Source organism: Chenopodium album, chromosome 6, assembly GCF_948465745.1.
Source record: "Chenopodium album chromosome 6, dcCheAlbu1.1, whole genome shotgun sequence".
Classification (NCBI taxonomy): Eukaryota; Viridiplantae; Streptophyta; class Magnoliopsida; order Caryophyllales; family Amaranthaceae; genus Chenopodium; species Chenopodium album.
Window position 1 is genome coordinate 25,537,543 of NC_137839.1, and position 72,089 is coordinate 25,609,631.

At 35.0% G+C, this 72,089-nt stretch overlaps 4 protein-coding genes and 1 long non-coding RNA gene across 6 annotated transcripts in view; 3 read left to right on the forward strand and 2 right to left on the reverse strand.

Annotated features, from left to right (window-relative positions):
• Positions 1-8,905: 8,905 nt before the first annotated feature.
• LOC145634763 (alpha N-terminal protein methyltransferase 1-like) lies at positions 8,906-35,419 on the forward strand. Of its 2 annotated transcripts, XM_081686147.1 has the most exons (8): positions 8,906-9,293; positions 9,397-9,538; positions 11,670-11,728; positions 12,781-12,900; positions 15,852-15,953; positions 22,050-22,104; positions 33,236-33,333; positions 34,966-35,419. In XM_081686147.1, exons 1-8 carry the CDS (start codon positions 9,159-9,161, stop codon positions 35,089-35,091), a joined length of 837 nt encoding a protein of 278 aa, XP_081542273.1. In that variant the 5' UTR covers positions 8,906-9,158; the 3' UTR covers positions 35,092-35,419. The 2 variants fall into 2 exon arrangements, with proteins under 2 accessions (XP_081542273.1, XP_081542274.1); XM_081686148.1 differs by lacking the exon at positions 15,852-15,953.
• A 4,266-nt stretch (positions 35,420-39,685) lies between these two features.
• On the reverse strand, positions 39,686-41,673 carry LOC145636827 (uncharacterized). Its single transcript, XM_081688368.1, has 2 exons — positions 41,299-41,673; positions 39,686-39,727 (listed from the first exon to the last, which is right to left on the reverse strand). The coding sequence occupies exons 1-2, from the start codon at positions 41,671-41,673 to the stop codon at positions 39,686-39,688; spliced, it is 417 nt and encodes a 138-aa protein (XP_081544494.1).
• Positions 41,674-44,382: 2,709 nt separating this feature from the next.
• On the reverse strand, positions 44,383-46,008 carry LOC145636828 (uncharacterized). The gene is made up of 2 exons (XM_081688370.1): positions 45,135-46,008; positions 44,383-45,017 (listed from the first exon to the last, which is right to left on the reverse strand). The coding sequence occupies exons 1-2, from the start codon at positions 46,006-46,008 to the stop codon at positions 44,383-44,385; spliced, it is 1,509 nt and encodes a 502-aa protein (XP_081544496.1).
• A 10,305-nt stretch (positions 46,009-56,313) lies between these two features.
• On the forward strand, positions 56,314-57,163 carry LOC145634764 (uncharacterized). Its single transcript, XR_014113536.1, has 2 exons — positions 56,314-56,594; positions 56,749-57,163. It is a non-coding gene; the product is annotated as an uncharacterized LOC145634764 (long non-coding RNA).
• Positions 57,164-59,690: 2,527 nt separating this feature from the next.
• The window catches only part of LOC145635974 (protein POLLEN DEFECTIVE IN GUIDANCE 1-like), a 14,176-nt gene continuing 1,777 nt past the window's right edge, over positions 59,691-72,089 (forward strand). Inside the window, exons 1-9 of the mRNA XM_081687394.1 lie at positions 59,691-60,564; positions 65,133-65,284; positions 65,789-65,892; positions 66,808-66,896; positions 67,084-67,157; positions 70,729-70,879; positions 70,967-71,134; positions 71,450-71,547; positions 71,641-71,763. Coding sequence (XP_081543520.1) covers positions 60,051-60,564; positions 65,133-65,284; positions 65,789-65,892; positions 66,808-66,896; positions 67,084-67,157; positions 70,729-70,879; positions 70,967-71,134; positions 71,450-71,547; positions 71,641-71,763 — 1,473 coding nt within the window. The 5' untranslated portion in view covers positions 59,691-60,050. The remainder of the gene's footprint in view (positions 60,565-65,132; positions 65,285-65,788; positions 65,893-66,807; positions 66,897-67,083; positions 67,158-70,728; positions 70,880-70,966; positions 71,135-71,449; positions 71,548-71,640; positions 71,764-72,089) is intronic.

Genomic DNA, 72,089 nt, shown 5'->3' on the forward strand with positions numbered 1-72,089 from the left:
GGAAATCAAGGCGATCCTAGAAAAGGTAGTAGCCAAGTCAAGGAAAGATTGGAGTATGAAGCTTGATGACACACTTTGGGCATACCGAACAGCATTTAAGACACCGATTGGTACTTCACCTTATAGATTGGTTTATGGTAAGGCATGTCATCTTCCCGTAGAATTGGAGTACAAAGCCTTTTGGGCGATCAAAGAGCTTAATATGGATTCTAAGGCCGCGGGTAAGAAGAGACTTCTTCAACTCAATGAGTTGGATGAGTTTAGATTGTCGGCATATGATAGTGCGCGGATCTACAAGGAGAAGACCAAGAAGTGGCATGACAAGAGGATCTTACCAAGAGAGTTTGCACCAGGTGATAAGGTTCTTCTCTTTAATTCTAGATTGAAGATTTTCCCAGGAAAGTTGAAGTCTAGGTGGTCCGGTCCCTTCACTGTCACAAAGGTGAACAAATTTGGTTCGGTGGAGTTGGTGAATGACAAAGGTGAAGAGTTCAAGGTCAATGGCCAAAGGTTGAAAGTGTATCATGAAGGTGCTACCATTAGATATGTGGAGGAGACTCTCCTAACTCCACTTCCAACATGAGCTTAAAGGTGGAAAGAAGGTCGTGCGGGACCTAGATAAACCAGCGCTTTGCGGGAGGCAACCCGTATTTCATGCTTTCTAGGCTAGTTTTCCTTTTCCTTATTTTTGTTTTTTTCTAGAGAGGCGAGGAGAGTGATATTTCACCAGTTTTAAGTGTTGTTGTACAGGTATGAATTTGACAGGTATAAAGACTTAGAAAAATTTGACGAAGAAAAGAAATCGGAGAAAAAGGGTTGCTCGGGCACGATCGGGCGAGGCTCGCCCGATCGGGCGCGCAAGCAACCCAGATTTCAGCTGCAAATTCGCCCAATCGGGCGCGCAAGAAAGCTTGAAATCGGACCTATTTTTGCCCGATCGGGCGAAGCAGCCCGATCGGGCGCGCAAGCAGGGTTGAATTCAGAGGCATTTTTGCCCGATCGAGCGAAGCTTGCCCGATCGGGCGCTTATTGTGGAAAATAGAGTGAGAAGGAAAAGATATGTCGGGCGAAGCTCGCCCGATCGGGCGACCAAAGGGAGAAAATTCTCTTCGCGTTCGCGCCCGATCGGGCGAAGCTCGCCCGATCGGGCGCGCAACTTGAGTTCTGGAAATTCCACCCTTCGCCCGATCGGGCGCGCCATCAGCCTGTCCCCCTTTATCTTCTTTTCTCTTCTTTCTTTCCTCACTTTCTCCTTATTTCATCTTCTTCATTTCACTTTCTCTCTCTAAAACCTCCATTTTCAAACCTTCAACCTACACTTCAATCCAAGATCTCCTCCAATTCTTCCATCCAAACTCAAAAATTCTTACATATTCCATCTCCCCTCATCCTCCTCTACAATCTACACTAATTTTCCCCTATTTTCTCTCAAATTTTCTCAAACCCTAAGAGAGAGAAACCTTCAATTTGCCACTATTTTACAAGAAGATGGCCTCAAAGCGTTCAAGGAACCAAAGGGGTGAGAGTTCGAGGGCACCACAACCAACAATCAACCCGGATCTTCAAATTCCGGGATGGGAGGAGGTTGTCATTACCTCGGAGGAGCAACGGGTTAGGATGGTCAACCTCATTGATCGTCAGGTAATCTCTACCCGTTTTATTCATCATCCCACATTAGTTAGGTTAGGCCTAGATAAATATGTGGAAAAATTGTTCAAAGGTATAGGCATGAGTGGTTTTTTTCAAATGTGCCATGATACATATGATTACTTAACATTGGAATTTATCTCAAGTTTTAATGTTATTAAAATGAATGCACTAATTACTCATGTACAATTCCGATTATTAAACAACGATGTGAGACTAACTCTTAAAGAATTTGGAAAGTTGTTTGATTTAAAATCGGATAAACCTATTGAACCCTCTCAAGACCACACCGCCGTGGTCTATAAGAGGCTAACTGGGGAGGATTTAGTGAACCTCCAACATGCCAAAGGGACGTGGATTCAACATCCCGTCCCAAAACTTTGGCAAAGATTTGCCGGCCTCACTATTTTTGGGAGGCATGAACCGGCAAATGTTAGGAGAGATGAATTGGAACTATTGGCATCCTATATAATTCCTACTGCTGAAAAATTGAACATACCCCATAGGATAGCCAATCACTTCCAAAGGGCGGCCAATGCGGCCGAGGCTAGTAGGTCTAGGGCACCTATTTACTTTGGGGGGTTAGTGACCCACATTGCTAGGAAACACCTAGGTTGGAACCCGGATGGGCATAGGAAAGTTGTGGGATCGAACCTCATGGACCTACCCTATTTAGGGGGTTTGAACTGGGTGCAACCTGTGGGGAGTGATACTTGGTGGATAGTCCACCGACAATCGGGTAAGAGAGACCAAGCCTTTACCTTACCCAACCCCACCTTGACCAAATTTGAGAGGGGGAAGCCCTCTTATACTTTCGAGATAAATGGTCAAGGTGAGGTTCAACCACCTCACCCCTCACCACAACCCCACCATTCCCCCATTCACCACTCACCACACTACCAACCACCTCCACCCTTCACCTATGGCATGCCCACTTCCTCGGTCGATTACAACGTCGACCCCAATGCCCCATATGACTTTTCGGCTTTTAGGAGCCAATTAGACCGCATCGAGACGAGGCAAGGGAGAGTTGAGGGTATGATGCAAAACCTAGACTCTAGGTTAAGCACCTTAGATGGGCGGGTTGGTCATATAGAGAGGAACCTAGGGAGGGGCCTTTATCCCATGTACGATGATTACGCCCGTCGGGGAGCTATTCCTCCCGATTCACTTACTCCCGATTGGTTCCAATACCCCCAAGGAGGGTATTCTCACCCCGGTGCGTATGGTACTTACGTGGACTACTCTTCGGTCCACGGATATGGGGGTGATGCTCCTTTTGGGGGTATGGGTGGGAATGTGGACCCTAACTACTATGCAGGTGGTTCGGGGTATGGAGGTGGTGGCTCTAGTCATGGAGGAGCCGGTTCTAGCCACGGCGGGGGCTATTCGAGGATGGATGAGGATGAGGAGTAGGCTACTCTCCCAAGTCAATGAGGGCATTGCTTGATTTGGCTTGGGGGGGGTGTTCTTTCACTTGGTAATTCTCTTCCTTTTCTCTCTTTATTTGCTTTCTAGTATAGTTTTTATTTGCTTTCCTAGTGTAGTTGTTATTGCTTTCTTATATATGAAAAACCAAAAAAAAATTGAAAAATAAAAAAATTCAAAAATACGTTCCAATGAATTGTAAATCATGCTTCCCTGTGCCTCGTACTTGAGAAAAATTGTTTTGATTCTTGGTATTTGATGATGAATATTGTGGATTTGTTGGTCATGATTTGAAGTTTGATTGCTTGGATTCCTAAACATGCGTCAATTTCGTCCAACTACTTGTGAATATAGTGCTTGACTAGTTGATTTGGTTAGGAAATGTGTGATAGTTCCATAATTCCTGGTATGTCAATGAATTTGAGTATTGATTTGCAACTATGAGTAGTGTTTCATGACTTATTATTATGCACATGAGGAGGACGAAGGCGTTCATTCTTTTAGGTAGCCTTCAGAGTATTAGATACATTTGTTCCCTTCTTGTTACCCATGTTGTTGCTTGTGCCCTTTTATTGTTTATTTAGCCACATTACAAGCCTACATGAGCCCCATTGGTTACTAGTCCCAAGCTTGGCTTGGGGGAGCTATTAGTGAGTGAGGTGAGGGAGTTTGTAGTGTGCACATTATTTGCACAATTTGGGTGGGTTTTGAGAAGTAATTCATTCTTGATCATATTTTTGTTTTGTTGAGTTTAAAAGTTGTATATTTTTGAGAAAAATAAAAGTGTGATGAAAAAAAAGAAGTTCAAAAAAAAAAAGTGAGAAATTTGAAAAAAGGTGAATTTCTAAGAAAGAAAAAAAAAAGAAAAAAATGTTTGATATTCAAATGTTCTAAGTGAAGGTTAATCAAAAGAAAAGAAAGGAAAAGAATAAGTGGTTCAAAGTTTGTTTCAATTCACTCTATTCCATATTATTATATTCTTATGAGTGAAATTGTAAGTGTTGGGATTGTTTATATTGTTTGGAGTATATTTGGTGGATTGATGTTTGGAGTTTGTTATGTTGGAGATGTGTATGATCATCATTATTTTGATCATGGGTTTATTAGGTTTTGGCTCCCTTAATGCATAGTTTTTCTCTCACATAATCCCAAATTTATCTTACCTTTACCCTAGCCTTACATTACAAGCTTAAAAGACCTTCCGACCTTGTGCATAGAAGTTATGTAAATATGAAAGTGTTGTTTATCAATGCAAGTTATGACTTGGCATATTTCGAGTCGACTAGTAGGATGAGCGTTCAATGTTTTTATACACACGAGAGTGTGAGTTGGAGGGCATTGTTCACATTAAAGGGGTTGGTTGGAGAGCGATCGAGTACATTCTTTACTCGCCACATAAATGAGAGTTGAGTGTGTGAGCACTAGTCTTGAATTCTATATGCTCTTGTGGTTTGCTCTACTTGACAATTGTTGGGGAGGAAGGGTGATTAGATGAATAAGATTGATTGATGTTGAAGCGTGTTCACTAGATTTGCCTTGAATCGTTGGTTTTTGATTTGATTATTGGGGTGAAGTATGTTTTATATGTTCATTGATGAGCTCTTTGCTTAGGGACAAGCAAAGGTTTGGCTTGGGGGAGTTTGATATGTCTAGTTTATATAGTGTTTTATCCCCGTCCCTTGGTCGTTATTAGTAGTGTTTTTGGCTCTTTCGGGCCACTTTTATTACTAATTTGTGTGTTCTAGTGTTTTCGTGGTTTTAGTTGTATTTTACAGGAAATTGCACTCTTGGAGCATTTTCCCGGGCTTTATTGGATCGACTACGGAAGCTAGAAGGACACGACCACTTTTGGAGCCCAGGATCGGTGAGAGCCGGTGATTAAGGGCTCGGTAATTGGGATCACGAGGCATTTGGACCAAGTATTCGAGACCCAAGAGGAAATCCGGATTGGGCCGAGAAATCTAGCCCAATCGAAGTTCAAGCCTCGAAGAAGAAGACCGGGCCCGATCGGGCAAGCATACGCCCGATCGGGCGTCTGCCCGCGTAAGGACCCTCAAGGAAGAGGCGCGCCCGATCGGGTGAGCTAAGCTCGATCGGGCGCGGCACATCAGTAAAGGGCATTGTAAAAAAGGCGGGCCCGATCGGGCGGCCCTTCGCCCGATCGGGCGCGTGTTTTCTTAGAAGCTGATTAGTTTAGTTTTAATTCTTGTTTTAGAAGAGGTTTAAATACGATTTGTATGGAAATATTAGTTACCTTCTTTCTTAGACTTTCTCTCTCTACTTAGTATTATTCTCTCTCTTAAATTCTCTCTAAACTTTTGTTCTTAATACTTCCTTTAATTCCAGATTTATTTTTGGTACAATTTCTTCCCTTTTTAATTTCAGCTATTTTAATTGTTTTCTTGATTATGCTTTTAATTATTTACTTGATTAGCTTAGTTATGATAATTAGTGAGTAGTTCCATTCTAGGGTTTATGGGGATCCATAATTAATATGAAGGGATAGTTTGTTATTATTGATTATTGATATTGCATGATAATTTCCTATTGAATTGTTTTAATTCCTTGCAATTAGATTATGAATCGAGCAGATGTAATTTGATTGTGAATGTTTAGCAATATTGAATTGATGAATCGAGCAGATGTTGATTTAATATTAAAGGCTAATTTTAATAGGAACTTAGGTCTAGTAAATTGCGAGAGCCTGTTAGATCTATGTTGATTAATAAATTGCGAGAGCCTGTTAATCATGTTATCTGTGCATTGTTAATTATTAATTACTTCGTTCTATCCCGGAATATTAATTATTGGTGAACCTGTGACCCTAGGTTTCCTTATTACTAATTCTTCTCTCCCTAAACTTATTCTTCGTAGTATAGAATTCATACCTAAAAATATTGGTTACTTAGATAATTTAGATTATAATAATTAATTAGAATTAAAAAGACTTGTTTTCCTGTGGAGTTCGACCCTACTTCCCTATCGACTGTAGTTAGTGATTTAGGTAATTATTTTTTATTAGGGAATATGACTTTACCCTGTCAATCATATTCATAAAGCACCTAAACCAAGAATCGCATGCATAACACACAAGACACATAATCATACCTTTGATGCGTGAATTCCACAAAGTTATTCGACATGCAAATCAGGGAGAGAATAGAGCCCCAAGCGTTGCTCCTCTACTTAGTCCACGAGCTTCGAACGAGCCGTCCACCAATACTAGATTGGTCGAGTGATTGAGGAAAACCGCGGTCACCACCTTTTCGGGACAAGGACCGACCACCACGAATCACCACCACCACGAACCACCACAGGAGGCGACGGGAAGGAGAGAGCCGTGAGAGAGAGAAGAGAGGAGAGTTTCTAAGGGCTAGGTCCCGTGTTTGCTAATTAAGGTTTGATCACACTGATCAGTTAATTACATACTAGCAAACCCTATGCACCTTATAATCCTATTATAATTAGACTAGGGCACAAAGCCCAAAACTCTCTTATCCACTCCATATAGCCGACCACTATAAGGGATGAGGCCCATGATGGGGCCTCGTCCTCTCGTGCTCGATCTAGACCCTTTGTATGACCTTATAGGATCCGTCCAATCGTGCTTTGGGCTATTTTACTAGTCTAAAGATCGTTACTACCTCTAGCTATGGCAAAACGACAACCCAAATGTACGAACTTAGGGTTCGTTTGGCATTGTTGCGGTTTTTAGTTTTTTGGTTTTTTGTATTTTAAAAGTGTATGACATATGTCATATAATGAATAAAAAATTAGTCAAACTTATTAAAATCATACTAATTTTGAAAACTGACAACAGAAAAGTGAAAACACCTTTATCTTGTTTTCTGTTTTTGGTTTTTTGTTTTCAAAAAAACTGAAAACTGAAAACAAAAAACAATGTCAAACAAGCCCTTAAATATCTCCATAATTTGATCCATTTATATATCTAGTAATTGCACACGATGAAGACATAATTCCTGCAGGAACATTATTAAAAATCTAATAGACTAAGGCCCTGTTCTTTTGAGCTTCTGGACAGAGCAGATTTCAGCAGAGGAGAGCAGAGCAGATTTCAACATTATTGTTATTATATTAATACTACTATTATTACTAATATTACTATTATTATTATTACTATTATTACTATTACTATTACTATTACTATTACTATTACTATTACTATTACTATTACTATTACTATTACTATTACTATTACTACTATTACTATTATTATTACTATTATTATTACTATTATTACTATTATTATTACTATTATTACTATTACTATTACTATTACTATTACTATTACTATTATTATTATTATTATTATAAAAAATTGCAAAAAACCTACAAAGTCAATCAATCTACAAGAAATTGGTGGGGAGCCGAGATACAATCTGGGCGCCCACCCCTCTAGCTATAGCGAACCCGATCCTGCTGAAGATGTGAGCAGCTGCACGAGCACCAATATCTTGAGCCTTAGCGAACGCCTGAACCCGTTTCAGCAACGCAATAGCATCCTTCTCTAATTCCCCCAACGAAGAAAAGGAGAAAGGAAGAAAACCATAGCCAATAGCCCTGTAACGCGCCCCATACTTGTCCCGCTTTCGCTGAGCCGCTGCCGACACAACACGACCAGGAACAAAGTCAGACAACCCCGATTGCGTTAAAGGTGAAGACCCCGTCAAGTCAACACATACATCAAGGCCTCTATCCCAGGAATAAAGCAACACATCTTCTGGTCGAAGAGCCCTGTCGTTCCCTCCAGTCAACCCAACATTAACCTTCTTTCGAGCAAAAATCCTAGACCGAAAACATATATCAACCAGGGTGTCACGAACAATGTTGTGCCGATGCTTAATACCCACAATCCCAGCACAAGACATTGCATGATCCCCATAAATATCCCCATCAAAAACCCTTGAGCAAGCAGAACACGGTCTTGAAAGGAGAACAATGGAACACCCAACCAGTAGCAAAGCACACTACGGTAAGTCTTACCATTCTTTGTCTGGCCCAAACCCGATATCGGGTCCGTCCGCAACCAGGCCGAAGAGTAATCCCCCTGTTAGGACTTCCATAAGGCAACCTAACGCACAGATAAGGAGAAAGTGGAATCTGCAGATGCAGTGACCTTCGAGAAATATATATCTGCCAATTATTATTATTATTATTATTATATCTCAAAAACAAAAAGTCATACAACTTACAATAAATTAGTGGGAAGCCGAGATACAATCTGGGCCCCCACTCCTCTAGCTATAGCAAAGCCTACCCTAGTAAAAATATGAGCTGCAGCACGTGCTCTAATGTCTTGCGTCGTCGAGAACTTATTAATAATAATAATAATAATAATAATAATAATAATAATAATAATAATAATAATAATAATAATATTACTATTACTACTACTACGTACAAATTGTACAATGATCTGTATTGTTACTTAATTTTCATTTAACAATTGTTTTTTTTTTTTTTTTTTTTTTTTTTTTTTTGATCCATGCATGCTCATGGGGTCATGGGCACAATCTACACTAGTATGATTAAATACTGATTACTATAAATTTTAATTATCAATTAAATACAGAGTGTGAATCAATTAAATACATATTTTGTGTTATTATTATGATCAATATATATTTAGAAATTGTTAGACATTATTATTAATAAATATTATTATAAATTTTAATAATTTGTATTGTAAATTATTAATTAATATTATTCTTAAATATTAACTATAATTATTTATTAATTATTGATTTATTGATATTATTAATTGATATTAATCGGAGCATAGAGAGCAAAGCTTAAACAAGCCCTTTTTTACGAAACAGGCGAGGCCTCAAAGACAAGACAAGTACACAAGATGTTGTCACTTGTCAGTCTCGTTTCCCATAAGCCGATACACTAGAGACTGACAGAGGGACTGAGGCTGGTTTCAAAAGGTTGCGACACCAATTTGACCAATATACTAACCTTCGCCGGCGGCAATAACCGTCGAGAAAACCAGTACAACCTCGTTACCTAACAATTCAACTACAAATTCCGCCCAACCGTTTCTAGGGTTTAAAGCTATAATGGAGGTCGCCGGTTCAGACAATCAAGGGCGCGAATTCAAGAGCGCTGCCGAGATGTGGAAAGAACAACTCGGCGATGACACCGATTCTCACAAGAAAGTCGATTGGTATCGCAATGGCGTTGGTTATTGGCAAGTCAGTTGCTTTTTTTTTTTACTCAATTTTGGTTTAATTATATCAATTTTAAACAATAATTATAATTTGTAATGTTGGTTGAATGCATTGATATGTGTTGAAGGAAGTGGATGCATCAGTGGATGGTGTATTGGGTGGATTCGGCCATGTGACCGAACCCGATATAAAGGGTAGTGAAGCGTTTCTTAACTCTCTTTTGTCAGACCCTTTGCTCAATAACGGGAATAGTCATCGTGTTGCTCTTGGTATGCTCTGAACCGGCTTTCGTCGTTTAACTTGGTTTTTTTGGTTGGTTGCATGATTCATCAGAGTAGGAATGGAATGTTGTTGCATGTGCATTTTAGTCACTATTTTCAACATATGGAATGTGGTATGGCTGATCATGAGGACTTAGCTTTAAAAAATGTGGAATAATGTGTAAATTGGAGTTATAGGAAGATTCACCCTAGTACATCATTGATCAGACAATTAAAAAGGGTAGTACTTAGTTTCAAGATTGCAATTTGTTATATTTTTGTACTTTTTTTATGTTCCAACCTTTTTTCCATAAATTAGCTTGGTTGAAAGGTATGCTACTCAGTCATTGTCCCTAAATATTGTTTTTTGGTCCAGTATTTGTTCTTTAATTATTCCTCTCGATGGTGTATAGCATTAATATACATGTTTATGCATGTCTAATCTGAATTTTATTATGCCGAGTTTCTCATCAGTACCAATAGAAAGTGAGCTTCACTCCCATTGATTAATGATAAAAAAAATTTTGTCAGCCAAAATTTTAAAAACCAAAGAGCATTTCTCTTTAGCCTGAACACTTAAATGAAACACTACAGAACTGCCTAAATGGAAAATTAATTTAAAAAAAAAAATTATAGGCAGCTAATTTAAAACAATTGCTCTTGGGGTTCATAACCCCAATATTACCTTAAAGCAGTTGTAGACTTGTAGCCAATGTGTGGAAAAATATAATAACAGAACCATATAGACCGATACTCCTTTTCCAAAACTCTATTTAATTAAGGAAATTTTACAAAAAGCCCCCTTTTATAAGCAATTTTTTGCAAGAAACCACTTATAATTTTTTTTTTGCAATGACACGCCGTAATCAAATTTTTTTTGCAAATCAATACTTTTAAGCCGGATAATAAGGTTTGACTTCATTTTCCGGCGTTAACTACCCAAATCCACCTACGAAACCACCTCTCTCCCCAGCCCCACCCATGAAACCATCTCCCTCCCTAACTCCACCCACGAAACCACCATTTCACGACATTAACCACCCTAAACACACCCCTTTAACGGTGTTGACCACCCTAAACACACCCCTTTAGCGACTTTGACCACCCTAAACACACCCCTTTAGCGACTTTGACCTACCTAAACACTCTTCTACCCTCCACTGTCAACTTCGGCACCCCTAGCCGCACTCTCCCAACCCTAAATTAACACTCAAACCACCCTAATCCAGATTTCGCAAGGTGATCTAGAGGGAGTTTGATTTTGTTGGTGGGGATGAGGAGGGGAGGCGGTTTGTGGGTGGAGCGAAGGAGGGGGTTATTTCGTGAATTGGGCTGGGGAGGGGGAGGTTTCGTGGGTGAGATGGAGTGAGAGTGAGAGTAAGAAAGGCTGGTTCAAAGGAGAGACAAAACAAATGGAAGAAATGAATGGTGGAGCATGAAAAGGGGAAAAAGTAAGACCGAAAGGAGACCAAGAACACAAAATGCTGAAACCTAGTGTCAACAAGCATGGAGAGCAATTTCGAAAATAAAAATAGCTTGAGGATATAAATGGAAGCACACTATAGATTTCAAATACTAACACATCTTGGGGCTTTTGAAAGGGTTGTAGACACGGAATGTGGTACGGCTGATCACGAGGACTTTTCTTTAGAAAATATGGAATAATGTACTATGGTAAATTGGAGTTATAGGAAGATTTTGTCGTATGTTTTTGTTCTAATTACTTTGTCACTAAGCCAATAATTCATTATTGAACTATCTTTGCATCATAGGATGATTTTTTTTTTATTATTACTTTACTCTACGCTTCGTAATACATTTGGGGTAGAGGGTGTTATTTAGGTGCATAGATTCTCTTGGAGTATTGTGACTTGTGGTTAGGATTTTTGGAAACAATATGTATAAAAGATACTCCGGAATTGTCAAAGGGTGCTTTTTAAAAAGATTTCCCTTAGCGATTTTTAAATTTAACTCGTGTGTGAAAGTAAGAGAACACTCTTGAAAGAAGGTTGTGGGAGTATTAAATTAAGGCGGTGAGTGGTGCCTAGAATACAGTTCATGTCTTTCTTGCATTTTATACGCACAGTAATAGCAACTAGGGAATACTATTGGTTTTTCTAAGCGGGTATCCTTGCTGCAGATTGTGGCTCTGGCATTGGTAGAGTGACTAAGAATCTCCTTATAAGATATTTTAATGAGGTATATTTTGCTTACTTACCCGTGTGGTGACTTTTGCATGTGGGTGTTTTTTTTTTTCCTATTAAAAATAAATAAATAAATAAAGTTATCCTCAATAGAACCAAAGAACTTGTGTGATCTTCTTCTTCATAATGACTTTCTAAGAAGTGAATAAGTCACTTTGAATAGCTTTGATTATTTATATTCAAGAAAAAATATAGTCATATGAGATCTTGTTAGATTACTTAGTAATAAAAAGAGATATAAATGATTAAAATGTGAAATGATAAGTGTTGTAAGTAATAAATAATTGAAGCAAATTGTGTTTGTTCAAATGGACCAATGAGCTATTTTACATCGGTAGTTGTATTTATTTGTTTATCTTATTTTATTAATATATTTATTCCCTTCAGTCTTTGGTCTAGAGTATTTTAAAAGTGAAGTGAATCAATATTGCCAACCATTGGAGTTTTGACTTATGACTGAGGCTCAAATGTGATGGATATGCAAATTCAGTGACTCTTGGTTCTTTGCTAAATATGCTGACTCTTTACTTTTCTACTCCAGTGATATTTATCGTAGAACTGGGAAGCTTAGTTTCATTTATTAAGCAACTGCAAGATTAGTTTTAGTGACCGTATGCCACACATGTCTATCAGACCTCCTTTGTTATTGCCTTTGTAATTAGTTTGGGGTATAGGATAATATCCTACTTTGTTGTATTAGTGTTACTATCTTCTCAAATTACTTATTTGCTCTCTGTAAAACATATCTTCATAATCTACTATTTCTATTGTGTCTTATATAGTGGGTTAAAGAGTTAAACATTCTTCAAATGCTAGTATGCTACCATGAAATCTATATTGCATACTCGTAAGCCTTTCAAAATACAGTGAAAAAATATGTAATAAACTGTTGGACTTACTAAACTGCAAAGCTGAAAAATCTGAGTTACTAATTTGTAAATGGTTTTTCTTATTGTGATTTCAATATTTTACTTGTTGAATTAGTCTTTTGGGATTCAAGTTCTTTGTCTGTAAGTAATTAAGCTTTATATTTTCAACTTACTCCAGGTTGATCTTCTTGAGCCAGTGCCTCATTTTCTAGAAGCAGCACGACAGAGTTTGGTGTTTGATGGTAAAATTGGTGCTGATGAGCACAAAGCTACAAATTTCTATTGTGTTCCGCTCCAGGTAATATTAGTTTTGGACTGACTTGTTTAATTATTCCAGTATGAATTAGATACATTTTCATATCAAAATTTAACTATGAAATTTAAAACTAGGTTGTCATGAACTAAATTACTTTGTCAATCTTATGAGCATTCATGAACATAGATGTTTGTATGATTGAGACTGGCAGTTTCTCCTGCTTTTTTTGGGAGTGAAACGAGGTAGAGTTGGGGGCTTGCACTCTGGTTTTTTTGACTTTTTTTTTTTAGCGATTGTTGCATCAGCAAACCCTTTTACCACTTTATTGCATACAGCATGGATTTGTTACTGTTTGATATCGGCCTATTTAGTGACTATAACACACTGTAAAGCCGCCATGCTTATGTTGCAACATAATTATAATGTAATTGTTTTGGACTTTGGTTAGAACTTGGGTGAAAGATTTGGTTTTCCTATAATGGCTATAAATCGAATTTTGTTGATTCAAAGCTTAGCTATCATAATCACAGCTTAGTTTTAAAAGCGCGCATTGGGCGGCTTGGAGATAATCACCTTGAACATGAGAGACGTGGTGAGCCAAGGCATGTGCCTTACCTCGCCTCGCAAGGCCGTGCACTTAGGCCGCCTTTATTCAGACGCTCAAATTAAATGTTAATAATGCTTACAATGCAATTTGAGCAAAAGCCCACAATCAATTACATGCTCTATCCTTAAATTCAAGAGAAAATCAAAATTCCCAATTCGTTAAAAAAACCCCCAAATTTTCAATAGATTTGCAATAACATTTGCCGACTTGGTGGCTGTGATGCCGCTGATCATTCTCCGGCAGATTCAGGCTTCAAAACTGCTAGTGTCATCGTTGGTTAAGCTTTTCAAGGTAAGCACTCTCCTTTTCTTCAATTTCCTTTTCTTTCTTCATCCTCCCTTCAATCTTCTCTTCTCTAATATTGTGTCATTTTTTTTATACTTCTCTCTTCCTTTTTAGAAAAGCTTTCTTCTCTTTGAACACTTATAATTTAAATTTAAGGGCTTTTTCTTTTTTAATGTTTTATAATATTTATTGATGAAGTGATAAATAACCTTTTAGATTTAGTTATTTTCAAGAAATGTGCCCCCACCCAATTTGTTTTTAATTAAGCATTTAATTTTGAATACATAAAAGCATTAACATGATTACAAATGTATATAAATTAAAGTTTTGCCTTGCTTAGAGAGTGCAATGCTGTTAGATAGAGCTTAATTGGTATACTCTGATATACTCCCATTAAAACTGGAGCAATGCCTCCTCCACCAACACTACTATTATAGCCTACACTTCATCTTAAAATTGAAGTAATCCAAAGAGAGGTGGATGTAGCTTGTTAAGTTTTAGGAAAATTTGACCTTTGCTACCAGCAAAAGAGCCTCGTGTCCCATTTACTACCTGTTTAATTTTTTATTTTATCTTGCTACCACCCAAATCCCTAAAATATATATTTCACTACCAAATGAGTTGTGCCGTTACAGTTTCGCTCAGCCACCGTTCAATCACCACCTTGCAGCCACCCCTCTGCCACCTCTCCCCTCAATTGCCACCCCTCCCCCGGCGCGACCCTACCCCCCTCCCTTTCCCCCACCCTACGCAGCCAACCCCTCTTCCCTTTCCCCGTTCATGCTGCCGACCCCCACCCCGAACCAAAACCACCCCCTTTCCTTTCCCCCCACCGTAATCGGCCCCCAGCCCGTTCCCCGCACCGAAATCAACCCCCTCTCCTTCCCCTACCCTTTTCGGCCATCCCTAACCCTAAACCACCACCCCAAACCATCCTAAATGTATTTTAGGGTTTTGCTTATGGTAGGGTTGCGCCCGCCAGCCGAAGCTTTGGGCGCCGGCGGGGGGAGGGGGAAGGGGGTGGTAGTGAGTGGAGGGGTGGCAGTTGAGGGTGGCTGGTTTTTTATTTTTTTAATATTTTTTTTTTTTACTTTTAATTGTTTTAAAAAAAAAAACTTAATGGATTCCGTTAAATGGTAATGAAATTTTAATTATGTGATTTTAGGTGGTAGCAAAATAAAATAATAAATTAAACAGGTAGTAAATGTGACACAAGGTTCTTTCGCTGGTAGTAAATGTCAAATTTTCCTAATTTTTTGTTCCTTCTATGTCCTCCCCACTGCCTTATATCCTTTGAACCCATTTGTGAAGTGTTCTCCTCCAGAGTATCATATGGCAAAGAAAATCATCAGCCACTTTCCAATTGCTACGCTGGAGTTGAAGATATTAAACAATGAGTTTTTTTTTTTAATGTCACTGCCTCACCCAGGGTATCCTTGCTTTGTCTTCTTTATCCTAACAGATTATTCTCAGGATTTTCTTCTAATTGTTTCCAAAATTTAAAGATGTACATATTTTTGATAAAAATCGAAATCTAATCCAATCCAAACCAAATCAGTAATTCTGATTGGATTTAAACTTTTGGAAAAAATAAATTTCAGATTGGATCGAATTGAAGGGGTTTGGAATTATTTTAGGAGTCCAATATTAGTTTTAAAACTACTTGAATTTGATAACATAGAATACACAATAAGATAAAATAGCTACGCTATCCTAATCCTCCGTTTGACATATTTTGGGATTGTGAATCAATGTAGATCAATTTGTAATATTTTGTATTTTTTAATTTCGTTCAAACAATAATGGTTCACTTGGCTTGGAAAAAATGGTGGTTTATTTTGATTCAGATCAGATGTTATCTGGCTTATATCCAAATTGAACACTGAACAAACACCTTAAAAACAATCTCTCATTACTATTTTCTTTGTAGCAAATGTTGGATTATTTGGATTCCTTTGGTTTGATATTGATATGTCTATATTTAGCAAGAGAAGATGGATCCAGTTACATTGATTTGGATGTGTAGAAAAATATTTGTTAGTTTTCTTAACAACAATTTGAGTTTGTAATGTTTTAACGATTTGAATTTATATTGTATTAGGAGTTTACGCCTAATTCTGGAAGATACGATGTGATATGGGTACAATGGTGCATTGGGCATCTTACTGATGATGACTTTGTATCTTTTTTTAAACGAGCCAAGGTTAGTTGGTGCTTGTTATTCTCATATTGATGATAACTTTTTTGTTAAGTATTGGAGATGGACAAATTTTGGTGATGTCGACACATGTGAGTTAATTTTTAGAACTTCACACATGTGAGCTAATTTTTAGGACTTGTACTTGGATATGGTGGTAATGGAGTGATTAGGAGTGCTGCTGTGCTGGTTTAGTGAAGTAGGTTTTTATGATAGTAATTCATGGATTCGTTAGGTCCCTGGAATCTAAGAATTAAATAAAAAAGCAGAAGCATGACCACAAGTGTAACGGAGGAGGCGAATGAGTTAAATAAGTCCAGTAAGGCCGTTTATCCTTAAGGATTACTTTAAAATATCCCCTTAAATCATATTTTGGTCTTTTAAAAAATTTGGCACAATATGGTTGTTTTGAAATAAGCTTTAAATTATGACCTAGTTTTCCATTATAATTTTTGATGTGTAATTTACACAATTGTCATTTTCTACTCTCTCTCCCCCCCCCCCCCCCCCCCCCCTGCCAATCACTCATGTTGTTGTTTATGTTGTTTTTTTTAACCTCTGATTTGCCAAGTGTTACTCGTGCAAATCAAGGAAAGTAAAAATGGAGACCATGCATGTGGTTACATTTGTATTGAAGATCGTGAGTAAGAAATTTGTTCAATAAAATTGGATGCCACCAAGTGCGGTTGTGGATGATAAAAAATGAATAAAAGTTGTCATAAAAAGAATATGAAAGTAAAAGTGAGTAAAACTTAAAAATATGGATGGATTAAAAGTAAGACTTAGGAAAACGGAAATAGTATAATTTTCCTAAAACTAATCCTACTAGAATTAAGGCATCTTTTTGTTACATGTAAATTTCACCCTTAAGGGGCGAGTAAAATCTTATAACTTTTAGCCATAAAGATAAATTAAGGGATGCTTCACATCAATTCTCCCTTCTTGAAATAATGTTTTTGAGAGTCTTTTTGACATGAAATTAATTCACAATTAATAGAGTAGCATAAATGCCTTTGTCGAGAAAGCGTGAAATGTGTCGTGATCCCCCCTATGCATAATCTTGAATGGACCTTCTTTAAGTAGCTTATTCTTCCCCTTTGAAATATTTTGAAGCTTTTGAGCACTATGTGAAAGTCGTACATAATCACCAATTTCAAATGGACATATTTGTACAGCTTTTATGAAATGCTCTTGATTTTCTGCCCCCTTTTCCTTCTTTCTCATAGATCATCAAAATCTAAGAGTGTGCTAAAATAGAGAAAGGGGAAGGAAAAGAAGGGGAGAAAGGGGATGGAAATATGATGAGTTTTCTTTCTTATTTTCATTGTTGAAGGAATCAATTTCTTACAAGTTGATCCCTCTATTTCTCTCCCCTCCAATTCCCTTCCTTATTCATTTGTTATCCAAATGAAAGGTACTCCATCCCTCCATTTCCCTTCCTTTCCCTGCATTTCCTTCAATCCAAAAAAATGGAATTAGGTTATCTAGTTGTGCTATCAACTTGTTTAGGTCGCTAAAATATTGGAGGTAGTGGTTATAAGCCAGTTTTTGTGTCCATGAAAAATCATGTTGATGCTTTTCTTACAAAGATGAACACCATCCCTATCCTATTGCCATGGATGAGCCAAAAATAAAGAATATTTTGAGTTATCATTAGTGTAACATCAACATCACTCCATAGCTTATCTTTCCTGAATAACTAATGCATGCTTATTCACCTAAAAGATCATCTTCATTTTGCAATTAATTAAGCTTCTAGGGAGTAGGATGGTGTTACGTTTGCATACCCAAATTACTCGATAGATCATCTTCATCATTCAACCAATTCAACTTGAAGGGACTGAGATGGGTTTTGATTACAAACTGAATTTATCAACGATTTCTTAAAAGTCAAATTTGTACACGTATGATCATCAATGATGAGAGAAAAACTACAAATATTAACCAAACACCTTGTGTGAAATAAAATTTCCTAAGAATAGTACACGTATGCTTGGTCTTTAATAGGTGATGTACTAATTCTACAAAAATTAATTCACGTATGCTTGGTCTTCAATTGGTGATGTACTAATATGAAATATTTTTAAATTATAAAGAATATTGTGGTATGGGGCAGCCTCAGATGTAAGACCTTTGTGATGTTTCGAATAATTAGATGCAGAACCACTTCCTTCTTCTTGCTCTTTCATAATGAAGGCATAATTTTTCTTAACTTTACCCTCCATGTGATACAGCTAAAGTGCATGATGATTAGCATTCAGCAAGGCTCGCATTTATCTCATTACTATGACACTTTAAGCACATCTTGTCTTTCATAGCCTATTGTTCAGGTGTAATCGTTATTTTTTCCCCTTCTCTTCCTTAAACTAGGGTGGCCTACGAGCGCGATGCGCGCAAAGGAGTTAACTCTTGTAGAGAAATTGTATTAGCGTGTATTTACACCTTTGGTTTGGGTGGTAGACCTGTTAGTTTTAATATGCACTTTTTGGTTTTATGTGCCTATATGGCGACTTTGTAAAAGTATAAAAAAACCAATTATTATTTCAAAATTATTATTAAATAATATTTAATTGATTTGCATCCCTTCGTATTTTAAACTATTGTTAGTTTAGAACTCTTAATTGATTTGCATTGTTCAGTAGTATCTAGTGTGTTTTTCTTCCAATGAATTTTTTTTTTGAGCTCTGGTCATACGGAGTAATAATATGTGAAATGTTCGTTTTAGCTAAAAACTTAATAATATAAGCTCTTTATTGCTCTACGACCATTTAATATCTATATCTATATCTAATACTAAATCAATAACTACTTAGTTGTATTTTTCCTCGTAAATTCTCTCCATAATTAATACTCTGTACCAGTTTCTCTCTCTCTCTCTCTCTCTCTCTCTCTCGATTTTAGGATTTCTAAGTTCTTTACACCTCTTGATAACATCTGCTTAAATATCACTATTTAATATGAATTCCATAACATTATTTATGTGTCATCAAACACTATACAATTCAAAAGCTAATAAACCTTAATAATAGTGTTGCAATTAAAGGACAATAAGATTGTAAATAAGAAAAGCAAACACGAAGGAGTAAAAATAAACAATCTCTTCGTAAATAATTTTTTTTTTCTTTTTAAATAATAATAATAACATATGAAGTATAATTTTTATATTAAAAAAAGGCATTACAAGTTTTTTTGTTAAAAAAAAAATTTAAATTAATTGATGCCATGTTTAATGAAAAAAAAAAAAAAACATTAAAGGTATTAATGAGAGCAAACATATTAATGAGGGTAAAAAAAGTTAATACACATTTTTGTACACATTTTTATACACATTTTTAAGGGTATATTTGGTAGTACACTATTCCTAAGAGTTATCTTCTACTTTTTATAAGGTAGGGAATAAATAATTAAGAGTAAACCCCTAAAAAGATTTTGAGTTAGAGTACGGAGTTTTATGTTCCTCTTTTTTTGCTGACTTTTTAAATCACGTAGCTAGATATGCACCTCAACAAATCCTTTGAAAAATAAAGTTTTCACCCCTTCGAGAAATGGATTTGCAAGAAAATGTCTCTTAATGTATTTTTTAAATTACTTGTCATACCATAGTCTTTTGGAAGAAAACATCTTACTATTCGTTTCTTATGTTTTTGCCAAGTATCAATCCTTGGTTTCTCAACTCTCCTTTAAGATTTAATAATTCCAATAGACCATTAAGAACATAATTTGTAACTCTTGTTTTCTTCATATTCCTTATACCTTTGCCTAGGTTACACCATCGGAATACCCCATAAGGGAATTTTTCTATACTTCCTTCAATCTTCACTTTACGCCACGCCAAACATGTTCTATAATTCTCTACCCATCAAATTTTGTTAGTGGATTTTTATCACTGTAAAATAGTGGAAGATCATGTTTAAACCCTCTATTCTAATCAAAATTATGATAATTGGATCTAGGTGGATCAACATCATTTGCAGATTTAGGCTTACCGACATCAAGAATAGCTTTCTCATTGGCCTCAATTTTCATATTAATGACTATGTAGCAATTATGAAAGAAATTTATCAAGAATAGGTTTCATGCCAAATTGCCAACTAAGTTTGAAACTCAGCAACAAATATATGTATGTCGTCGCAATGACAAGAATAATAAAGTGGCAATATCTCACCAAACTATCATAGTCAAGGGGTAGTCCACATGTGATTGTGAATTAAGGTAGTGTTTGGCCAAGAGGGAAGTGTCTCTCAGTGTGAGAAGCTGAAATTTGGCCAAACAAGGCGTTTTGCAGAAATAGAAACAATTTTTTAGAAGCCTTAATGACCCCAAAATAGCTTCTAGCTGGTGTAGAAGCATAAGCATCACTCTTGTCGATTACAATTAACAAGATGAAAACAAATTGCAGTAAGTGTTTGGTTTTAACATAATCGAATAACAACCAAAATGCTATCATTTTTTATTAACTTAAATATGTAAAATTACTTTTCTAGTTTAGGCCCTCTTTTTAGCTACAAAACTGAACTTCTAAATGACCTAGGAAAATTATCAACTCCCCTAATGAGAAATTGAGAATTAGAAACTAACTTTTAACATTTTTCCTACTAATAATTCTACTAAATTTTAGACATATTTCTTATCACAAGTAGAACTTCACCCTTAAGGAGCAAGTAAATCCATGTAGCTATCATAATAGATCAGTAAAGATTGATTAGGAGATGCTTCCATACCACATAATTAGAAAATAAGCTATTGGATTTCTTTGTCATGTGGTTTTAAGCATTGATTCCAATTGGCTTCCTATATCTTAATTTCAATGAACGGATTTCCCGGTGAAAATAGAGCTATGTGGAATATGGTACATCTGTAATTGGAGGGTACTCCGTGGATTTACATTAGACTATGAGAGACAATACCTTTTAACATGAAAATGTAGATTGTATTATTTACTTCGATTTTATTATGTGTGTTTTGGTTGTGCTGCCTGCGCCAGTTGTTTCTATTGTTGACTTGGGACTCTTATATACTACCTTTGTTTCCTATTATCTGCAACATTGGAGAAAATTGCGGACTCCAGTGCAAAATTTCTAAAGTGGAGATTAATAAAAAGGACATGTGATTAAGATAGAGTGAGGTAATTAATTAATCAAAGCCTTCCACCACAACATCACCGACCACTCCAACAACACCACCAACTCCAACAACACCATTGACCACTTGAACAGGACCATCGACCACCACAACAACAACATTGACCACCCTACAACATCACCGAATCCACCAGTACTAACCCCACCAATCGTCCACTCACAACCCCACCAGTCACCCAGCCACCTCACTACATCCTGAAATGCCACAAACCCCAAGTGCAACAAAACCCATCCCCGCCCACTCTACACCAACCAAATTCTACCATGCTCACCCCAAAAATCCATCAAAAAACAACCTACCTTCCATAAACCAGCCACCTGTCTTCAAAAAACCCAGATTTGGGCGGCAAGTTGAAGGGAACGTGTCAAAAAGAGATCGGAGATAAGGGGGACCAAGTCAACAAGGGAGAGGAGGCGGCGATCTGGTGGTGGTGGGGTGGTGTGTTAGTTGTGAGAGAAGAGAGAGAAAAGTGGTGGTGGTGGTGTGTGTTGGCCGTGAGAAAAGAGAGAGAGAAGTAGTGGTGGTGTGTGTTGGCTGTGAGAGAAGAGCGAGAAAAGTTGTGGTGGTGGTAATTTGTTGGTAGGGATGAGAGACAAAATGCGGTGGTGGTGGATATGGTTGTGAGGGAGGAGAGAGAAATGTGGGTTTGGTTTTAACGAGGGATGGGTTAATTTAGGCTAATAAGTTGATAATAATTGATTTAAGATTTTAATTGAATTTAAGTAAGGGCATGTTGGTAATTTCATTCAAAAAACTTACTGTAAAAGGAAATTTTTCAGTTTATTGCAAATAATGTGTAGTTTCCGTATATGGCAAATGTTGCACATATAAGAAACGGAGGTAGTATATGTTTTTCCAAGTATTAGTAACTGAGGTTTTCTTCTGCCTCATTTGAATAAAGATATTATATGAAGTGGTTCTCACAACACAATTTTTTCATATTATTGTCATTAATGTCAGGCTGGTCTCAAACCAGGTGGATATTTCATCGTTAAGGAGAACACTGCCAGAAGTGGTAAGGACAGTACCTGTAACATCTAAGTTACTTTGTTGCTCTGGCATTACATTTAATAAACAGTTCCATAGGAAACTTGCTAGCATTACATTCTCTTTTTGGAATTGTTGATGCTTTTTAAGTAGCCTGATTTGCTTCTGACTTCTCTTAATTACCTATTTAAGATACAGTGCTAGGGAAATATTATATTAGAAGCAGCGCCTGGCAATACCATTATTTTTTATGTAATGTCCATGTTCTCATCTCGTTCAAACAATTTCAAAACCTTTATTTTCAAAAAGCATATAGCTCACCTCACCTCACCTCATTTTAATAATATGATCTGTTCTCTTCGGATTATTTTCAGCTCAGCTGTAATGTAACACCTCAATAATTCTCTCTTTTTCAAACTACTTAATTTAAATAAAATAGAGGAGAACCATTGGCATGTTACCGCCACGTGTTAAAACGTTAAGGTTTTATCAAAGTATCGTAGCGAAAATCCAACTTACAATTTAAATTAATATAATTTAGAAAACAACAAGTCAAAGCTTACAAATTAGAACCATAAAGGCCCTTATTAAAACCAAACCAATATTCAAATCCCAAAACATAATTGAAATAGTAAAACATAAATAAGTTCAACACAAAGAACGACTAGTCTCGATCTCACTAATCCCTTGACAATGCGTATGTCAAATCCCCAAACTTCACATCATCAAGCTAACCTATGCAATACTGCTCCCCAATAATACAAGTGTAATAATTGGATCATCACAGGGTCATTGAAAGGGAAGGCCATGACCAAAAGTAACACACACAAAAGCACGCAATCAGCAAAGCAGAGTACATACAAGCTACAACGTACAAATCCTATCATGCTCAATTAATTAAAGTAAATAAACATGCAATACGAATTCATTAATCAAGACTCCACACTTAGACAATTTAACTGACTCAACATATACTTACTAACCAACTCCAAACACTTGACTCTTTATATTTAATTTGATTAATTTAATTTGAAGTATGCAATAGACGAGGTTGTCCAACCCACGAAATCATTTTGGTCCCAAATGACCATTTAAAATAAAAGTTTAGCGCAATACAAGAATGGGCGCGATTCCATTCTCACAAAGTTAGTCTAGGATCTCATCTAACTTTCATTATAAAATAAAAATGTAATTACCAAAAGAGAATAGGACATGTTGATAAAACAAGCCTCAGAAAGCCACGGGCTACCACCGTGTACCCCAACCCATAATTGTCAATACTCTAGAAGTGCATACTTTCCAGAGTTTTATTGCTCATCCATGTTTCACTTTATGTGATTACAAATTTAATTAATAGCCGACTCACTTAAGCAGACCATACATAACAATCATACATCAATTCACTTTTAATCTTATTTAGGACAATGGTGATCACATCACAAATTGACCTTTAGTTTCTTTAAACTTCCGAATTATCCAAATTTGTTGAACATAGTCAACCCACCTAGTTATTTCGCCTTAATCCACTTTTACTCAATATACTAACAAGTCATGCTTGAGTAATAAATAAAATAATAATAACCTTGTGGAATAATTAATAAATTCATTCCACTTAAACCATTTAATTCCAATCCTTCAATACTCCAAATATGGTTAATAAACCAATCCAATTAAAACATGCTTGTATCAACATTCCATACAAACAATTAATCCAATATAATTCAATATACTTGCATCCATAATTCCATACAAACATAATTAATTCACCAAAATATGTCTCATAAACATAAGCACATGTATAACCAAACAATTTCCATCCAAGTGTTCTCTAAACATGAAACTAAGTTCTTTTCTTTTGGTACCTAAACATGATACTACTTACAACGAAGTAGACATGTACGTACCTCGTATAAACAATCCTTCGTGCCACTTTTAATCACTCAAAAGACTCCTAGGGAATAATCACTTCCCGGAAAACAACCAATAATCACAAATTAATACCCAAACTAATTTCCAGCAATATAACTTTAATTAAAACTCCTTAAAACTACCTTTAAAACATGTTTTTATGCTTAATTAATCATTAGAAATTCAATAGGAACAAAAGCCCCAATTTAATTGCTCATCAGAAGTTCAGAACCCTAAAATCCCAATTTTAATAAATTAAAACCCTAGGTTTTAGAACTCATAAAATCTGAAAATTTAAAACTATTATATAATCTGAAATTATAACTTTTAATCATCAAAATATAGTTTTTCATACTAATTAAATTAATTTCAAACAATAAAACCAAAACTCAAAATTAATTACATAACAATAAGCATTATAACTTTTAATCATCAAAATATAGTTTTTCATACTAATTAAATTAATTTCAAACAATAAAACCAAAATTCAAAATTAATTACATAACAATAAACATAAAAATGAAAACAAGGGAAAGAAAAGGGGAAGGTGGCTGCCGGCTGCAGGGGCTGGTGGTCAGGCGGCGGTGCAAGGGAGGCGCACCGGTGGTGGCTGGGCAGCAGCAAGTGAGCTTTGCTCACATTAGACCTGGCAATCCTGACCCTGACCCGATGACCCGACCCGAATGACCCGACCCATGACCCGAAATCGACCCGAAAACAGTGACCCGAAATTGACCCGAAACCCGAAATCAACCCGACCCGACCCATACCCGACCCGAAGTGGAATTGACCCGACCTTGACCCGAAACCCGAAGTGACCCGACCCGAAACGACCCGACCCGAAATGACCCGACCCGAAGTTGACCCGAGACCCGAAATAACCCGACCCGAAGTTGACCCGAGACCCGAAGTGACCCGAGACCCGAAGTTGACCCGACCCGAAGTTGACCCGATACCCAAAGTGACCCGACCTTTAACTTGAATTAATTGACCCAAATAGACTCGAAACCCAAAGTGACCCTAACTAAAATTACCTTATACCTGAAATGACCAGAATCTATTTAAGCTAAAGACTTGACCTGAGCAAACCGAAATAGAAAATAACCGCAATTAAACTGACTTAATTTTTTTTTATTAATCTGTAATGTGTAACAGTGTAAGTAATTTACATATTTTGAGCATTACTTTTCTCGATTTCTTCGGCCTATTCTCTTTATAAGTTATTAAAAATTCGTAAAAAGATTGAAATTTAACGACTATTCTACGGAGTTTGTCCATAAAATTAAGAAAAAATTTACTAAAGCTTGAAATAAAAGTCACAATTCTCACCAGTCTAGAGAAAAAAAATAGTATAATAATAATGCGTACATAACATAATGTTCAATACCAAATGAAATTACAAAATATTCTAAATAATTATACTCCAATATTCGACTCTTGAAATTGTTGACATTTAACACTTGGAGTCGCCGCCCAATCCACATAAGAACCAAAAAATCCATCATCCTCATTTGCTACATAAATATAAAAACAATAATATAAGCAAATACAGTAATACACTATAAATGCAAAAATAAAGAAACAAGAATGTACAACTCTGAAAAATGTAGGAACATGAATATACATATTTTAAAAAAATATAATAAAATACTTACTTTCAAAAGAGTACATCCAACTACGAGTTGTTATTAAAGCCTCCACATTTTCAGGAATTGATGAACTTTTCCATTTATTCAATACTCGACTCCCAATGCTGAAAGTTGATTCGGAAGCGACGGTTGTCAAGGGCACGGCCAAAATATCTCTAGCCAAATGAGAAAGGCCTTTATATCGATGCTCATTTTCTTTCCAAAAAGCTAATATGTCAAGCTCCGCTTTCCGATCTAGTTTAGGGTCCTCAAGGTAAACATCCAATATTGACCTCTCACCAAAAGAAGATGAGGCCTCTTTATCGTCATATTCCTGTATTCAACACAACGAGTCAACGACAAACCATAAAACACATCACCAAACAAAACAACATAAACTTAACTTATAATCTTAATAACAACTACTTAACTTATAACATAAACTTAACTTATAATCTTAATAACAACTACTTAACTTATAACATAAACTTAACTTATAATCTTAAAAAAAACCAGTAATTGACAGAAAAAATAAAGTAAACACAAGAAAAACAGAAGGCAAATATGTAAAAAAAAACAGTCTAGTCAATAGATTAAGAATGAAAGATAATCAAAAGGATTATAATTGACAGAAAAAATAAAGTAAACACAAGAAAAACAGAAGGCAAACATGTAAAAAACAGTCTAATCAATAGATTAAGAATGAAGGATAATCAAAAGGATTATAATTGACAGATTAAATAAAGTAAACACAAGAAAAACAGAATCCAAATATGTAAAAAAAGTCTAATCAATAGATTAAGAATGAAGGATAATCAAAAGGATTAAAAAAACAGAAGAACAATTACAATTACCGCAAAATAGTCGAATTTTCGCTTGCGGTTTCCAGTTGAAGTGCTGCTTATGGAGGCTCTGGAATGTGAGGCATGTGCCATATCAGTGTTGTTGTTCAATGTTGATGATGTTCCAGTTTGGGCATATAGCTTATAAAATTTCTCCAACTTAAGATGGAGATCACTAACTCTCAAGGTAGCCTCAACATCTCCAAATATGTTTTCATAACAAAACTTTAGCACTGATAATTTGCAACGAGGATCAAGAATCATAGCAAACGCAAATAACATGCCATAATCATCTTGTTCTGAGTTAAACCAATACTTATCAAACTTGCTCTTCATTTCTATTGCCATTGTCCTCAAAACATCATCATCATCGTGCTCCAACTCTATCAAAAGCATGAGAATCTTCCAAACATTCCCAAAATAAAGATTTGAGGTAGGATACTCACTTCCCGAAAACATCTTAGTTATCTCATAAAAGGGTTCTAAAACATCTCGAATCTTCTCAAGAACATCCCACTCTTCAGAGGTAGGACACCATTTTTGAACTTCAGACATCTCCCTAAAAGCCTCACGATATAAGATAGCCCTATCAAGCATCATGTATGTAGAATTCCACCTCGTAGGAACATCAAGCCACAATGATTTTGTTTCTTTTATCTTAGCTAGACTTACACAAGATCGAAAAGTGTTTTTTCTTGTTTCAGAATATTTTACCTTCTTCACACAATGTCTTACTTTCTCAACTATATGTTCAATGACCTTAAGTCCATCTTTAACAATGAGATTTAATACATGTGCAGCACATCGTACATGAAAAAACTCACCATTATACAATAAAGCATCTCGTGCAAGTAGAGTTTCCTTCAAATAGTCTTGCATTCTATCATTACTAGAGGCATTGTCTAATGTGAAGCAAAAAATCTTATCATCAATACCCCAATCTTGAAGCATGGACAACACAGCAGAATACATGGTCTTTCCAGTGTGTGGTGAATCAATATGACTAAAGTTAAGCACTGTACTAATTAATTTCCAATTATCATCCACATAGTGAGCTGTCAGACACAAATATCCCTCTGTTTGACAAGAGGTCCACATATCACATGTTAATGAGATACGACTAGAGACTTTACTTAGAGTTTCCTTTAACTGGGCCTTCAAAGTTTTATGCATTTTTAAACAATCAGCTTTAGCAGTGTTCCTACAAATGAATTTTACATCATCACTTAAATATGCATGAATTTCTCTATTACCATCATGCTCAACCCAAGAGAAAGCATACCCATGTTTTATTATTGCTTTAGCTACCAGATTTCTGTACACAATTTGGTTAAAGATTTTACCTTTGTTTGAAGCGTTTCCTCCTTGGTTTTTCATATATTTCTCATATGCACTGCATTTTCTGAGATGTCTTTGCATATTTTGGGTTCCATAATGGGGGTCGGTTATGAAGGATGCTTTCTGGCAATGTTTGCAAATTGACCTCTGTTTCCCATCACTAGATTCCGTCTTGTCAAACGTGAGGAATTCCAGCCAAACTAGACTCCGTTTCTTTTCTACAGCTTGAAATCCAGATTCCATAGTGCTCACATTGTTGTTTTCAACTGTAAGTTCAGGATCACCGTCTTCTTCCTCTTGTGTACGAACATTGGCTCCTTCCTCTGGTGTACACTCATCCTCTGTACCCTCTGGTGAAATAATAGGCTCGTCATAAATAATATGATCATCCATTGCTGCAAAATAAGCAAGAATAATATCATTAGTTATTGTCAGATTAAGATAAGGTGTAGCATCTCTTATCCAATAATGTTCAAATATTTGAATCATAATTCTGAAACTAATATCCACACAGAATTTGAAATGTTGCAGTGGAGACAAAATAATAATATCTAAACCAATCAAAAAGGGAAAATCAACCTTCTGTTTTTATATACATTCAAATTAAGGCCATGTCAACACACTTATAAAAGATATTTGTTTGTTAGAATGCAGCTTGCTTGCAGTTTAGTTGTTTAATCAATCGAATGGACTCTTCCATTTGCATACCAAACCACATAATGGACAATTGAAATAAGCTCAAAACCCCATCAATCATTACATCAATTTCTATCTCATTAATCACTCTAAAACATATCTAACACAAAAATAAGTTAACCCCAAAAAATAAAGCACAGATTTATATATAATAAACAAAATGCAATACAAATTAATATGATTCATTCTTATAAAACTCAATAAATTTAGAATAAGAGAGAAATACCGTCAGAATTTATCTAATGCATTAAGATTTATCCCATAGAAACCCCCAATTGAATTTTTTTTTTTTAAAAAAACTAATTTGTTGTACGCCATTCCTACACATTCAGAAGAAAGCTCAAAAATCTCAGATTCCAATTCACATCTTCTAAATTACAGCAAACCTACAAGCTACAACCATAAAAAGCTGTCATCTCGCCTTTTTGGTGATCAGGAGCTAGGTGAGCACAGAGATACTTATGCTTTGCATAGTTAAACAAAGATAATGAAAGAATTGAAAGGATTTGATCATTAATCTCTAAATTAAAAGTAAAGCAGTCAACCTAAGCAGATAAACTATTTTCCGAATCATCAGAGATTAATTCAATATACATTATATCAGATCTAAGAAATAGAAGTAAATTACCTGAGATTCTGGGAATACGAAATCTTCTAGGCCACTTGAGTAAAAAACGCTTGAATGGAAAATGAGATTAAGTGTGTAGAGAATAGAGATTAGAGAAGAGTGAAGTCAGTGAACACAAAAGAGAGAGATTGGACTTCAATGGAGTAATGGATGGAATGAAAAATGAAAACGGCTGAGGAAGTGAGGAAGATTCTAGGGCTGTAGATTTTTTTTTTCTTTCTTATTGTTTTACTTTATTTTTGTTTTTTGTATTTTAGAATTTACTTAATTTCGTCACTTTACCAATTATCCTTTCACTCGTGGAAATTTGGAGGGAGTATTCCCGCTTATAATTTACCAATTATCCTCATAATGAAATACTTTTAGAGTTTTAGCCATTTGGGGGGGAAGAATTTCCCACAATTTTTAACCAAGTTAAATGTTTATTTTTGTTTCCCTCTTAAATTTTCACTTTTAAGTTGTAACTTTGTTAAAATTGAAATTTTGAAAATTTTTAATTGATCAACAGTGTGTTCGTAATCTTACATATGATTATCTGAATATGAGAATATTTCACTTAATTAATAATACCTTCGTTTTTTTTAGTTGACACGTTTTGACTTTATTCACACACTCCTCTTTGACCGTATTTTGTGTTTTATATGTAATGAAAAATATAGTATGTGGGATCTTGTAACATTCGTCACGATATTTATTTTCAAAATATCAACTTTTCATAATTTTTTATTATCGGTGATTAAGGATATAAATGGTTGAAGTTATGCATCAGCAAACATGACTAAAGAAACGTGTCAACTAAAAAGAAACAGAGGAAGTATCATATTATGTGCAACTGGCCAACTGTGCACCAATTACCCAACACTCAGTCATTATAAGTTTATAATTTAATAAATTTTTTCTTTTTATAAATATAAACATCAATATATAATGCACGATAAATCTTATATTCAATCAAAAAGTAATATTCATTTATTACATTAGTTTAGTTGTTTAATTGAGTAGTAGACTAGTAGATAGATACAAGCATAGTTGCATAACTGATAACTGCAATACTTCATAATTCATTAATTCATAATAGACTAATAGTGATGAGACATCCTATGAAGTAATTTAGACCGGAGAGTCGGAGACTGAGCTATTAAGTAGCCCGAAAAAGCTTTAATCTAATCTTATCAAGTTTGAATTTGAGATCAAATTACCTTGAACAGGAAAAACCTTGTTATGAGTTTCGTTTGAAAAAAATTGATTGGAATCGGATATGTTTACAATAATGTTGTTAATCAACTTTATAATTAAATTTTGTGTCGTTTTCCACCCTTATGTTTAAGTACTTGATCACATATATTATTATACATTAAAGCATGTAATTTTAAGAACTAATTACAACTGAGTTTAAGTTGACTTGAATTCCTAATTAACAATAAATTTTTTATCAAACGAAGCATGTTATAACCTATTTTTGATTGAATCGGTCACAAAAATAAAATTGAGTATATGTTGGCTGGTTTGACCTCCTAATTTGCAATTTAGCAGTAAATTTAATTTCAAACGAAGCATGTCATAACATATATCTGATCGAATTGGTTAAGAAAAGTTCACAACGCGAGTAAGTGTACTTGGTGTCCATCCACGCTACTACTCTTTAAGTCTTTATTAGAAAAAATATAGTCTTGTCACTCTTGTGTCATTGTGTGTACTTGTTGAAATCGCCACCACAATAAATATTTTAAGAATATTCAATTGGTAAAATTTTATAATGTAAATTACTGATAATTATAATAGGAAGTCCATTATTGATCAATTTCCTGCACTGGCATGCCTGCATACATGTATCAATGTATGTCCAGTTAAAATTAATGGAGCACTTAAAAAACATAGATTATATTATAGATTATTATAAGAATAATACAAAGAAATTATTACAACAGTGACAATGATAATAAGAGTATTAAAACTAAGGTCAATAAGAGAGTGAGGTATAACTCAATTAGTTAGAGCATCCCTCTTAGTTTCAGGAGATCCTGAAATTGATTCTCAATCTAAACACCAAAAAAAAAAAACGTCAATAAAAGTCTAACAATTACTATATTGGTATATTCCATGAAAAAAGTAGCCTTACTAAATAGTAAATAATAAATATAGTGAGTTTCTCGTCAAAAAATAAATAAATATATATACAGAGTTGAATTTAACCCAATGCATCGACCCGAATATGACCCGACCCGAAGTTGACCCGAATTTTGGACCCGAAAATTGACCCGACCCGAACTGACCCGACCCGAAAATTGACCCGACCCGAACTCACCCGACCCAAACTCGACCCGACCCGATCTCGACCCGAAGTGTTGACCCGATACCCGACCCGACCCGATTATCAGTCGACCCGAAATCAACCCGAAACCCGAAATGACCCGACCCGACCCGAACTTGACCCGATAACTTTTTGACCCGAAATTGACCCGACCTGAAATGACCCGACCCATACCCGACCCGAATGACCCATTTGCCAGGTCTAGCTCACATAGGAAGAGGAAAGGAAAGAAATAAAAGGAAAAAAAGAAAAGAAAAGAAAATAAAGGAAAAAGAAATAAAAAGGAAAATAAAGAAATAAAATAAAGAGAAGAGAAAATAAAACTAACCTTTAGTGTAGGGAAAATTTTGGGGATGTATGAGGTATTTATAGGAGAGAGAGTTGTAGGGTAAGTAGGAATATTGAGGCTCATAAAAATAATGGGTCAATTAAGGAATAAAATAGAATAGGCTTTATTTGTATTCACATGAACTATAGAATGATGGTTCATAAAAATCATAATGTAATAAAATAATTTTTCACCCAAAATAATTTGAAACTTTTTAAAATAAAATCCGGAAAAATACAAATAAATATTATAAATAAAATGAAATTTCATTTATAAAATATTTAAAAATACGGGGGATTACATGTAATCTCTAATAAGTTAAGCTCACTTCAGTTCTTAATTTCTTTATCCCATAAAATATTCAATTCAGCTCAGTTCCAATAAGTTAAGTTCAGTTTAGTCTAGTCAATCAAAACAGGTGCTTAGTGTCTCTCTTACAAACAATAAAAAAGAATTACAAGGGTCCTTAAAAGTTGCTTCACATGCATATCATATCAAGGAAAAATCTTACAGTACTATTTCAGAGAAAATAGACCCCTATAAGAGAAAGCCGCGTAACCAGAGTTCCAATGCGCATATTCGGAGAATAAAGTGGAAGGAGGATAAAGAAACCTTTCATATGGCCCGTTAGGTCACAGGGCCATCGTCACAGCATGTCAAGAAACCTACCTTTCCAGAGGGTTTTGCAGATTTGTTCTCATCATGTTTAATATATTCTAAAGATAACTCCTAACATAGCTTAGTACACGCCAAAGCAAAAATAATCAAGTTGGAAGGTGCCGGCTATTATACATGAAATGGATAAGAACAATGCAAATAATTTATCTAAACCACTCCTTACTTAAGTTACTTCCTTAGCCCCCCTGAGAAACCCTATGCGAATTATTGAAGAACTTAAGACTCAAGTAACCTGCTTTAGGAGAAGGTTGGCCTAGAATTTCACATCATTTTTTGTAAAAAAAGTGTTTGCAAAGTTGCTGGAAATAACATCTCCATCTTGTTTTCACAACTTCCAAAATAATGAGTGCCACCTAGACAAGCGAATTTAAAAGATAAAGTTACAAAGCATTTGAACGTGGAAATTAATTTTGTTTGGCAACCTAGCGAAATAAAATAAATAAACATTGATGTATCGAAAGAAGCTTATATTTGAAGCTTTGCTAAATAAGAAATTTCATGCACCTGCATCACAAATTTCAAACCATATGACTTCCTAGTGCCATGTCCTTTATTTGAAATAGTCTTTGAAAGTCTAACACCTAAGCAGATGATAATTTTAAATGGCTGTCAGTCTGACACAATTTTTTTTACTAATGTACTAGACTAGATTATGGGTGATTGCCCTACAGGCTACAGGTAAAAAATTGACAAGAGTACAGTTTGGGCTATAAATATAAAGCTGGTTTGCCTCATTTTATTTGTGGCTTCCCATAGTCCATTGAGTATTTATAAAGTGAGATTTTGTGTTGCTTGCTTTCAGGATTTGTGTTAGATAAGGAGGATTGCAGCATAACAAGATCAGATTTATATTACAAGGAACTTTTCAAAAAGTCTGGGCTGCATCTCTACAAAAATAAGGTATGTATTACATACCCTCATGCTTAACGTAGAATAAAACTCTCTTTTCAAGTAATCGTTAGATGTCAGCTATATAGCCTAGAAACTAATACAATTTTGTAAAGATTAAGAAACAATTAATATTTAACCAGAGTATGAAATAAGCCCTTTACTTTGTCACAGAATGCCCACCCTCTGTTTCTCCCTTTTTCTTTATCAACTCATCCTCTAATAAATAATCATCCTCTTCACCTCTGGTTTCAAGTGATCACCATTAATTGAAACTTAAGTAGAGTACGTTTCCTTTTGACTGCTTGCCAATTGGGCTATTATGGTTGGGAATTTCATTTTTCAAGACCTAAAATGTTTAATGGTAATTGGGACTCCAGATGAATTTATGATTTTTAATGGTTTCCATGACTATCAAGACCATTTCATACGCATTCCTTATGGTACTCCGCATTAAGCCATTAAAGATTTGCATGTTTACTAAGCTTAGTTTAAATTTGTAAATAAGTTTAGATAAATAATGACCTTGCTAAGTTTAGATTAACAAGGACCTTGCTTAAAAAAATATTTCATTTTATATTCATTAGTTGCTTCAGAAAGAAATCTCAATTTATATCCATAAGTTGCTTTGCTTGTCTTACCTTAGCATTGAAGTTGAACCGCCTCATTGTAGGAAGGTTTTTATTGATGTTTGTAAACTCACAAGAAAAGTGTTGGCAATTTTGGTTTTAGCTCGTAGAATGAAAAGATTTTAGGAAAAATTTTCTGGAATAATCCCACCTTTGGCTATCCGCCAAAAATAATTCCACCTTTGGGTTATTTTTAAATAATATGACCTTTATACCTAATCCGCTCAAAATGGTCCCAAGTAGAGATGGGTATGGCAGGCACGGCTCGAGCACACTAGCGGCACGGCACGATGTCCGAGGAGGGGGCCGTGGGACATGCCGTAAACGTGATTTTGAATATTCGGCACGGGCACGGCACGAACCCGCGGGCGACACGGTACTTTGGCCCGCGAGCACGGCACATAAACAAAAAGAACATAAATATAAAGAACAATGATAGTAAAATAACATGCACATAAATTAATAAAATTATTTAAATAGTGTATCCAAATTTAGTTTTTTGCTAAAAATTTATTTTATTTATATTTATTTTTTTTACCAATCACAAGCCGCCACGTGTCATTACATGAGCGGTTGGGATTATTTTGAGCAAATTGAGTTATAAAGGTCGGATTATTAAAAACTAATCCTAAGGTGGGATTATTTTTAGCGGACACCCTAAAGGAGTAAAGGTGGGATTATTCCAAACAATTAGATTTTAAAGAATTGTATGTTACATTGTTACATGGATGAACTATGTGTATTAGAATATGTAGGATATAAATTTTATCTATAGTAGAATTGCAATGAAACCTTTTGTTGCAAGATCAAAACAAATTTTAGGGTGTAGTATTTAAGGTAACCTAACTCTAGTTGTGTGAAGGAAGTAAGGAACCATCTATTTGATATATTTAAAAAAAAAAATTATTAAAAAAAAAAAATATATATATATATATATATATATATATATATATATATATATATATATATATATATATATATCAAATGTCATTCTTATTTGAACTTCTTATTTCAGGATCAAAGAAATTTTCCTAAAGAACTCTTTCCGGTAAAGATGTATGCACTAACCACAGAAGTGCCCAAGAGAAGTCGTTTGTCCAGATGTAAACAACATGCTAATAGACCAAGCATCATCAAGTAATGATATTCTTCTGTGTAAGGTGTCGATTTTTATGAAAGATTTGGGTTCAAATACTCTTTAAATCCCTTATTTGCACACTCCATTGTTTGTGCATGGTGGTGAATTGGTGTAAGAGCTATTGTAAGCAAAGTGCCTGTAGTGCCTGTCTTTGGAGATGCTTTGAAAAAATTCATTATTTTAGCTTCGCACTAGAACTTGTGATATGTTGCACAAGTAATTGCTCTATGTCAGTTTATTTATGTGCTTCAACCAGTGATATTGTTGGTCATGTCTGAACAAGTGCTAATTATATTTAGTTCTCATTTTTAGTGGCATGCATGAAGCTGAAGCATACCGTGTTTTTGTTTTACTATAATCTAAAATTAGTCCGCCTTTTCTTGTTCGTTCTGCGAATGATGCTAGTGGAGACTAATTCCTTACAAAAAAACATCATTTAGGATTTCGTATATAGATTTATCATGATTCGTGCAAGAGTAGTTTTTGCGCTTGACCTCTATTGACATTTGGATCAAGGTCAAAGATCGAGGCCTCCAATTGTCATCCCTATGTAGGTATTTATTGATAAAATTGAAGTTACCTTGAGTATGTTATAAGTTGTAAAAGACAACGAAACAAATCTTGTAGGATTGATAAAATTTATACTATCATTGTGATATGGACTAAGGCGTTTATCGAAGATAAGAAGTGGAAAAACAAATTTTCACAAATCTAAAAATTAGAAATGGCTAGTCCTGTGACCTTGGTTGGTGCTTTGTTAAAACACAAAGTATTTGTCTTTCGAGACTCGAGAAAATATGAGATCACCGTCATCTTCTTGCGATGAAGAACAAGTTTTCATCCGATAACAAGTTGGTGGTGGTTATAGCGAAGGAGAATAGCGAGGTCATCCATGGCGGAAAAAGAGAGAAAGCCTAAGATTTTCAGATTTTTTGAAAAAGGCCCAAAAATAAATTTGGGGCTTTCTTATATGATGTATAATTGTTGAAATTGATTATCCCATATGATTGTATGTTGCATTGTGAGCATTTTGATAACATATGCATGTATTTTGGTTGAGAAATGAGCAAGTTATGTTATGCTCATGACCTTAGTACGAACACTTCAATGGAGGTTCCAACATTGTTATACATATTATCAAACATATTATACATATCTTCAAACAAATTATATATATCCTCCATTAGTTGGATGATATCCTTATTGTCTATATGATATTATGGTTGAATGATATTCTCTATTAGTTATATGATATTGTTTATGATTGTGTATATGATATCCTTTATTAGCTGGATGATATCCTCTATTGGCTATGTAATATCATGGTTGGATAATAGCCATATATGATATCGTTTATGATTGTGTCTATGATATCATCTATTGGCCGGATGATATCCTCTATTGGCTATATGATATAACTAGTGTGGTCTGGGCGGTGCCTCGAGTGTCACTTTTTTTTTACCTCATAAGTATTTATTTTTTAATCTTGTGAAAATAAATAATATAACCTCTAATTTACTTCATAAATGAAAGGAATATGTAGAAATAATGTTATGTGAAACTTAAAACATTAATAAAAGTTGGTTGAGATGGTAAATGTATCATTTTTATATGTTGGAGGTTACGAGATAAAAAATAAAATATAAAAATTAAAATTAAAAAAAAGTGATATGTGGCGCATATAATTTGAATAGTGTTGGGGAAATTGATTATCGGGTCACAAAAATGACACGAAATTGGACAAATTAACACTTCGAGGCCTGAACGAAATCAGTTTCTCAAAGTAATATTTCGACCCTGAATTTACACACCAGGTATCACAAAATTACTAGGAGATACAACACAGACAATCACAACAGTGTGTAGTATGTTTGTGATCTAATGTAATCAAATTTAGATTAATTATGATGAAGATAAATAAACTTGCAAATTGATTTCAAGAAAAATAAAGGAACTAATTATTTTCCTCAAATTCCCATGAAGAACCGCCCCTTTATCTTCTTAAAAGTCCTGACATCATATGTTTTTATCACATATTTATATTAGAGCAACAAAACAAAGCCAAACCGTCCAAGACTTTCAAGAATAACTGTACAAGACTTTCGAGAATAACCGTCACTCACAAATTGCATTTGACCCGCGCCCGATCGGGCTATCCTGAGTGACGAAATCTGACATCTTCTCGCGCCCGGTCAGGCGAGCACCACCCTGACCGGGCGGCTGATCTGGCGGCAGTACAACACTACTCTTTATGAGTTCATTCTTATTTGTTGTGTTACCTTCCTCTTCACCGAGGCTCTTGTTCCTTTCAACCAAGGAAATTGCTCTAATAATCTTATTTAATTCATTACAACACCATTGCCTAAGTAATTAATTAATTAACATGTATTTAGTCCACAATACTCTAAATTATTCATCAATCCTTTCCCATTTAGAGTATAAACCTAGACTCTTTGCAAAACATCATCATCATAAAGACAATCTCGTGCATAATTGAAAGTGTACAAAGACTTGAACTTCCCCTTAGTGCAATACACATTCCAAGAACCCGTATCCATTCGGTGTCGTAAAACGATTGAACCAAAAGCAATACATATTGGATTCATGAAGATATTACACACACAAGATACATTACTTGATTACATTAATACTTGACACGTAAAGCCATGCGTCCCTATCTTTTCGTAAGTACTTCAAAGCTATGCTCCAATAGCTTCTTGAAGCGGCTAAACTTCGTAGTTATATAGGTAGACTTCCAACTTGCTCCTGTGACCGAGCAGTATATCAGGAATTATATTAAGTTAAAACAACCTCTTTTCATCACAGAAAACTGGAACTTAACCTTGGATGATTAAACAAGTTTCTAATCATCAACTAAAAGAATTAATCTCGTTGAACTTAAGACCCAACGTCATATTGGGCGCTAAGTTGAGATTCTCCTAATTGTGATCACATAGGGCTCCAATCTCAAAAAGATTGTCATCCATTTATTAACATCTCTAACCCATGCTTTTTAAAGCAAGTGGCGAGATTTAACTTCGTACGAAAATAAACAATAGTTTTTACACTATCCCTGTTAAGTCCTTGATGTAACTAAACCTTACATCAATATACCTTGACTCGCCATTTTACACTCGGCTATATGCCTTAGCCAAAAATTACATTGTTATCACAATTCATCACTATTAGTGATATTGACTTTTCCAATAAACAAATCTCATTATGCATTAAAACCCTTAACCATTCTGCTTCTTTATCGGCGGAATGTAATGCAATGAACTTTAATGTCTTATAGAATCCGCAATGCAAGTTAATATGCTTCTTAGATGCCCATAAAATGGCACCTCCCCCATATGGGAATACCCATCCACTTGTGAATGAATGATCTCTATTTGAGATCCAACTTGCATCCGAATATCCTTCAACAACCGAAGGATATCCACAATATCATTATCCATGGTTTTATTCAAGTACTTCAACAAACAATGAACCGTTTGTCAATGTAGTATTCTAAAGTTACTAGTGAAACCACTACTACTGACCAACAGCATAAGCTATATCAGGTCTAGTACTTGTCATGAAATACAACAAAACATCCTATAACTCTAGCAAATTCCAGTTGTGAAAACTGCATAAACATTACTAGGTAATAACTTTATGCTAGGATCCATAGGTGTTGAATAAAGAAAGGTCGAACCTTTATTAACATTGTATTTCTTGAGCACATTCTCAATATAATGAGATTGTGACAAAATCAACTTCCCTTTTATCTTTCTTTATTCTTATGCCCAAGATGACATCCTCTTTCCATGTCTTTCATGGAAAACAATGAACTAAGGAAGAACTTTCTCATTTCAATTTGTGACAAATCTGTTCTGTCCAAATACTTACATGTCATCTACATATAGAAAAATTTTGACACTTTGACCGTTGTCATCAAATTTGCTATACACACATTTGTCTAAAATTGTTAATCATAAAACCATTTAACAACACTACCCCATCAAACTTTGATATCATTGCTTAGGTGCCTATACATTGATTTAAATAACTTGCAAACTTTTGCCTATTGGCCTTCCACAACAAACTCTACCGATTGTCGCACATAAATCTTTTCTTCCAAATCTCCATTCAAGAACACAGTCTTGACATCCATTTGATGGATCACTAGAATTTTAATTGCTGCAAATGCAATTAACCATCTAATTGTTGAGATTCTAGTTACAGGTGCATATTCCTTATGCCACTAACTGGGCCTTGAACCTTTTAACAGTTCTATCAATCTTCAATTTCTTTTGAAGATCCATTTGCACCCTATTTGTAACACCCCCAAAATTCGAGTCTTTAAAACAATAAGAGTAACCTTTAACTTTCAAAAACCCAACCATCGAACTCTGAGAGTGTTACTGCTACACTTATTTTCCGTAGAAAATAAATGCAAAGCAAAAATAACATAATATTTAAATAACTAAGAGGTCTAAGTTGTGGCAAAATAAAATAGTCGTTACTTCAAAATTTCAATTATTTTGAAACCAATAATTGAGAGGAAATAATTAAATTCGAGAATAAAATAAATTGTCTTAGCTACGTGATTATTCTAACGTCTCCTCACACGTAACCGAGGACCCTTTTTACCAACCTGCAAAATAAATCAGAAACAAGAAAAGAGAGAAAACTCCCAAAAATCAGATAAACTGAGTAATTCCAACTCCATCCCGTAAAATAAATAATTTTAGTTCAAAACATTTTATACATAATATAGTCTCATAAATATTTTAATACTCAACCAAGTTCAAATAGTCATATAACATATTATTACTTTATTTAAGAAAGGGAAAGAGAACGGCAGTAAGCCGGGACTAGTCCCTATCACCACCTACTTTACAGAGGGTCGCGCGTAACCCTTATTGGCCATAAAATAAAATAGAATGTCCCTAGTGTGCACACCCCTCACTAATACCCAGTGATTAGGAGGAAGACTAACAGCAATATACAATAATTTAAACCAACTAGTAGCAACCATAACTACTAGTGGGCAACCTGTTCTTCACCCTTTCGAGTTCATTTCCCTTCTTAAATTAAATTTCACTGTACATTTTATTAGATTATATCATCCGATTACACTGTACACAAGTATTGCACAAATCAATTTAATTTCAAGTAACAATACTTCAATTTCAGTATTATTAGACCATAGTCATCCTACATGACATATAGACCATCAATCACGTATAATCAATCATCCACTACCCAAGATTATATAAAAAAAACTCATATGATGACAAATAATCATATTTTTCGAAATTACATATACTAGTACACAAAATTGAAAACTCATATATAATATATGATTCCATAATATCATACGATAGCACACTCATCACATATAATTACATAAGCACGTATTTGACACATAATATTTCAAAATAATTTCGTAACGGGATTCTAAAGATGATGGACATTGAAAATTACCTTGATCGTGCGTAAAAACTCAAGGTAATTAACCTCCGTAACGTTCACTTAGTAGCCTCCGTCTACAAATAATCGAATTCTAAGTTAGATAATTATACGACTATATATAAAAAAAAATTGAGGGTGTGATTAATTTATCACAATCCATAATCTAGACACCCCAAAAACAAAATATAAACAACTAATTATAGAGTTAGATGGATCGTATTGTATCATCATCATCTCCACCATTATCATCATCACCATTCACCATCATCATTCGTCCATCATCATCACCAAAATCCCAAAATTCCACTAAAACCCAAATCCCAAATTCCACTGAAACAAAATTCGATTTTTTTTTAGAAGAGGTAGTTTACCTGAGAAAAGATTGAAAGTACGGTATTTATTTTTATTATTTTTATTATGAACAAAATCAGTTTTTATTTTTATTTATTTTTATTATTTTTTTTAATCAAATCCGAAAATAATAATAATAATAATAATTTTTACAATTTGAAAATAATAATAATTATTTTTAAAGTTTATTTATTTATTTTTGAAAAGAAATCGTTGACTAAAAATACTCCAAAATTAATACTCCAAAATTTGGGGTATTACATCTACTCCCCCTTAAAACGAAAGTTCGTATTCGAACTTTAAAGTTAGCTCTCAAAAAGGCTCACACGACGATAAAAGATAAGTTAGTATTACATTCTACCCCCCTTTTAAGAGTTTCGACCTCGAAACTCAGCGTACCTGCTCAAAAAGTTCTGGGTAGCACTTCTTCATATCATGTTCCGCTTCCCAAGTCGCTTCTTCAGAATTCTGATTAGACCATAACACTTTAACTAACTTTACCGCCTTATTTCGGGTACTTCTCGTTTTGGTGTCGAGAATTTTCACAGGGCGTTCTTCTAAAGTTAAGGTCTCATCTAGATCAATAGTCTCGGGTTGGATAACATGGGTAGGGTCATGAACATATTTTCGGAGTTGGGAAACATGAAAAACATTGTGAACATTGGCTAACTCCATGGGTAAGGCTAGTTGATATGCTACCTCTCCAACTCTCTTCAATACTTCATACGGGCCAATGTATCTAGGACTCAACTTCCCTTTTCTACCAAACCGCATGACTCCCTTGGTAGGTGAAACCTTAAGTAAAGCCTTTTCCCCAACTTCAAATTCCACTATTCTCCTATTCTGGTCTGCATATGACTTTTGTCAATCCTGAGCTGCCTTCATGTTTGCCTGGATAAGCCTAACTTGCTTCGCTGTTTCTTCAATCATTTCTGGCCCCAAAGTCAAAGACTCACTGATATCGCTCCAACACAAGGGACTCCTACATTTTCTCCCATACAACGCTTCATAAGGCGCCATTCCTATACTCGCATGATGGCTATTATTGTATGAAAAATCGATCTTAGGTAATCTTTCATCCCATGATCCACCAAAGTCCATCACACAAGCTCTCAACATGTCCTCCAAGGTCTAAATTGTTCTTTCTGTCTGTCCATCTGTAGCAGGGTGAAACGCTGTGCTAAACTTTAGGATAGTGCCAAATGCTTGCTGAAACATTTCCTAGAACTTTGATAAAAATCTTAGATCTCTGTCTGAAATAATATCTTTAGAAACTCCATGTAGCTTCACAATTTCTTTCACATAGGCAGCTGCCAACTGAATCACATTCAAAGCATCCTTTATTGCTATGAATCTTGCTGTTTTCATTAAACGATCAACTATGACCCAAATAGCATTCTTTGCTGCCCTTGTAAGTGGTAATCCCATCACAAAATCCATAGAGATAGACTCCCACTTCCATCCTGGCACATCTAAGGATTGCAGCTTCCCTCCAGGTCTCATATGTTGTATCTTCACTTGCTGACATGTAAGGCACCTTGCCACAAACTCGACTACTTCACGCTTCATGTTTGGCCACCAAAAATGTTTCTTAAGGTCTTTATAGAGCTTATCTCCTCCAAGGTGTATAGAGTACGGGGTGTTGTGAGATTCTTCTAAAATCTTCCTTTTGAGATCTTCATTTTTAGGAATACACTATCTCCCTTTGTATTTCATTGTTCCATTATCATCTACATCAAACTCAGTTGTCGCTCCTTCTTCTTTCATCTTCCTCACCTTGGTCAACCACTTATCTAACATTTGCTTCTCACGAATCTCATCATATATGGTAGGTTTGACTGACATTGCATTCAACTGAGCGTTCACCTGACCATACTCTACAACCTCCAAGTTCAACTTCCTAAATTCTTCACAAAGTTCCTTGGCTAAAATCATCAAGTTCACTGTATGACTTGTCTTCCTACTCAAAGCATCAGCTACCTTGTTCGCCTTTCCTTCGTGATACAAAATGTTTGGGTTGTAATCGGTTAGCACCTCAAGCCATCTCCTTTGCCTCATGTTCAAATGAGTCTGTGTGAATATGTATTTAAGACTCTTATGGTCCGTATACACCTTACACCTCACACCATACAAGTAGTGTCTCCAGATCTTGAGAGCAAACACTACAGCTCCTAGCTCCAAATCATGAGTAGGGTAATTCTGTTCATGTTGCTTGAGCTGCCTTGATGCATAAGCTACAACCTTCCCATGTTGCATAAGTACACACCCAAAGCCATTCTTAGATGCGTCACTATAGATTTCAAACCCCTCAGTCCTTGATGCTAAGGTTAAGACTGGTGCTGAGGTGAGTCTTTGCTTCAATTCTTGAAAAGATTGTTCACACCTCTCGTCCCAGTGAAACTTAGTAGTTTTCTTCATCAAATTTGTTAAGGGTTGAGCTATCCTCGAAAAGTCTTGTACAAATCTCCTATAGTATCCAGCAAGCCCTAAGAAACTTCTCACTTCGGTCACACTTTTGGGTATTGGCCAATCAAAAATTGCCCGAATCTTGGATGGGTCCACCGCAACTCCTTCCTTGGAGATCACATGGCCTAGAAATGCTACCTTCTCTAGCCAAAATTCACATTTTGAAAATTTGGCATATAACTTCTTCTCTCTAAGAATCTCCAACACTTTTCTTAGATGTTCTTCGTGCTCTTCTCTATCCCTCGAGTACACCAAAATATCATCTATGAACACCACCACAAACTTATCCAAATATGGCTGAAAAGTTCTATTCATGAGATCCATAAAAGCTGTCGGCGCATTAGTGAGTCCAAAACGCATAACAATGAACTCATAATGTCCGTATCTTGTGCGAAACGCTGTCTTTGGTATATCTTCCTCAACAATCCTCAACTGATGGTATCCTGTCCTCAAGTCAATCTTTGAAAAGATCCCAGCACCTTTAAGCTGATCAAACAGGTCCTCGATCCCAGGTTATGGATATTTGTTCTTTATAGTGACATTATTCAACTCTCGGTAGTCAATACACAACCTTAAGGATCCGTCCTTCTTTCTCACAAACAAAACCGGTGCTCCCCAAGGTGACACACTTGGCCTTATATAACCCTTCTCCAGCAACTCCTCCAACTGTACCTTCAACTCTTTCATCTCTGCTGGTGCCATTCTATATGGTGCTTTAGAAATAGCTCCAATCCCAGGCACTAAGTCTATTTTGAAATCCATCTCCCTAACCGGCGGCATCCCTGGAATTTCATCTGGAAACACATCTTGGAATTCTCTCACCACTGGAATGTTCTCTATGGATTTCTCTTCTACACTCACATCTTGCACATGGCATAAATAAATAGGGTAGCCCTTTCGGATATAAGAATGAAAAGTCATGGCTGACACAATACTGATCCCTGGTTTTGACACAACCCCCTGGTAAGAGATTCTATTCCCCCTTGGCCCCCTAAGAGACACCTTTTGGGTATGACACTAAATTCTAGCCTTATATTTGCTAAGCCAATCCATCACCAATATCACATCAAAGTCAGTTAAGTCAAACTGAATAAGGTTTGCAAGCAACTCAGTTCCAGCAATGTTAACTGGAATGTCTTGGTATAGGGATCTACAAGGAACTACCTCCCCTGAAGGAATTGTTATATTGGTTTGACACAAAGATGAAGGTTTTAAAGCATGTTTATTCACGAAAGAAGTGGCAACAAAAGAATGAGATGCCCCAGAATCAAAAAGTAAGGAAGCAAGTTTTGAGTTCACGAGAAAGGTACCCGTCACAACGTTGGCATTAGAGTCAATCTCGCTCTGGTTCATGACAAAGATTCTTCCATTACTGGTCCTACCATTGCCATTGTGGTTGCTTCCTCCGCCATTGTTGTTTCTTTGGCCATTCCCTCCTTGAGCATTGCCATTTTGGCCCTGAGAATTGTTGTTGTTGAAGCGGTTGTTGTAGTTTGAGTTCCTCCCATAACCACCTCCCTTATTGCCATTGTTGTTACCTTGCCCATTCTGAGCTTGATTATTGCCATTATGCTTCTTTGGGCACTCAAATTTCTTGTGACCAACCTCCCCACATTCAAAGCAAGTAAGCAAATCTCCATTGTAGTTGCGTCCTGGATGGCTCTTGTCACATTTACGGCATGGTCGGTTGCGAGATCCTTGCTGATTCTGTTACCCCTGGCCCCGGTGATTATTGCTTTGATTGTTGTTGTTACGGCCTCCCTGCTGACCATTTCCACCATTCCCATTGTTATTACCCACTAGGCGTGGTCTCTTGTCATAACCTTGAGGGTTCGATGAACTCTCACCATTCCCTTTCCTCTTATGCCTATCCTTGACCTCCTGCTCACGTTTCAAAATCCTTTCAATATTACAAGCTCTATCATAGGCCTCCTTATAAGTAGCGGCAGTACCAGCCCCGATCACCTTCTTTTGGATCCTAAAAGTCAGTCCATCTTCAAACTTTTGAGCCTTGGATCTCTCATCAGGCACTACATTAGGACAAAACCTTGCGTACTCATTAAATTTCTCAGCATACTCCTGCACACTCATACCAGTTGTTTGGTTAAACCTACTAAAATCACTGTATTTCTGCCTCTTGATATGCTCAGGAAAGAAACGATCCCTGATTGCTGTCTTAAAAGCCTCCCAGTTAAAATTCTGTTGAGCTCTTATGGTGGCTCCTTCATTTTCCCACCAAATATCAACAGCCTCACGTAAATAGAATGTGGCTTGATCCACCTTCTGAGCATCAGGGGTACCAGCAGCAGTGAAAATCTTGTCAAAGTCACATACCCAGTTCTCAACCAACATGGGATCTTCCTTCCCCATAAATAGCGGAGGTTTCAATGCAGCAAGTTTCTTAGCCATAGCTGCTTGAGGGTCGTTGTCATTATTGTTGTGGTTGTTGTTGTTATTCAGCTGATTTTGCAACAACATTCCAAGGTTCTGGTTCATTTGCTCAAGAGCTCTTAACCTAGCAGCAAGTTGTTCAGGAGTCTCGGCCATTTGTGCAATTCTTCTCCAACAAGACCTGGTGTAAACATGGTAATTTTGCATACACAGTCTGCACAATTTCAACACTGGTGTTACCACCATACACATTTTAACGCGACTTATTTAGATCGTGTGAATTGCAATTAAATCATCAACCACGACATGCTTTCATGTAACACATCAGCACATATAGAGACAAGAATTAAGCGATTTATTAAATCTCAATTGCATTCAAAGAGTCGGCCAAATTCCAAACCAAATAATGCATCAACTTAGCATTAGACTATAAATTCGCGCATTGCTTTGTGATTTCACTATCACCCGACCAAGTCATTACTAGTCTTGACTAAAGTAAGCATGAGAAAATAAGAGCTTTGTCCTATATAAATACAATAGATAGAAAAAAAATGAATTGATTTTTATTAATAATCATAAAATAGCAAGGTATAAATATATTAATCAAAATTATTTTATTACAAAACCAGAAGAGAATGAAAATCGTCTTTGAAATAAAATACTAGTACTAAATAGCTCAATAAACTACTAGTTACAAATAAACCAAAACTATAGTTTCTAGTCATAAGAAACTAGCTTTTATTTGTAAAACTAATATATAAAAATTTTAACCAAATAAACTAAACGTAGCTTTAAAAAAAAAAATAATTCAATTACTATTTTCCCCTTGACTCTCACGAGCTTCACCTTCCTGGGGCTCATCCTCCTCATCATCATCCAAGTTATAGTCAAAGTCTCGCTTGGCTTCCATCATTGCCTTCTCAAGGTAGTCCACAGTAGGGATCCATTATTCATCATAATAATACTTATCATTCAATTTACCATTAATGTATAAGTCAACATACTTCTTTGTAAGTTGAGCATAGGGTCCCTTCCCAATTAACGTGTGTAGAAGGATTTGAGATCGCCTCTCTGGAGTGAGATAATCAGATTGGCCCCCAAGTATATTGTAATGAAAGTGCTCAATGTAGAGATTTAAGCGGTACACGTAATGTCGAATATTTTCATTATAATTCATACGAATCCCGTAAGGAGAATCAGGTAATAAATGTGTACTCTTCCTAGCACTCGACTTTCTCGCAGTTTTAAGCACTCGTACCATCTAATAAAAGAAAGTAAATAATCACATAATAAGTATTAAATAAAAGTACTATAAAACACAAAAATCCCTTATCGTGATTCCCACACTCACGACTTTCCTAAGCTTAAATCAATTTTAAACTTATGTACAAATTTTAAACCTAAATCTTTAATTTAATTCATTTTAGTCCCTAAATTTTGAAAAACCTTGGCTCTGATACCAATTTGTAACACCCCCAAAATTCGAGTCTTTAAAACAATAAGAGTAACCTTTAACTTTCAAAAACCCAACCATCGAACTCTGGGAGTGTTACTGCTACACTTATTTTCCGTAGAAAATAAATGCAAAGCAAAAATAACATAATATTTAAATAACTAAGTGGTCTAAGTTGTGGCAAAATAAAATAGTCATTACATCAAAATTTCAATTATTTAGAAACTAATAATTAAGAGGAAATAATTAAATTCGAGAATAAAATAAATTGTCTTAGCTACGTGATTATTCTAACGTCTCCTCACACATAACCGAGTACCCTTTTTACCAACCTGCAAAATAAATCAGAAACAAGAAAAAAGAGAAACTCCCAAAAATCAGATAAACTGAGTAATTCCAACTCCATCCCGTAAAATAAATAATTTTAGTTCAAAACATTTTATACATAATATAGTCTCATAAATATTTTAATACTCAACCAAGTTCAAATAGTCACATAACATATTATTACTTTATTTAAGAAAGGGAAAGAGAACGCCAGTAAACCGGGACTAGTCCCAGTCACCACCTACTTTACAGAGGGTCGCGCGTAACCCCAATTGGCCATAAAATAAAACAGAATGTCCGTAGTGTGCACACCCCTCACTAATACCCAGTGATTAGGAGGAAGACTAACAGCAATATACAATAATTTAAACCAACTAGTAGCAACCATAACTACTAGTGGGCAACCTGTTCTTCACCCTTTCGGGTTTCATTTCCCTTCTTAAATTAAATTTCACTGTACATTTTATTAGATTATATCATCCAATTACACTGTACACAAGTATTGCACAAATCAATTTAATTTCAAGTAACAATACTTCAATTTCAGTATTATTAGACCATAGTCATCCTACATGACATATAGACCATCAATCACGTATAATCAATCATCCACTACCCAAGATTATATAAAAAAAACTCATACGATGACAAATAATCATATTTTTCGAAATTACATATACTAGTACACAAAATATAAAACTCATATATAATATAGGATTCCATAATATCATACGATAGCACACTCATCACATATAATTACATAAGCACGTATTTGACACATAATATTTCAAAATAATTTCCTAACGGGATTCTAAAGATGATGGACATTGAAAATTACCTTGATCGTGCGTAAAAACTCAAGGTAATTAACCTCCGTAACGTTCACTTAGTAGCCTCCGTCTACAAATAAACGAATTCTAAGTTAGATAATTATACGACTATATATAAAAAAAAATTGAGGGTGTGATTAATTTATCACAATCCATAATCTAGACACCCCAAAAACAAAATATAAACAACTAATTATAGAGTTAGATGGATCGTATTATATCATCATCATCTCCACCATCATCATCATCACCATTCACCATCATCATTCGTCCATCATCATCACCAAAATCCCAAAATTCCACTAAAACCCAAATCCATCATCATTAATCCATCATCATTCGTTTTATTTTTTTATTATTTTTTTGTTTATTTTTTTTAGGTTAAGGGGGCTTTATATAATTTGAGTTGTTTAGCATTCTAGAAATTTCACAAGATAAGGGTCAAACTTATCTTGAGTTTGTTACATAAACTCTGTAAACATATTTTCAAAATTCCTTTTTATCAGCTTTCAAACCAATCTCTGTATGTTATCCAAAATCAGTTTTTATTTTTATTATATTTTTTTTAATCAAATCCGAAAATAATAATAATAATAATTTTTACAATTTGAAAATAATAATAATTAGTTTTAAAGTTTATTTATTTATTTTTGAAAAGAAATCGTTGACTAAAAATACTCCAAAATTAATACTCCAAAATTTGGGGTATTACACTATTGGTTTAAACTAGGTGGTAAATTAACTAATACCCAAGTGTTGTTTCCCATGATAGATTTCATCTTATCATTAATTACTTCCTACATTCCAAAATGGAACATCCCGAGACTTCATAGCCTCATCATAGGTCAAAGGATCACCTTCCACACTAAAATTGTATGGAAATTGTGTAAAAACATTTTTTTTTCTTGATCCTTCAACTAAGTACATATATTAGTCCAGGCCAAAGGATATTTCCTACCTTGCCCTCTTACTTCTCCTTAAGTTGTGATGATGATGTAGATGCCTCCTCTAAATGAGTTTGGTCATCCATCTCTTGATCAATGAAACCTTGATCAAAACTTTCAGCTTTGGTATTCAGAGTTACATCCTTTGATCTAGGAATCAAAGAAAATCTATTTTAATCAAACCATGCATTCCTTGACTCAATGGTGGTGTGAACCGACCAAAAGCCATTTTCTCTATTACATAGAAACTATAGGATTTGCTATGCACCGCATATCCTATAAAATGCATTCAACTCCTCATTCACTTAACTTTTATATTTAGGTTCCAACACTTTTACAATTGCCTTACAACCCCAAACTTTGAGATAAATCAAGTTTGGTTTCCTTTTATACCATAGCTCATATGGGGTAACATCCTTCCCTTTAATGGGAACACGATTTAACACGTAACAAGCCGTTAAAACGGCTTCACCCAAAAACCCATCACTTAAAACCGAATATGACAACATAGAATTAATCATTTCTTCTAGTGTTGTATTCTTCCTTTCCGCTACACCATTTTATTTTGGTGTAAATTCCGCGGTAATTTCATGTACTAAACCTTTAGATTGGAAATAACTTGGCTTATAGTATTCACCTCCTATATAGTTTCTCAAAATTTTATAATCTTTCTGTTAGTTTGCAACTCTACTTCACTTTATAGAATTTTTAAATATGTCTAGGCTTCATCCTTAGAACACAATAAATAAACATAGCAACATATTTGAAAAACATCAATCATAGTTGCTTAACACTTCATATTGCCTAAGGAAGGTGTGCTACATATGCACTTAATCAAGCAATAAATTAACTTATTCAACATTGGATTAAATGAGAGAATTAAAAATAAACAAACATTAATAACATGATAAAACCAATGAAATAAAATAAATAAACAAATATGTCATAACTTGGTTTGCTTAACCCCAACATAACATGACATATTCAAACCAACAAAATAAACATATATTTTGTAAAAACATTTATCCTATCATCATGATAATCAAGAATTAAATTCTTCCTCCAAAACATGGACATCACGAAAGATAAATTAATCTATCTCATTTATCATAAACCAAAATCAGTTTCATGCATAAGAATTAATACAACATATATACAAATTTGACAAACTCCTCTTTGCCATCAAATTTGTTTCATATACACACACTTATACAACTGAAATAGTATGAAAAAATTACACAAAATAATTACACAAGACAACAAAATAAAACATAAAATAAATCATGGTCTTGTAAAATAAAACAATAAATTCAAAAACTTGAATAAATTAAATAAACAATAATATATAACATACTATACACATGAAAAACTTCATGACCTATTGAAATAAATATCACTTGAATTAAATCAAGACATTTGAATTACCTCAAAAATAATATTAATTACCGTGGCCATTAGTCATTACCGCATGATGCATTGAGAGCTACAAATAAATTTTACCATGCATAGACTAATAAAATACTTTATTAAAGCACAACTTTGCCACATTGATTATCCTTGATAGTCATTAATCCATGAATAACAATTTGCATATATAAAACCAATATATATAATCAATATCAATTAACATAACGACATACATGTTAATACTTTCTATAAAAAGTCATCATCAAATAAAACATAATTGATAATAAATCATCCATGCTAAATAATCATAAAATAAAATCAAACAATGAATTAAACTACTCATCATTTCAAGCATGGAAAACAATATAAAAATATAGAAAATTAGAAATACTAACCAATTCGCCATGGATAAAACAACAATGAATTACCGCGAATTGCATCAATTTAATGGTACCGAACAAAACATTCTTCCGCTTGATCCTCTTCCTTGTGGCCTCCAAAGACTCGTCTTTTTCCTACATTAACTTTGAGAATAAACACCACTCCAAGAGATGACACCAAAAATGCAACTATAAACTTTTACCATCTTCGTAAAACCACTCCTCTTGATTTGTCCAAATTATGGAAATTATAATACAATTCTTACACCATGTCATCTTTGTAGAATATTATTACTTTGGATTGTTGGGGAAATTGGTTACCGGGTCACAAAAATGACACGAAATTGAACAAATTAACACTTCGAGGCCTGAACGAAATCAGTTTCCCAAAGTAATATTTCGACCCTGAATTTACACATTGGGTATCACGAAATTACTAGGAGATACAACGAAGACAATCACAACAGTGTGTAGTATGTTTGTGATCTAATGTAATCAAACTTAGATTAATTATGACGAAGATAAATAAACTTGCAAATTGATTTCAAGAAAAATAAAGGAACTAATTATTTTCCTCAAATTCCCATGAAGAAAATGAAGAACCTCCCCTTTATCTTCTTAAAAGTCCTGACATCATATGTTTTTATCAACATATTTATATTAGAGAAACAAAACAAAGTCAAACCGTCCAAGACTTTCAAGAATAACTGTACAAGACTTTCGAGAATAACCGTCACTCACAAATTGCATTTGACCCGCGCCCGATCGGGCCGGCCACCGCCCGATCGGGCTATCCTGAGTGACGAAATCTGACACCTTCTCGCGCCTGGTCGGGCGAGCACCACCCTGACCGGGCGGCTGATCGGGCGGCAGTACAACACTACTCTTTATTAGTTCATTCTTATTTGTTGTGTTACCTTCCTCTTCACCGAGGCTCTTGTTCCTTTCAACCAAGGAAATTGCTCTAATAATCTTATTTAATTAATTACAACACCATTTCCTAAGTAATTAATTAATTAACATGTATTTAGTCCACAATTCTCTAAATTATTCAACAAATAGTGTCACGTGGCATCGTTCCTTTGAAAGTAAAGCCTTTTTATAGACTAGACTAGATTTTTCCCGAGCCATGCTCGGTTTTTAAAAATTGGTGTTTGAAATTCAAATGTAGAAGTATCCAGAATAATGTAACTCAAAAGTTACATTAATTATAACAATAAATCATCAAATAACACAAATTCTTATATGTGGTTGGCCACCATGGAGATTACTTCGTTATTGTTATAGGGTTTTTGGTCTATGTTACACAAGGGTTACTTCATCAGTAAAAGGGGTTACTTCATCAGTTAAAGGGGTACTCGATCAGTGTTCTAGGGATTACTTGGCCAGTATTACAGGGGTTACTCGATCAATATTATAAGGTTTACTTTGTTCTTTTACAAGCGGCCGCACAGTTCAAGAGACTAATCAAATAATAGAGTTCCTAGACAATTTAATAATTGTAGACACCTAAAAATGTCTCCCCAAAACCAAACCCGATGATGAACAACCTTTCACCGCCATTATTGGTCGGGTTAAGTATTTAATCTTGGAGTGCTTGAATCCATATTTCCAATTCATAAACCAACCCAATTCCCAGCCCATTTCCCCAAACCATAACTTATTTTTCTCTTTTCGTGCCTTTAAACCCAAAATAATTCATTTCGTGTCCTTTAAAATCAATTATTTCGTGTCCTTTTTATAAAAACATTTATTCCAGTTTATTTTGGTCCATAATATGGGTCTAATGATTAAATAGTTGGATGGGGATTTAAAAGATCTTTCCAACGATATATTATAAGCCCAAATCTGAGTTATAACGAATAAGTTATGGCCAAAATATTAACTGAGCCCAAACCGAACCTAAGCCCACCTTACCTACGATCCAATGATCATGTGGAGGGTCCAAATTATTTGATCCAATTCCTAAACCAATTAGGATTAATTGGAAGCTTCTATAAGTTTCTAAAAGATCTTAATTATCCTTTTTGAAAAGATAAGATTAAAGAGTTTTAAATTGAATAAAACTCTTTTTTTGAAAGTCCTAATTATATCCGAATTGAAAGATGTTCAAAGATAGTCAGATATGATTTTTGTGCCTCATATTTTTTATCCAAATTTTATATGGTTGGATAGCCCTTGAAATTATCTTTCCAATGATATATTATAATATCAATTCCGAGCTATAACGGAAAAGATATGAATAAAATGTCAAACTCTATCCAAATCTGACACCGTCTCTTTATTTCGGCCATATCTTTTATTCTGAAAAATATTTTAATCTGATTTTAATTGGGTTAAAAATTAGACTTCAAGAGCGTTCCAACGATATCTTATTTATCTTATTCCGATTTCTGGATCAAAAGATATGATAAAAACAAAAACCGCAAAAACTGCTGTCTATCGCAAGAGTTTTATCCGATTCGAATTCTTATCTTTTCTTGATTCGACCCCTCTTTTTTCTCTATAAATAGAGGTCATATCACCCCTTTTGCAATCATCAACAAGTTTGATCATAAAATAATTTTCTTCTCCCTCTTTAGCCTAAACACTAGCCTCCCTATTCTTTCATTCCTTCCCTTAAGCACTCCAAGGAGTTCACACAATACCCAAAGTTTTATACTTAAAACCAAGGTGTGAAAAGGTAGAATTAACTGAGGGTTTGGACTAAATCAACTCTACTTTTTATTTAATTTAATTCTTTCGATTTGATTTATATTTTAATTGAAGTTACTAACAGTTTATTCATGATGTAGCAATTTAAAGGAACGTGTGGAATGTGAGTAATTAATTAATTTAATTACTCTTATTTTATTTTAATATTGCTAGTATCATGATTAGGGTTATTTTATATTTAATTTGACTAACGCTATTATTGTTGAATTGCTTCCAATATTAATGTTTATTCTATTAGTGTTATGATCACCATATTGCATGTTTAAAGGGAATATGTAATTGAAAATCACGCCTAATAAGATAATTTGGACAACCTATTTAGGTTCCTTTTAATCTTGTTATTAAACCAAGTGATCACTAATATTTTAGAATTATATGTTGCATTAATATTCAACCAATTTAGCTTAATAATAGTTTGGAGCAAATTGAATATTTTGTTTGTATGCCTTTGAGATCGCAGGAATCACTTTTCACTATAAGAATCGAGTAGAGGCCAATACGGGCGAATGTGACTCCATGACTCACTTCGTACCATCATCCCCGATCCTCCTTTCGTGGTTCCGAACCATATGGAGTTAGTAATCTCATGGATTATGAATGGGGTGTAACCTTCACGAGTCAATCGTTGTTGCCTTCGTTGTCCCTTATTCGTGGTTGCCTTTTATGATCCGTGAACGGTTTACAAGTTCCTTAAAAACTTGTTGGCGGCTCCCTACTTTATTTGTCCCTAATCGGTGTCCCTAATCGTAATGTCAATTCCCACTTCCTATGAGTGCCAAGCATATTCACAACATGCTTTAACGTAGGCGCACTTCGAGCGACGCCTACAATAATATTACAAAAATATTATATATAAAGTAAAGTTAAGAAGGGAAAATTCCCTCTAAAAAGACTATTTTAGTGTAGGTATATATGTAGATCGGGAATGTGTGTGTTATAAGGAGAAAGTTTATATATATATTAAAGAAGTCCTAAAGGACACTAAATTTCATTAATTAATAAAGTCATATGACATCTACAAATTGACAATAATTAACAATAATGAAAATGAAACTAAAAAAATCAAACAGGAATTAATCGGGAAAGGGCTAAGAATCTAAATACATAAATATAACAATTCGACACATTCTGGATTCGTTGTCTCATACAACTTTTTGAGCGGATCTATCGTCGCTTCGCAATTTTGTGAGAAAGTAAATTCTTGTGCTGATTTCGTGACTCGAATTCGAGTCATAATCAATCATAGCCCCGCACAGTGGGAGACCAAATTAAACATAAATAAAACCTTGTCTTTCAAAGGACTTCGTAAAACCTTATCTTTTGTGGGAGATGAAAATAAAAACCTTGTCTTTCGAAGGAGATAAACATTTTTCTTTCAAGAGAGACATTATAATAACCTAAGAAATGGTTGGGGCTTTCCACCGGTGAAATCCGATAGAAACCCCTTCAAAATTAGTCATGGAGGCTGGAGTATGTTAGAATCGAAGCCCAATTGTCGGCGACTGTGGTTACTAGGCTGCGTGTATGACCGTAGAGGGTCGACTGTAGTGGCTGGGCTTTGGCCTGGCCGCGGCGGCAGGTTGTTTTGGTGGGTTGCATGCCTGGTAATCGATGTTTTGGTGGCTGGAAGGTAGTTTTCGGCGTGGTAATAATCGGTGTTTTGGTGGCTGGAAGGTTGTTCTCAGGGTTGCCAGCAACCGTACAGGGAGGGCTAAGGTTTGCTGGGAGGTGGCAGTTGTTCTTGGGGTTGCCGGCAGCCGCACAAGGAGGGGGGAGGGGGCTAAGGGTGGTTGGGAGGTGGTTTGTTTATGACTGGGCCCTACTAACAGAAAAGTTAACACAACATGGACAGAGGTATCAAAACCTATAATTTTTAAATTTGATAGGTACTAGACCTGGTTATTGGGCGGGTCAGGGTCGGTGCGGGTCAGGAGAAAGAGGGTCACATTTTATAGTGTCAATAGAGGATCGGGCCAATGCGGGTCGTGGGTCAATAGCGGGTCGGTAATGGGCGGGCCAATAAAATATCAATTAAAATAAATATTAAGCAAAGTCATTATTAAGTGTATACGAATACAAATTTATTTATGTAATTACTTTTACATTGTCTATTTGTTTATTAAATTGGAAAAACATTCAGACCCTATATTGACCCTACCCAATAAGGACCCCGTGCGTTAAAAGCTTTGTTCATTAAAACTTAAAAGTCCTTTAAGCATGGTCCTGACCTTATTATCATTGGGCTACCCTAACCAATAACCAGCTCTAATGGGTACCAAAGTAATATAAAATTTTAAACTGGTACGAAAAGTCAATAGGGTCCATTTTTGAGGTACAAAAATTCAAAATTTCCTTTTATTTAATGCACTTATTACTCATACATATTTATGTTTATCCCTACCTTATAAAAAGTGGGAGAATACTCTTATGAATAGTGTCATGACATATATATCCCTGAAAATGTTTATTTACCATTATACCCTTACCATTATACCCCCCATTAATATTGACTGCTTATCTCCCTGACTCTCTATGCGTTATCCCTGAATCCCTAATGACTTGATGTGATTTACTAATGATTTTCCTCTTTCTTCCTCGTAATTCATATGCTTCCCTTTCTCCCCTTCCTCCTCTACCTCTCTACTCCCTCTCCTCGATTGAAGCAAACTATATATTAGTTCTCCATTGAAGTGCCTACCGAGTTTTCTCTCCTCCATTGAAGCGCTGACCGAGCGTCCTCTCATTTATAGAAGTAGTTTCAGCGGTGAGGTAATTGTTTGTGGTGAGTTTATTTTTTTTATTGTTGAATATCAATTTCACAATCTAGATTAACCGTATTTGCCAGTATAATCAATTGGATTAAAAATTAAAATTTATATCAAATTCTGATTTTGGTTTTAATTTTTGATTTTTACTTTTTGAATTTTTGTGTTGAGGCTTTGCTGAATCATGCCCAAGCTTCAAGCTTGTTATTCACTTCATCCGATCGACATATCTCGACTGCCGAAGGCCCAAAGCTCTATTAACCCAGAATGTTTAAAGCTTAAGAGATTAGTTGGTTAAGATTAAGGATGATTCTGATGTTTTTTTTTGCTTTTGCTAATGTCTTTTTTTTTGTTAAGGTTAATCTTTTATCTATTGTCTTTTTTGCTTGTGCTAATTTTGACTTCAAACTTGGTAAAGAACTTTTTAGGTGTGATTTGGGTTAAATCTATGTGGGTTTTTTTTTTTTTTTTTTTTTTTTTTAAATTATAATTTATTTAGATTAAACTTTGCAATTGTAATTGTTTTTGGATGGATTGTTTTAATTGTTTGTTATAAAAGAATATCACAAGAAACTATTTTTGGGTACATCTCATGGACTTAGTTTATGATTTGAACTGTAAAGGTTTCCTTCTTTTGCTCTTGTGCATGTATTAAACGAAGTAAAAAATTTATCCTCTTTGGCTTTCTTTCCATAATAAACTTGAATTAGTCAAATCAAATTTGGTAATTAAGATATATGGCTAAGTCACATGGATTGTTATCGAACTTGCCAGCAAAAACAAATTGTCAATCTCACCATTGAGTAGTGCTCCAACAAATGTTATATAAATTGGGAAGATCTTGCACCTTGCTCATATAATAAAGTAAGAAAAATGGTTGGTTTAATTGACAAACCCTATTTAGTTAAGATCACATGATGTTTTTGTTGAGAAATAATCTTGATGACATGGATGATGATGAAAAGACACTTCAACGCACTAATTCTGTAAAGTTGTTTTGATACTCCAGGTACTTAAGGAATCAAATGTATTATCGCAATAAAGATCTTAATAACGGTTAAAAGCTTTTAGTCTGCAAAATGGAGGTTATATTTAGTTAACTGTGAAGCATACTATGTTATCAACGTTATGAAGATGTTTGATGATTGTAACTTTAATATATACAACCTAGATTGAGAGGTTGAGATAGTGAACAAGAAGATGACCTCGAGTGGATATTTGGGAGTGCAGAGAAGAATGGTAAACTCTTATCTGAAAAATGATGTTTATCAACAATTTTGTGTCTGACGTCCTTAAAATGTTGCAATTTTTTTTGGTAATGCTTACCATCTTTCCAGATTGAAGTGAGTGTATTGCACTGTAAATGTTGAAATTTGTCATGTTATTTTCTAATACCTACCATTTTATAATAATCAAGGAAAGTGCAAATCATGTTTTCGTCATCTAATGTCATAATATTACATAGGTCCAGTAAAAGTCTATAATAATTCCCTACGATGTCTAGCTATGTCTAGCTCAGGTGGGATCCCCTAGTACTATAAAAAGTACAAATGTTATTTTGTTCATATTTTAATTACTTGAATGTTCAATTGTTCATATAAATTTTGATGCAATAAAAAGTGTAAAAGTTATTTTAATTACTTGAATGTTCATTCAATATTTGTATGCATTACATTTAATGCTCATAAGCACAAATATGTTCAATTATAAAATGTTCAATTTTTAAATCCTAAATGTTCATTTTTCAAAGTGAGGAATGATTAACCAAAAGTTTGTGCAAAACTGATTGAAGTGACAAAACCTTAATTTTAAGGAAAAATTGAAAAGAATAATCCCACCTTTGTCACTTCTGCTCAAAATAATCCCACCTATGAATAATTTAAAAATAATCCCTCCTTTATACCTCATCTGCTCAAAACAATCCCGTTTACCTACAACTTGTTTATCAGGTTATTATTATTTTTTTTAAATTTCTTCTCTCTCTCCTCCCTACCCCTTTTTAATGGCAGTAACCATGACCACCCCCTCCTCCCCCATATCCACCAACACTCCATAACAAGTTAACAACCATATCTCTAACCACACCACCACCAAACCCCACCTTCGAACAAACCCCACCCGTGACATGATTCCTCCCCACTTGGACCGGCGTACCTCCCTTCCTCCCTCCCAACCCAACCCAACCCCAAAACCCCTTCAATCCACCTCTTTACAACCGACCAACGTCCTCCTCACCCCCCCCCCCCCCCCCCCCCCCACCTGCAATAGCAACAACATCAAATTCACACTCCAAAATTCCACCTCAAAACCCGCCAAAAGTTCACATTTTCCATGAGTCCCAAAATGCACCATCATCCTAATAAGATCTTTTCAGTTACACTACTTCTCACTTAGAGATGGAGAATAGCGAAATTTCGGCATAAAATTTATTAAAAAAAATGAACTAGCCAAGTTTACAATTCTTGGTTATTTTAATCTAAATCAAGTGTGCACAACAAAATCAATTAAGTAGACTCCAGGAAAATTTCAATCATATTATACTTGCAAATTGTTAAATGGTAAAGAAAAGCAATTGGTAGCTTGTTCTTCGATTCTGATCCATAGCCATAGGCCCATAGCTCCATATCATAATGCCCTCACACACACTGACACACCTACTACGAGATTTTAACGGGGGCAGGGAGTGTGACGGCACGCGGGATGATTGTTGGGGATTGGGAAGAAGGTGGGGCTGCTCCGGCATGGGTGGGATGGTGGTTGACCGCCGTTCGGATGGGGGATCAGGAAGGGGGAGGAGGATGCTCGGTTTTGTTTTAAATATAATTAATTTTTATTTTTGGTTGTTATATTATTTTAAAAGTGACCAATAAGAAATCGACACGTGGCAGACACCTTCTTTAACAGGCTAACAAGTAAACAAACCGGTCAAGGGACTATTTTGAGCAGATGGGGCATAAAGGTGGGATTATTTATAGATTATTTAAAGCTTGAGATTATTTTGAACAGAAGTGACAAAGGTGAGATTATTCTTTTTAATTTTTCCTAATTTTAAAAGGGAATAATTAACGGAGTGGTCATTTTTTATCCCCACAATCTCCGTAAGCCATAACATGTCTCATTAATCAAACACCCCCGTAACATTTCCCAATTAACAAATAACAGTTATAAAAATTGCCTTGAATTGAGATTTGAGAGTTGAGATTGGCGCATCCGACCAATTCTCGGCGGGGACTAGTGCACTACTCCGTAGTAAACTAATAATCCCACCTGAGCAGTGAGCACCCACACTACTACTCATTCTCTCGCGCCCAAACAGCGCACCACTCTCCTGGAAGGTGGAAGCGCACCACCCAAGCAACGATTACTCGACACTTTTCTCTCGTTGATCTTCTTGCACTTTTCGAGACAATTTCTGTTCAAGAATTCGATGATTTGAATCACACAATTGAGTGATTCATCAGCCAATTTCTTCAATGGCATTGAAATCCAAAGGAAAACAGCTTTCTTTTGAGATCCTTTCTTCCAAGTTTCCAGATGATACCATTGTCGATCGTTCAAACTCCGATCCTTTGCCTCAAAACAAGTCCAATCGCCGAAGACGAAAGCAAAAGCGGAAGAAATCCACCCCTAATTCACCCTCACCATTTGAATTCTACACCATCTTTGAAAATGGCGGTGATGGTGGTGTTGCCGTATTGGAGGAGGAGCCGTCGATGACTTCACACAGCTATTCGGCGCCGAGTTTCGTGGTTTGTGAGATGAGAGAGGAGAGTTTGAGTACGGTTTGCCAGGTTTCGCAGGGGGAATTACGCCAGAGGAATGTCAGTAGTGGCGGAAGTGGTGGCGGAGATTTGATTCCGGTTGTAGAGGTACCGGAACCCGAGGCGAATTCAAATTCTAATTCGAGATCGAATCTTGTTAATGGGAAGTTGGATACTGCGGAGTCTTTGGATTGGAGCCGATTTATGGCAGAGGAAGATCCTAATTGTAAGAATTTTTACTTCAATTTGGCTTTTCTTGTTCTTGGAAGTGATTAGTTAAAGTTCTGTTTTTTAAATTGTTTGGTAATTTTTTTTGACGGGAAAAAAAAAAAAAAGATATTGTATGAGCTGAACCAAAACTTGATTAGATGCTTGCTAGTAGAATTGAAATCGCGTTCGTCAGTTAGCCCTCTACAGAATTATTTGATGATTGATACAAGTATTTGTTTATTTCAAGTGGTGCATTGTTGATTTTGTTAGAGTTGATAACCGAATGAGATTCTTGCTAGTAACTTGAAATCGCTTTAGTCAATTCGCTGTCTAAATTTGTAGTTATAAGAGCTATGATGAGCTGTAGGGTTAAAAGAGTTTGATGGAGTGATCGATACCATTTCCAACTTTTTTTATTTTTTTTTAATTTTTTTTTTTTTTTTTTTTACATTCATGATAAGCAGCTTTGTTGAGTCTATTCCATGAGATACACCTCGATTTGGAAGCTTTTTTAATTTCCGAATTTTGCTCCATGAGATACAGCTCAACTTTTTTTTTACATTCATGATAATTCTTGATGTGCTAGATAAGTTACATAGTTGAAGGTTGCATATACATTGTATATCTTTTGCAAATTTAAGCTCGTCTTGTATGTTGACATGATCATTATGCTTGTCTTGCACACGCATCAGGCTGTCATCTTTTATCCCTCTGTGTGAAGCTAACCACACCACATCCATATACAAATGAAGTCATGTAATGTTTCTGATCTGCTTTTATGCTTGTTAGCTTTCATCTGCTTGTAATCCTCTATCATTGGGTTGTCTTGAACTTGTATATAGATTTTCAGCAAATAATGGTCATTATCCTTATAGCAATGCAGACGAGAATCTGATTAAAGAAAATATTGCTAATTAATTTGAAATAAACTTCCTTCTCCAATAATATGCTCTTGCTATGTTTTTTTAATACTCGTAGATAGCTTATTTCTCTTTTCAAAAACTTTTCTGTGTTACCTAATATACTTGGGCTGCTAATATAAGCCTTTCCAATCAAATGCATTCTCTCTACATTTTCACTTCAATGTGCTGGCAACTACTGGGTACTTTAAATCTTCACATTAAGCCATAGGTAAATGAGCCAATATCTTGCTACACTGTTGACTCGAATGAACAATACAAGAGGGGGGGGGGGTGAATTGTATTGTAGAGGAACTAGGGTAATTTTTGTGGAATTTATAAAGGAACTCGAATAAAAACTAAAAGTGCAAAGAGAGATTTTACGTGGAAAACTTCTTGACCCTAATCAAGAAGAAAAACCACGACCACAAGGGATTTTAAACTCAATTCTTAATAATAATAGGGCAAACAACCTATTACAAATTAAGACTCTAAACTCAAGTTCCTCTATGAACTTAAGCTCCCTTCAACTGATCCCTCAACCAGTCGAACTCTCAAACTCTCTCTTTCTCCTTGCTTCACTCAAATCAATAAAATACTCTTAGAGTTTCCCCAAACTCTAACCCAATACAACTCAAAGATTAAACTCTAAATTGTTAAGTACAAAGACACTCAAGGACTCAAGTGGATTATGACTCTTTTTAAAAGCTAAAAGACTGTAATGCTCAAGTGTAATTTTCCAACTGAAAAACCAAGGCTATTTATAGAAGATTTAGGCAGTTGAAATACTCGTTGCCACAATCACCACTCAACCACAACCTCCTTGAAACTAGGAAGTGTAAGGAGTGGGATCTTGGGCAGCAAGTAAAACGAAATACTAGGAAATCAGTTTTGCTGCTCCTAAAATATCTCAATTGCTTTTGACATAGTAAAATGCACGTTAAAAGAATATTTTCTAAAACAGATTTTCCAAAGAATAAGATGAAATCAAACCAGAAAATCTTTTTCCAAAAGGTATTTTAACTTAAAAGATATTTTCGAAAAATTAACAAGTTAAAATATGAAAAATAAAATCTTTTATCATAAATAAATTTAAATCCACTTAAACCTTAAATTATCATTGTACTTCGCATAAATACAAGATGCCTAACATAAAGATAAAATATATTAGACTCCTTGATACGCTGAGAAGCTTCAGTTCCTCACTAAAGGAACTTCTCTTCGAAGCTTCAACTCTGGAGCTTCAGTTCCTTATAAAAGGAACACGACTTGTGATTGACTTCTTTATCCTTCCATAGCTAACTTAGATCTTGTTCCATGCTCCCTTCTCACTCAAGAATTTCATAGCATAAACCTGTCATAAATCAAAGCTAAAAACGAAAGTTAAACTTGTATAGGTTTGCTTAGGTTCCTTGAGTCATCATCAAAACATAAGGTCAACATACACTATTGCTAAGATATTTTGTTATGACACTATTTGTAAGACTCTTTGCTTGACGTGCACTTTGCAAACCTTTGGTACTTCAATGCTATTTTTCTTTGTAGGATAATTGTACTTCCTATTGAGTAGAGATGGCCTAGCCAATTTCATGATAAAATTAGCAATGGTGTAGGATGTATGTGCAAAGAGAGGGTCTTTCATACTTGTATAGTTGTATCTATACTATTTGTGGTGGCTATGCTGGTAGCATGGTATTCTCTTAGAGTTTGCCTTTGATTTGGAACGGGAGCTGCTCATTAGCACTATACTCTTTTACTTTGCTGGCATATCAGGATGGAAACACATATGTATGTAAACAATAAAACAATCCATCCCATCACTTAATGGGTCCTTATACACCTGCATATACTTGTTCATTTATCCATACGTATTACCTGAAAATTAGAAATGAACTGTTATGTATATTCATCATTTCAACCTAATTTGAGGTGGAAGAAACCTTCTAATGTTTTTCAACTTCAAATTACAAACTCCTTCAAAACTAACAAAAACTATAATCTATTATAGATATCACTCATGATAGTAAATTTCTTGTTCCGCAATCGGCTAAGGAGGTTTTTTCTGACAAATTAGTATTGATCTAAGTAACCTTTAAAACTTAAAACTATAGTCGAATCCTCAATAGATACAGCATGTAGAGGGGCAGGCAAGGATCGGCTAGTAATATATCACATCACAGTTGCTTTACCACCCATTGCATGTGATTAATCTTTCTCATTATTCGTTAAATGCTAATAATCAACCTATACCACATTGCTTGCCATCCTTATTGGTTAACTCAATTTGAAATTGTGATTTCAAGTAGATTTAGAAATTGGCAACCTTCAAAATAAAGCCTCTTGGAGGCTAAATTATTCCTGGTTAAAAAGTTTGGTTGTGTTATCTTCATTTGAACTTAACGTTAGATTTGATTAGCCTTAAAACTTTTAAAGTGAACAGAACGCACCCTTAGAGATTCAACGCTTTTGGCTGATATCAGGTCTTGAAGTAAAATATTTCAACTAATAGTAGGAGTTTCATTTTACAGATTCCAAACCCATAGTACATGGCATATTAGATGGCTTCAAAGTTGTGAGCATTTTTTTTTTCTTTCTAGCAACTTAATCCCTGTAGAGCTGAATTCCGTATATTATAGGGTACCAAAAGAGCCAAGATTGGCCTAATTTTTGTCTGATTCCACGCACCAAAGTCCCTTCCAATTAGTAGTTTTGCAGAGTAATGTCAGCTTTTTTTTGGCTCAAAGGAGCTTGGTTCCTAGTCTCTCTACCTAGATGCTTCTCATGCCTGATGCTGGTTGATATACTTCTATGTGTTTTTCTGCAATAGGGCATATATAGAAAAAGTTTGTTCAAACTTTCATATGGGGTTGTGGGCTTGTTAATCATTCTTTTGTGTGGATTTGTTACTTCCTTAGTCCTCAAACTATTGTCCTCTTAGGCTTAGGTACACATATCAAGAGTAGATTGCAGGTTAGTCTAGTCTTTTTTGGTATATATTGAAAAAAGTATGAAAATGTGATTGCGGAAAAGATAGTGGAGAGTCTCATATCACATAATTTGTAAGAGAGATAATGAGGGTGACATAGTGGCGGACCCCTTATCACATGGGTTGAATGAAAGGGGTTAGGTAAATTTTCCAATTAAGGTAACAAGGATTATAATTTAAGAAAACATGTTATAATTAGTGAAATTCGGCTTATATGCATAAGCAAAACATGGTGGCATGTGGACTTGGGCTGTGCTTGTACTGCCCTTTTGAAAATTTTGACTGGTGGGCCTGCGAGCTCTAAGAGACTCAGGCTTGACACTAAGACAGCCATCTTTAGTTGGGTAGCTCCTTTAGATTTTGATAATAATCTCTTTTTAAATGGGGATGTCAAAAATAAATTTCAAGATTGTTGAACTAATTGTAAAAATACTAAAATTTTCTATACAAATAGTTTGTTCTTTTATTGCAAATCATAAAGTGTCTGGAAAATTGAATTAGGGTTACTAATAAATTTGTAATATTCCATTGAATAGTTTAGTTTCATTTAATTGTAGATTTGTAATATCTTAGTTTTGACTTTCTCATGCTACTTTAAACTTAAGGCTTCAATGAGATACTTATTATGTGATGGGTGGGGTATGTCTTTTATATTATAATCATGGATTTATTTATCTCATCTCCTTCACTATCCTCTAGATCCTTTTCCTGTGGAGAATTCACCAATAAAATTCTTCATGGAAGAAATGCACAATGGAAATTCTATTAGAAGCACAACGACACGAGGAACTGAGAAAGAAAGAGAGAGAGTTTATGACACTATCTTCCGCTTGCCATGGAGGTGTGAACTGGTATTTGTTATGCTTCTCTTTCTTTGTATTTATGTTGGAGAAAGTCAATTTTTATGTTGCTTCATGTGTATTGTGATGCATGCTGTTCTTGTTATAATAACATTATTTAAGTGCTATATCATGAGTTTTTCACTACATTTCAATCCCATACTGCGTTAGTTATTAAGTATTATTATTGGCTTCATGTCGTGAATTTAAGCTCGATGATTGCTAAATATTTTCTAATATTTATCATAAATTGATGGTAAGGTTTCTTGTTAAGTTTCTCAGGGTGACTTTAATAAGCTCTTTAATGCTACTAGGATTTTATCTATATTTCATCATCTTTATTGCTAATTCATTAATTTATTTTATGCATTGGTTGTCGTTCCCGTTTCCTTATCCATTTTAATTTGTATCTTTTCGGGAAAGAAAATTTTTACTAGTAGTTGTGGGCTTATTGATGTAGAAGAGATTATGTTTTACTTGTTTACTTAAAGCTTAGTATACATTTTTTTCTGGCAGCTTATTGACGTGGGCTTCTTCGTCTGTTTGAATTCGTTTTTGTCGTTGCTGACTATCATACCTATGAGAGCTCTGGTAACCCTATGGAGGCTACTTAGTAAAAGGTTTGTTGCTTACCATTGCTTCATTTTTGTAAGGTTCTTGTGGTTATTTGTGAATCGAAGACAGCTAAGTAACTAATAAGGTGCTCTAGTGCATGCCTGCTCTAAGGGTGTGACATACCCATAATTAACCCAACCCAAACCCACTTAATTTGATCTAAAAGTTAATGTGATAGGTATTGATTAGATTATCACACTATCATAATAGGATGTAGACCTGTAGATGACCCTACTGGCCTAAAAGGGAATAAATGACTTGTCGCCTGAAAGAACTGAACTTGTTCTGAATTACCCGTTCTCTGCCGCTAGTGTAACTTTGGGGTCAGGTGTGAAAAATGCCCAAATTCCCTCTTGGTGAGGTTGTATTTGGTTTGTAAGGGTCAACACTCATTGTTCAATATACCTTCGCCCAATCCAGCAGATATTTGGGCAAAGGATTAAAAAAAAAATGATGGTGCCAGTTCAGCTGACGATTAAAGTTTCTTATAGGGGGATGATTGTTTATGGAACTGGAGAAATCTCTTATTACTTTGAGGTCAAGGATGATAAGTGACGGGGAAAAACAAAAGATCTAGGAATCTCCTGCATCTGAGATATCTACCATTCAGTTGCAAGCTATTGGGATTCTCCAAGAAGCACAGAAGTACACCGTTCTTTGCTAATACAAGATTCTGATGACAATCTTGGTATCTAGGGTAGTAAACAACCACAAAAGGCTGATAAGGTTGATGGTTTTGTCCAAATCCAATGGTTTCACAGCATTTTCTAGGACTTTTTTAGTCGTAGGTGGTGATATAGGATGTTGCAATTTTGTGGTTCATAATCACTAATGAATACTACTATAGTTTATAGTTTCCTTGGTTCGATGTATTGGTAGCTCCTTAAATTTACATGATAATCTAACCATGTTTGTGGCAGGCAGCCCAAAACACCTTCTGCCGCAGAGCTGTCAGATTTTGGTTGTCTCTTTGTTCTAGCTGTTGGAGTTACGCTTTTGGGGCGGACAGGTATGACTATAAGTTCATCTCTCTCTCTCTCTTTCTCTCTCGCATGTGCGTGTGTGTGTGCAGCATAATATTTTGGGAATATTAAGCATAACATTTTCTATTGGACTTTGTGAAGGAATCTGGTGTTTGTAACTCGGTTGTATTTGATTAATCGTTGGACTTATTTCCTTCTTTGCTAATATTTCAGATATAAGCCTCATATACCATATGATTCGTGGTCAAGGAATTATCAAGCTTTATGTTGTCTATAATGTTTTAGAGGTAAGCTATCGTTAGAGATATCTGCATATTGAAGATTTGAAGACAGTTCCTATCTCAAGGTTCTTTTGTCATTTCTTTTAGATTTCCCTGTTTGTGATGTGCAGAACTGGGGCAATGTGTTTCTAATTGGATATTATACTTTCTTTGTTCCATAATGTTTTTCCTACTCACTTTTTATATAGTCAAAGATAAGAAAATTTGACCTTTAGTAACTTCTATACTTGTATAGAAATAATCATATCATGTAGGATCTTGTTGGATTAATTATGTGAAATGTATCAACTTTTATTTTAATCATATAGAAGTAGCACGTAGTCAACTCATTTAAATTGTTATGTTACTGCAAGCCCCGCTTTGCCGGGTCATGATTCTCATTAATGGTCGAATGTGTGCATTGCAGACTGTATAAAAGGCAAATAAGAACTTCATGAAATGGAGGGAATACTAATATACTACTTGAAATTATGCCAAATTGCCATTCTATTTGGACTTCACTTGTAGAAATCCAGTAGGCCTTTAGCTCGAGGAAAAGGAGGTGTTAGGATAACTACCCTATTTATTATGAAGTCTTCCTATACACATTGATTCAGAAATTTTATAATTCACCAATACCAAATCTCCTACAATATCAGCATAGAATCTGAATGCTAAAGATTTCTCCAGTCTTTATGGCTGCCAAAACTTATGTAGGAGTCCTAGAAATGCTCTAAATAAATTTGATTGATGTACTTATTCATTTTTGCAATTTGTTAAGTTAGTGTTGAAGTTTGGATACAAGGATTTGATTTCAAATTCTTCATCTGATTTCAAATTCTGAGTTTTGATTCCTGTTTAAAAATTACAAGACTTCTGAATCCATTATTTTAGATCCTCTATGCTATTTTGGAAGTAATTTAAACTTTGACTTCAAGTGAAATACTTCCTAATCACTGAATAATTATATGATTCTGAAATATTTTGAATACGTTAATGACTAGGAAAACTAACTCCAAAACCATAATAATCAACACTAATAAGTAAAATTCAAACAAAAAAATGGTACATTGGATCTTCTGATATTTGATTCTCTAAGTGATGAAGAAAACGAATTTCAAAATTTGCAATGACCTCAAAAAAAAAAAAAAAAAAGGAAGCTTAATCCCTTCTTCTTCAATTTCAACATAATAGCTTCCAATCCACACACTCGTATACACCATTTTCATTCTCTCTCGTTCTCAAGCTTTTTCTCAAAGTCGATAAGCATTAATATATATGGTTCCTTAGGAGAGAAAAATTGGGGGTATGAACTGTAGAGGAAAGAGAGATTGAGAGGGAAATTGAAATCCTAGTTTGTGTTTTAGGTTTGAGCTGTGGGCTTGTAGAATTAGGTTGTGCAGTATGTTGTAGAGGAGTACAATAATTTCAAATGACATTGTAAAAATTGTAATTTTAAAGCCATGAGCCTTATTGATTGCGTTTGGTATTGGGCCTATTCTACATTTGAAATTCTTCATCTTCCAAACACTTGATTTATCCAATTCCAGAATTTCTAATGAAATTCAAGTGACCAATTACACTATAAATGAATTCTGACTTTTCTAATTGATGTAATCAATCGTCATAATATTAATGAATGACTTTAAAAGCGTAAGAGGAAATCAAATATCTTTCTCCTTTTTATCCCTTTACCACTTTTGTAAAAAAAACTCTAGCAAATTTTACTTGTATTCTCTATCTATTTTTCACTTTACACACTTTTTTCCAACTTTTATTCGATCGATTATTTTGCTATACCCATTTTGCTTTTTGGACACTTCCTTGTGGCATTTCATGTTAGCCGACCCTGAATCATTTTGAGGCTAAGGCTTTGTTGTTGTTGTTAGGTCCTTTCTTTTTCTTTTTCTTTTTTGACAAGAAGGTCTTTTCTTTTCAAGTCTCTTTTATTTCTTTCTAGATTTAACTTATTACTTGTATAAATCATGGTTGCCTGCAGCTATGGATATTTGTAACCTTTTATGATAATTGATGATTGATAATGGTAGCATCATAATGATAAATCAAGATTCCTACGCTAGATTGTTGCTTCACCCTGTCTAAATCTTTTTTCTCTTCTCTGTTTCTTTCTTCTATGTTCTATCCTTCACCTGTCTAATTAACTTCATGACTTCATCCCATTATTATTCTATACTACTAATGAAATCAGAAATTGAAACAAGAAAATGACAAAGTGCAATGACTAATAAACCGGAAAAACTTAGATACGAAGTACAGAACAAATATCTTGAATAAAATGAAGAAAAAGTTATTAAATTTAATATATTACTTTACTTGGAATTTGAAAATTTTAAGCCTTTTTTTGATGAGAAAATAGTTGGATCATTTTATGAATGTAATGAGAGTAATGGTGAAGGAGCAAAACAGAAGATAAATATATATCTATTTCAAAACCTACTGGTACTCACTCTTATAACCAAAGTCAATATGGGCTACTATAAAACAGGTGAGATGCTTTGTGTGGTGAAACAGTGACATGCTTGTCCATGGAAATTAATTTCTCAGGTGTTTCTTTCTTTTTTTTTATTTCACTGTTAGGTTCAAGATTAGTCATAAAACTTTGTGTGGGTAAAACATTCAGGATGTGTGGGATGGGAGCCTCATTATGAGTAACACATTCAGGATGTGTGGGATGGGAGCCTCATTTTTATGTCTCTTTCCCATTATTATATAATATTTCAACTGATGTGGTGCTTGGCCTCTAGTACCTATGTGCTATATTGACAGTTTTTGGGTTTTTCACATGCGGAGGCATCCCATGAAAATGAGATTGATGAGCTCGCCACTGTGGGAGGTGGGTGGGTTCTTCATTGGGAAGCTTTTCATAATACAGGAGTAAGGAAAGATGAGAGTGGCAACCTTACTGCTAGATATAATCGTTTCTTATTGTGTGCACGTTAGAGAGACCAAGACTTAGACAGAAAGAGAAACAGGTCTATATGTCTCTTTTCAGCAGCTAGGGTTTTTAGTTAAGACTTTCAATTAATTTTTTACCTTGGCTTGACATTGCTGGGTTGTAAACACACATAAGGCCCTTATGCCTGTTTTAAAACTTCGTTTCAGCATCCCTTTTCTGAAGCCTTTTGTTTTCCAGCTTGGGTTTTCTGGCGTTTCATACCTAACTTGAATGTTCCAAAACTTACAGCTGGGGAAGAACATTTCCTATGCTTGATGGATGAGATCTATAGAATTATCTGCCTCCCCTTCCACTCCAACTAAATTTTTTTTAGCATGACCTCCTGATAAGGCTTTCTTCCACTCTAGTTTATGACTATAGTTTGTTATAATAGGTGCTGTACTGATGGTTCCGGCATATTTGTTTTGTTGTTGGCACTTTCGATCCAAAACCAAGATTGTTGTACGTGTTGCTTTTGATATGTTTCTTTTTCCTATTGCTCATTCTGGTAGGGGAGAAAGTAGAATGCATCTGTGAATGTGGCATTGCATATCTAAGCTCATTTTGTGAATGTGTCTGTTGCTTAACATTATTGATTTTTGTAGGTATTGACAAATTCAATTTATTTTATATCCATGGCAGATATTTGATAAACTTTGGCAAAGTTTTGGAGGTGATGTGTTTCAGACATTATTCAATACTGCTGAGGGGTTTGCATGTTCTTCACCAGAGTTATCAAGATATTGGCTGGAAAGATATACCATTGATTTATTGTTGGCTGCAGCTGCTTCAAATATCCTCCATATTGAATATATATGTTTGCTCTTGAAATTATGGTTGTAGTTCTAGTTTTGTTGGGTTCCTTGACTCTTATTCTTACTTGTTCATTCTTTTATATTATTAGCTCAGGCAATAACCTTGTCAACCTGTATAGTGGCTCATAATAATGCTTTACTTGCTCTGCTAGTCTCAAATAATTTTGCGGAGATTAAAAGCAATGTGTTCAAGAGATTCAGTAAAGATAATGTTCATAGCATTGTATACTCTGGTAAGCATTGTTTCTACATATGTAACGCTATCACCAGTAACCATCAATTAACTCTGTTCTCTTTTATTTTCTTTTGGGTACAAAAGAAAAGTGAAATTTTCAGAAACTTAAACAAATATTTTTAAAATAAGATCCAATGAGCAAGTGTAATCTAGTAGTCAATGTAACATTTTAATATAAATGCAGCAATGAATATTATTGCTGTTATTAAATATTATTACTGCATCTCCCTGTTGATTTAGGTTGTTGTGATGTGACTGATCACTGATGTCTGATGGTGCTTACTGTGTCTCCTTTGTTCTTTTACATGATTAGATTCAATCGAGAGGTTCCATATCACAGCATTTGTCATATTTGTTTTGGCACAAAATATTCAGGAAGCTGAGGGTCCATGGTTCGGAAATTTCCTTTCTGTGAGTTTGAAGAATATCTTTTCATTAAATTAATTTACAAATAATTTACTGTCACCTTTTTTTTTACGTTACTGAATGTGCTAATTTTGACAGAATGCTCTCTTGGTTTATTTCTCCGAAATGGCAATTGATGTCATTAAGCATTCATTTATTGCCAAATTTAATGACATAAAACCCATTGTGTACTCTGAGTTTCTTGAAGACCTCTGCAAACAGGTACACTACTTGCTTTATTATGTTGCAGATCGTGCATGCATGTAAGCAGGGAGATTGTGCGTTATTCTATGTTATTGGCCTTGCTTCACCTCTTGTTTCAAGCCTGTACTCCAGGTCTCATATTGCCTAAGTATGCATTGTACCTCATGCCTTTTAAACATTGACCACTAGAATATTGACCAGCTGAACTTGATAACTCCCTTAGCTTTTCATCCTTTTGCTTTTCTCACTGATACGGAGGGACAGGGACTGTTCACCACTTATTTGTTGGCTATTGACTTTTAGTTATGGGAGAACGTGATAAAATATAAAATGAGAAAATGTGC

Excerpts from the sequence above, each read along its gene's own strand:
- LOC145634763 (XM_081686147.1), top strand. The coding sequence starts at position 9,159 with ATGGAGGTCGCCGGTTCAGACAATCAAGGGCGCGAATTCAAGAGCGCT. Across the intron at positions 22,105-33,235 it reads GGAGAACACTGCCAGAAGTG|GATTTGTGTTAGATAAGGAG; the intron begins GTAAGGACAGTA and ends GCTTGCTTTCAG. Across the intron at positions 33,334-34,965 it reads TGCATCTCTACAAAAATAAG|GATCAAAGAAATTTTCCTAA; the intron begins GTATGTATTACA and ends TTCTTATTTCAG.
- LOC145636827 (XM_081688368.1), bottom strand. The coding sequence starts at position 41,673 with ATGCGGTTTGGTAGAAAAGGGAAGTTGAGTCCTAGATACATTGGCCCG. Across the intron at positions 39,728-41,298 it reads ACCCAGAACTTTTTGAGCAG|GTTGGTAAAAAGGGTCCTCG; the intron begins GTACGCTGAGTT and ends TTTATTTTGCAG.
- LOC145636828 (XM_081688370.1), bottom strand. The coding sequence starts at position 46,008 with ATGTGTATGGTGGTAACACCAGTGTTGAAATTGTGCAGACTGTGTATG. Across the intron at positions 45,018-45,134 it reads CAATGGGAATGGTGGAAATG|GACGCAACTACAATGGAGAT; the intron begins GTCAGCAGGGAG and ends AGAGCCATCCAG.